The sequence below is a fragment of the Pseudophryne corroboree genome, chromosome 8 (genome assembly GCF_028390025.1).
Source record: "Pseudophryne corroboree isolate aPseCor3 chromosome 8, aPseCor3.hap2, whole genome shotgun sequence".
Taxonomy (NCBI): domain Eukaryota; kingdom Metazoa; phylum Chordata; class Amphibia; order Anura; family Myobatrachidae; genus Pseudophryne; species Pseudophryne corroboree.
The window spans coordinates 369,388,531-369,460,619 of NC_086451.1; the positions used below are offsets into that span (position 1 = coordinate 369,388,531).

General features: G+C 45.0%; 1 protein-coding gene and 1 pseudogene across 1 annotated transcript; both read left to right on the plus strand.

Annotated features, from left to right (window-relative positions):
- The first annotated feature begins 15,780 nt into the window (after positions 1 to 15,780).
- Positions 15,781 to 42,347, plus strand: LOC134949154 (probable G-protein coupled receptor 34). The gene is made up of 2 exons (XM_063937566.1): positions 15,781 to 15,869; positions 39,161 to 42,347. Exon 2 carries the CDS (start codon positions 39,164 to 39,166, stop codon positions 40,223 to 40,225), a length of 1,062 nt encoding a protein of 353 aa, XP_063793636.1. The 5' UTR covers positions 15,781 to 15,869; positions 39,161 to 39,163; the 3' UTR covers positions 40,226 to 42,347.
- A 22,674-nt stretch (positions 42,348 to 65,021) lies between these two features.
- LOC134953060 (5S ribosomal RNA) lies at positions 65,022 to 65,140 on the plus strand (annotated as a pseudogene).
- Positions 65,141 to 72,089: the final 6,949 nt, after the last annotated feature.

The following is a 72,089-nucleotide window of genomic DNA, read 5'->3' on the forward strand; positions in this document are numbered from 1 at the left end:
GCTCCATGATGACAGTCCCCCTCTGCCCGGCCCTCCACTCCCGTGGCTCACACTGACTAGACACAAGTTAGAGGGGTCTGGGGGAAGGGAACATGAGATGACCTGCTGTGGGACACAAATTCAAAGAGCTGCAGGAGGGACAGGGAGCTGGGACCATGCCAGAGAAGATCTCTCTCCCCTCTCTCTCACCACCCCCCCTTCACTCTCTCACCCCCCCCCTCTCTCTCTCTCTCTCTCTCTCTCTCTACCCCCTCTCTCACTCCCCCCTTCACTCTCTCACCCTCCTCTCTCTCTCTCTCTCTCTCTCTCTCTCCCCCACCCCCTTCTCTTTTTCTCTCTCCCCTCCTGTGTAATGTAAGGGAAGCTACTGTGCGGTGTAACGTGACGGACGCTACTGTGCTGTGTAATGGGACGGACGCTACTGTGCTGTGTAATGTGACGGACGCTACTGTGCGGTGTAACGTGACGGACGCTACTGTGCGGTGTAACGTGACGGACGCTACTGTGTGGTGTAACGTGACGGACGCTACTGTGCGGTGTAATGTGACGGACGTTACTGTGCGGTGTAATGGGACGGACACTACTGTGCGGTGTAATGTGACGGACGCTACTGTGCGGAGTAATGTGACGGACGCTACTGTGAGGTGTAATGTGACGGACGCTATTGTGCGGTGTAATGTGACGGACGCTACTGTGCGGTGTAACGTGACAGACGCTACTGTGCGGTGTAACGTGACGGACACTACTGTGCGGTGTAACGTGACGGACGCTACTGTGCGGTGTAACGTGACGGCCGCTACTGTGCGGTGTAATGTGACGGACGCTACTGTGCTGTGTAATGTAACCGACGCTACTGTGCTGTGTAATGTAACGGACACTACTGTGTTGTGTAATGTAACGGACGCTACTGTGCAGTGTAATGTAACGGACGCTACTGTGCGGTGTAACGTGACGGACGCTACTGTGCGGTGTAACGTGACAGACGCTACTGTGCGGTGTAACGTGACGGACGCTACTGTGCTGTGTAACGTGACGGACGCTACTGTGCGGTGTAATGTGACGGACGCTACTGTGCGGTGTAATGTGACGGACGCTACTGTGCGGTGTAACGTGACGGACGCTACTGTGCGGTGTAATGTGACGGACGCTACTGTGCGGTGTAATGTGACGGACGCTACTGTGTGGTGTAATGTGACGGACGCTACTGTGCGGTGTAATGTGACGGACGCTACTGTGCGGTGTAATGTGACGGACGCTACTGTGCGGTGTAATGTGATGGACGCTACTGTGCGGTGTAATGTGACTGACGCTACTGTGCGGTGTAATGTGACGGACGCTACTGTGCGGTGTAACGTGACGGACGCTACTGTGCGGTGTAATGTGACGGACGCTACTGTGACACCCTCCAACATCCACAGCCCACCTCTCCACCACACGCAGCACCTTGGACACCATCCGCAGCCGCTACCAGTGAGTCCCTGAATCAGGGGTGATCAGCTGCACGGAGAGGCACCTCCACCTCACTGCACCCACCCTCTTTTCAAGCCCCTCCATTCCCACACTGAACTTACACCTACATTCTGTACATCGTGCCCTGCTACGCCCTCTTCACCATCGCATGCCCTTTTGTTGTGCAATATTTAATCACTAACAAAACTAGGAATGCTGGTAATTCTCCATATAATACAAATATTGAACACCAGAAAGGCGTGCAGGGGTTAAGGGGGCGTAGCCCCGTGCGACGATGTGAAGAGCGCCCGTAGGGCGCGATGAATCACCTAGCATATATATATATATATATATATATATAGTATATATACACACACACATACTACTAGTATGCATATTCCACCCTTTTGCTCTCTGCTGTTCTGCTTCCTCCATACTGCTCCATCCTGATCCCCTCTTACGCTCTCATACATCATTCAGACGGCAGGGACCCCATCTCTCCGGCAGCTAGCTAGAGTCTATCCTGTCTCCCTCGCTGTTGGAGCCGTTGAGGCATGTGCCCAGGATTTCACTGCATTTGCATTAAGGAGACAGGACAGACCTTTTGAAGTTGCATATAAATATATCCGTGTGGTGTTTGTTGTTTAGAATATGTTGTAACTTAATATGTTATGTGTGTGTACGGTGGGGATATAAGGGCGGCTTCATTCAGAGATGGTCTGGGCATGTGCACTGGCCATAGTGCGTGTGTGTGACCATTCACTATGCAGCGGCATCCTTCCTGGATGCAGGCCGCAAGGTGATTGACAGCAGTGGCTGTCGGGTAGACGGCACTGCAGTGTTTTGTTGGCGCCATCCGGACAACGCAAGCACGTATTATTATCTTCAATAACATTAATTTCTAAACTGTACTCCTTGATAAATTAGGCCTCTACTTCCGATAGGTGTGTTGTATGTGAGACCTAAATAAAAAAAATATTAAAAACACAGTAGATGGTTATTTACACTAATTACACATCTCTAAATACATTTCTAAGTTAAAAATACATTAATTTAACCCTTACTTTCCAACCCTCCCTGAATTTCAAGGAGACTCCCTGAAATATCAGCAGTCTCCCTGACTCCCTGCAAAGTCTTGCAATCTCCCTAATTGCTTCTTTTCCTCATTATGTAGCTGTACATGCTTGCAAAAAAATAAAATAAAAAAACCAATGATACTGTATATGTATATAAAAGTGCCATTTTCCATACAGTGGCACAATGAACCCTATGGCTACATGCATTTTCTAATAATGGGTCAGATGTATTAACCTGGTTAAGGCATAAGGAAGTGATAAACCAGTGATATGTGCAAGGTGATAAAGGCACCAGCCAATCAGCTCCAATACGTAAATTAACAGGATCTGATTGGCTGGTGCCTTTATCACCTTGCACATATCACTGGTTTATCACTTCCGTATGCCTTCTCCAGGTTAATACATCTGCCCCAATGTTTCTTGTGTCCACTTATATGGATACACTTGTGAGTATCACAACAATACATGAATAAGACTTGAAAAGTATCAGTGTGTTTTCATCAACGAGTTGATCATGCTGAGTAAATAACAACACATACAGTATATATTATTTATATAGCATCGCTTATACTGACATTATATATATTTATCCAGGACTTACCTTTGGCCAAAGAAATGCGTACCCACCTACCATGGCATGGTGAACCTTTATCAGTCGGGTCCCTGCATCCCTAATACTGACATATTATATACATTTACTAGCTGAAGTACCTGCCGTTGCTCTGGTTAAAATCTTCACGTTATTAAGTTATCAATGAGTTTAATGTAACTGTCAACATTTTAAAAATACTAACCAGCTTAGCAGCTCTTCCAACACACCCGTGAGGTGGCTGCCCAGTGTCATTTTTTTTTTACATGGGGTGTCGCCAGTAGCCCTAATCCCCAGATTTTTTAGGCTGATGGTTAAGCACTGACCGTAAGCAATGTGTAGGGGTAGCAATAGGGTTCAGACGGAGATTGGAGGAAAAGAGCCGTCTTATCAGATGTTTCTTAAGAGCATGGTGTCAAATCCAGATGTTTGTGCTGAACAGATATACATTTCAGTTCAGTGATCCCGGGTTGGTAGCATTGCCAGCTTCAATATCAACATCATTTAGACCTTGCCTGGAAGTTGTAATTCCCAGTCTGGTCAATAATTTGATTTTCAAATAATTGTTGAAACAGGTAGCGGTCAGGACCACTGCGGTAAATAAGAACAGGAAGATGATGACCGCAATGCAGATAATGACAGTGCATTGGAAACGCTGTTCTTTCATTTCTTCTTTTAGATCCTCAAATTTTTCCCTCAGGTTACCTTTAGACATGGGCTCTTTCTCCTGAGGTTCCCAGTCTGATGGAGCTGGATCTAACTCGCTCCTGTATGTTTCAGGCTCCTCAGTAAATGCCATGTGCCTTTCACGCATTATATTTTTCTTCTGAGTGTCCCAGTCTGATGGAGCTGGATCTAACTCGCTCCTGTATGTTTCAGGTTCCTCAGTAAATGCCATGTGCTCTTCAGGCATGATATTTTTCTCCTGAGTGTCCCAGTCTGAAGGAACTGCATCTGACTCACTTATATCTGTGTTGGACTCCGAAGTACCAGCCATGCCCATCCTAGGCAAAAGATCTGACTTCCAATTGTCCAATTGTGAAGTAGCTGAATCTGACTTTACCACGTCTGTGTCGATCTCCTTGGTATCAGGCATGCGGCTTTCAGGCATTACCTCTTTCTCCAATATGTTCCTAGGAGTTTGAGCTGGAAATAATTCTCTCATCTCCATGTTAGTCTCCTCAGTAGCTTTCCCCTTCTCGGTCATGTACAAGATGTCTTTTAAATGCTTTTCAGCCTCGTCACTCAGTGGACTAATTGATGTTTCCTGTCCATCTGAGATTTTCATAAGTGTTCCTGCTAAAGATAGCAGGAGGAAAATAAATCCAATCATCATTATTGCTCTCTGTGCAGAGAAATGAAAGAATCCTTGCTGTTGGGTCCTTTTGTGACTGCATGCTGTTGGGCCTATTGTGACATCACTGCTTTATGATGTCACAAGGCCACATGGTGTAGAGAAAAGAGACTATGAATGTTTTTAAATGTAAAGGTTACTAAAGATGTGGTAAAAGAGGGAAGATGGACTTAAGTAATAATGTTTAAAAAAAGAACTGAAAATGAAAATAAAACAATTACAGTTATTTTTTTATTTTTTATTTTTTTTTACAATTTTCCCTAACTTCCCCCATCCAAATTACATTAACTCTATTACTGCAGTCTTGAACAGTAGACTGATGTAAAGAGTGCATATATGTTACAAAACCTTTATGTAATTCATAGTGCTCTCCCCAGCCCCCTTTTTTCCTTTCTGTTTCCCTTGTCACTCCCTGGTATAAATAAAAACAACATTATCTCTGGGATACTATTACGGGCACTTGGATTTGTTCTCCTTTCCATTTCTTGGTATATGTATAAGTAACATTTCTCTTGGGAAATTGGTACGGGCTACTTGGATAGGGATACACATTCATTTTTTTCTCCATTGAGGGGCGCGCTATTTAGTGATGTTATACGAATTATTTCTACGATATAGTCTCTCAAAAGAGCCCAGCAGTAGCTATATTAGCATTGATTAATTTTACTAATATCTCATATTGCTTATTTAATCACATCTTTATTTTTTTGCCCAAATAATGAATTTATTGATAATTGGCATCATTGTGATGACCCAATTCCATAGGCAAAATATATGAATTTCACATTTATACGTTATATATATATAAAATTAAAAATAATTTCTTTTTGCACCTTTCAGGCCATCAGATAGGATAGAATGCCTGTTCGAGATGCCAATTTTTTAAATATGGAAATAAAAGTTTGAAATATTTTAATATAAAATAATCATTTCAAAAGAGTGCGCCACACACTAAGCCTCTTTTAGTGGTAGGTCCACTAGTGACCTACACTAATAATCTCCCCTAAAAAAACACCAACACTGTGACTGCCTGGACTGATGCAGCACAATACACTGAGTGACTACACTGGACTGGACTGAGCAGCACAACACTTGCCACCCCACTTTCCCGCCCCAACACACAGACACTGAACACTGAGGACACGTCCTCTCTATAAACTCTCCGAGACTGGAGTGAAAATGGCCGCCATGCACGGCTCCTTATATGGAATCCAAATCCCGCGAGAATCTGACAGCGGGATGATGACGTTTTGCCACGTTTTGCCACGTTCAGGTTTCCGAGTCAGGCGGGAAAACCCGGGCCGGACTCAGATCTGGGCACGGAAGGCAAAGTTTGGTCAGGTTCGATTCTCTGAGAACCGAACCCGCTCATCTCTAGTGTATATATATATATGCTGTGTGTATATATATATATATATATATACATACTGTGTATGTGTATATATATATATATATATATATAAAAAAGATATTGCAAAGGGGCTGCACTCCATGGGTTTTGGGGATTCACGCTCACAAGTTGGATGTGTAAGATGCTTCTATTATGCATCTTTCCTCAGAATCCTGATCAGATGCATAATAAAGGCATCTGAAATGATGATGTAACAACTGCTTAATTGATTGTGAGCATTTCATCCCTTAACCCGTGGAGTGTCGCCCTCTGCCTTTGATGTGTTTGGAATTGCTGACTCCTGGGAGTGCATCCAGCTACCTAAGTGGAATTGAGTGGAATGCCGATCTTCTTCTCTTTTTTTGCACGTCTTGGTGTGTTATGTGACACCACTCAAGGCGTGTGTACATCAGAGCGTGATCGCACACTCAAGAGTGGCATATCTATCTTGCAAAATGGTCCCTGTTGTAACAAAGTACTGTAGGTCTATGTAGAAGTAATGTAGGGTGACACCCTATAGAAGCCTATGGGCTTCTTTCAGCAACCCGTCGCACCCGCCACACCCACCCCTCCCCTCAGCTGTGTCCTGGCAGCCTGCTTGTTCAGCTCCACAATCCCCCACCTTCTCCTCCCCTGCATCACAGCCATGTCTCCTTCCGGCTGCAGGGAGGAGGAGGAGGAACCCAGGGTCTCCCAGCACATCACCTCCCGGGACTGGGAGGCGACGGACCCTAGAGACCCACTGCAAGCTTTCTCCCAGGCCTCTGTCACTGCATTGTGAGACTAATGACATATGTTGGTACATATGCGATTAGCATCGCTGCAATGTAGTTTAATACATCACGCCCAGAGTGAGGCAGTGATGTGCTGCTTCACTGTGACCAGTGTTTCTGTGAGAGCTGTTACTGTGTAAACATGTGGAGTGATACAGCTGTTGCTTTTTGATTAGGTTCAAATTACAATTGGAAGTAGATCAGGTCTGAGGTGTGCGATCGTTGTGAATTAATACATGGGGGGGTCATTCCGAGTTGATCGCTAGCTGCATTAGTTCGCTGTGCAGCGATGAGGCAAAAAAACGACACTTCTGCGCATGCGTATGTGGCGCAATGCGCACGCGCAACGTACTAACACAATGAATGATGTAGTTTCACACAGGGTCTAGCAAAGTTTTTCAGTCGCACTGCTGGCCGCAGAGTGATTGACATGAAGTGGGCGTTTCTGGGTGGCAACTGACAGTTTTCAGAGAGTGTGCAGAAAAACGCAGGTGTGCCAGGGAAAACGCAGGCGTGGCTGGACGAACGCAGGGCGTGTTTGTGACATCAAAACAGGAACTTAACAGTCTGAAGTGATTGCAAGTGCTGAGTAGGTGTGAAGCTACTCAGAAACTGCACAAGATAATTTTGTAGTCGCTCTGCGATCCTTTCGTTCGCACTTCTGCTAAGCAATAATACACTCCCAGTGGGCGGTGGCATAGCGTTTGCATGGCTGCTAAAAACTGCTAGTGAGCGAACAACTCGGAATGACCACCATGGTTATGTGATCTATAGTGTCCAATCGTGTTGGTGAAATCAGTCTCGATATAACACACCATTACATATATATATATATATATATATAAAACTCCGGCACTCACTGAAAACCATGAGAAACTGTACCCGGTGCCTTCCTCACCAATAGCCGAAGGCTACGTATAATATATCCTCCAATGGCGGCACTCAGGAATAAATAAGGAGACTCAACTCTTTCTTATATTGGGTTATTTGTTGTTGTAACTTATTCATCCAGTCGCCGTCTTGATCAGCAGTTAGGATAGGTGTATTAATATTTTCAAAGGCTGTAATCTTGGATCTGATTGTTTCTAATGCTTTAGTGGACTGCTCAATGACTAGTAGAATTAAATCAAAAGGACACTTGTTTGATATGGCATCATGTCTGCCGATGGTGGGACAATTACGAACCTGGAACACATTTTCTGTCAAATCAAAACAAGAAACTAGGATGTATTAAGTGCTCCTGTGTTACTTGTCAATATTTATTGGTAGGTGATTCCTTCAATCATCCACATACGGGTAAAAAAAAATAATGATTACATTTCTACTAACTTGTAATACCACACATGTAGTGTATCAAATTTTATGCCCTTGTGGTTTATGTTATATCGGAAAAAGTGAAAGAAAGTTTAAAGAAAGGATGACTTGTCATCGTTCATCTATATAAAGTGCTCTAGAAATGGGGAATAGTGAGCATCCTGTCGCTTCAGTTGGAAGCAAGATGGATAGCAAAACTTGAGGTAATGCATCCCAAAGGTTTAAATAAGCATTTTTCATATTCTTGCTTCTTAAAATAGAGTTCTACTTCCTCTATTACATGGGTTATGTCATTTGGAAAAATATTTGTGATGCATTTTGAATCTGTTACACTGTTAGGGTATATTCTCTTAGTATGCTGTTAGTAGATACAATGTGTACCAAAGTAACAGTTCATTTCTGGCTACTTTTTTGTACAGAATTTCTGTGTGTGTTTGTGTTGTCTGGTTTCCTTGGTGACGGGATTCTTTCACACAGTGCGTCTATAGCACTATTACATCACTTCCGCAGTTTCCAGCCGGATGTTCGGCTTCGGATCTACTAATGGATCTTCACGTGGGTAGTCTATAAAGGTATGTTTCAATGTTTTATTCTTAATAAAGCCTGACGACAGTGGCGCAGTCCACTGAAAAGTTACAAACCACTTTCAATGTGTGACATCAGTTTGTTATGCCGCGAGTGCCACGTCCTCTCTTGCTATATATATATATAATATATATATATATATATATATATATATATCCAGAAAGGTCGCACTCACATCCTCAAAAAACAACGACTGGGGTGTCCACTCCACTGACAAAGCATTGTAATTATAGAGAAATAATAGAGGCACTCTCCAGATTTTCCAAATATGCAAGAAATGTTCTAATTTATTATGATATACGTTACATGATCCACTTGAATAGTATCCTCAAGCGCTTTCGGCCCTCACCGGGCCTTCCTCAGGAGGCTATCTGAAGCGACTATACATCAGGTAATGAAACCGAGCAGCAAATCATCCCAGGCATCCAGCTCCTGAGGAAGGCCCGGTGAGGGCCGAAAGCGCTTGAGGATACTATTCAAGTGGATCATGTAACGTATATCATAATAAATGAGAACATTTCTTGCATATTTGGAAAATCTGGAGAGTGCCTCTATTATTTCTCTCTCTCTCTCTCTCTCTCTCTCTCTCTCTCTCTCTCTCTATATATATATATATAGTATATATACACACACACATACTACTAGTATGCATATTCCACCCTTTTGCTCTCTGCTGTTCTGCTTCCTCCATACTGCTCCATCCTGATCCCCTCTTACGCTCTCATACATCATTCAGACGGCAGGGACCCCATCTCTCCGGCAGCTAGCTAGAGTCTATCCTGTCTCCCTCGCTGTTGGAGCCGTTGAGGCATGTGCCCAGGATTTCACTGCATTTGCATTAAGGAGACAGGACAGACCTTTTGAAGTTGCATATAAATATATCCGTGTGGTGTTTGTTGTTTAGAATATGTTGTAACTTAATATGTTATGTGTGTGTACGGTGGGGATATAAGGGCGGCTTCATTCAGAGATGGTCTGGGCATGTGCACTGGCCATAGTGCGTGTGTGTGACCATTCACTATGCAGCGGCATCCTTCCTGGATGCAGGCCGCAAGGTGATTGACAGCAGTGGCTGTCGGGTAGACGGCACTGCAGTGTTTTGTGGGCACCATCCGGACAACGCAAGCACGTATTATTATCTTCAATAACATTAATTTCCAAACTGTACTCCTTGATAAATTAGGCCTCTACTTCCGATAGGTGTGTTGTATGTGAGACCTAAATAAAAAAAATATTAAAAACACAGTAGATGGTTATTTACACTAATTACACATCTCTAAATACATTTCTAAGTTAAAAATACATTAATTTAACCCTTACTTTCCAACCCTCCCTGAATTTCAAGGAGACTCCCTGAAATATCAGCAGTCTCCCTGACTCCCTGCAAAGTCTTGCAATCTCCCTAATTGCTTCTTTCCCTCATTATGTAGCTGTACATGCTTTCAAAAAAATAAAAACAAAAAAACAATGATACTGTATATGTATATAAAAGTGCCATTTTCCATACAGTGGCACAATGAACCCTATGGCTACATGCATTTTCTAATAATGGGTCAGATGTATTAACCTGGTTAAGGCATAAGGAAGTGATAAACCAGTGATATGTGCAAGGTGATAAAGGCACCAGCCAATCAGCTCCAATATGTAAATTAACAGGATCTGATTGGCTGGTGCCTTTATCACCTTGCACATATCACTGGTTTATCACTTCCTTATGCCTTCTCCAGGTTAATACATCTGCCCCAATGTTTCTTGTGTCCACTTATATGGATACACTTGTGAGTATCACAACAATACATGAATAAGACTTGAAAAGTATCAGTGTGTTTTCATCAACGAGTTGATCATGCTGAGTAAATAACAACACATACAGTATATATTATTTATATAGCATCGCTTATACTGACACATTATATATATTTATCCAGGACTTACCTTTGGCCAAAGAAATGTGAACCTACCTACCATGGCATGGTGAACCTTTATCAGTCGGGTCCCTGCATCCCTAATACTGACAATATTATATACATTTACTAGCTGAAGTACCTGCCGTTGCTCGGGTTAAAATCTTCATGTTATTAAGTTATCAATGAGTTTAATGTAACTGTCAACATTTTAAAAATACTTACCAGCTTAGCAGCTCTTCCAACACACCCGTGAGGTGGCTGCCCAGTGTCATTTTTTTTTTACATGGGGTGTCGCCAGTAGCCCTAATCCCCAGATTTTTTAGGCTGATGGTTAAGCACTGACCGTAAGCAGTGTATAGGGGTAGCAATAGGGTTCAGACGGAGATTGGAGGAAAAGAGACGACTTTTCAGATGTTTCTTAAGAGCATGGTGTCAAATCCAGATGTTTGTGCTGAACAGATATACATTTCAGTTCAGTGATCCCGGGTTGGTAGCATTGCCAGCTTCTATATCAACATCATTTAGACCTTGCCTGGAAGTTGTAATTCCCAGTCTCGTCAATAATTTGATTTTCAAATAATTGTTGAAACAGGTAGCGGTCAGGACCACTGCGGTAAATAAGAACAGGAAGATGATGACAGCAATGCAGATAATGACAGTGCATTGGAAACGCTGTTCTTTCATTTCTTCTTTTAGATCCTCAAATTTTTCCCTCAGGCTGCCTTTAGACATGGGCTCTTTCTCCTGAGGTTCCCAGTCTGATGGAGCTGGATCAAACTCGCTCCTGTATGTTTCAGGCTCCTCAGTAAATGCCATGTGCCTTTCACGCATTATATTTTTCTTCTGAGTGTCCCAGTCTGATGGAGCTGGATCTAACTCGCTCCTGTATGTTTCAGGTTCCTCAGTAAATGCCATGTGCTCTTCAGGCATGATATTTTTCTCCTGAGTGTCCCAGTCTGAAGGAACTGCATCTGACTCACTTATATCTGTGTTGGACTCCGAAGTACCAGCCATGCCCATCCTAGGCAAAAGATCTGACTTCCAATTGTCCAATTGTGAAGTAGCTGAATCTGACTTTACCACGTCTGTGTCGATCTCCTTGGTATCAGGCATGCGGCTTTCAGGCATTACCTCTTTCTCCAATATGTTCCTTGGAGTTTGAGCTGGAAATAATTCTCTCATCTCCATGTTAGTCTCCTCAGTAGCTTTCCCCTTCTCGGTCATGTACAAGATGTCTTTTAAATGCTTTTCAGCCTCGTCACTCAGTGGACTAATTGATGTTTCCTGTCCATCTGAGATTTTCATAAGTGTTCCTGCTAAAGATAGCAGGAGGAAAATAAATCCAATCATCATTATTGCTCTCTGTGCAGAGAAATGAAAGAATCCTTGCTGTTGGGTCCTTTTGTGACTGCATGCTGTTGGGCCTATTGTGACATCACTGCTTTATGATGTCACAAGGCCACATGGTGTAGAGAAAAGAGACTATGAATGTTTTTAAATGTAAAGGTTACTGAAGATGTGGTAAAAGAGGGAAGATGGACTTAAGTAATAATGTTTAAAAAAGAACTGAAAATTAAAATAAAACAATTACAGTTATTTTTTTTATTTTTTACAATTTTTCCTAACTTCCCCCATCCTCTATTCCTTATACTTTATTTATTTGCTAGTTGTCTTTTATGTGCCACTTCTTAGATGCGGATATATTTCTATATGCACAACAGCTAATCCTGTACCTGCTGAGCCAGAGGCTAACGTCACTGGAGGATACAAAGTAGTGGCACATTATGTCCAGGAATGTATAGTGCATCTGCCAGAACATCCCCTTATTATGGCTTCTAGTTAACACTACTACTTTAGAACACTTTAGAAATCCTTGTCCCATTTTGCCCATCCAGGTTCACCCAGAAGTGACAGAATCATGCAAATCTGCTTGGCATGTATGCATGCATCCACTGCTTTGGGTATGTGCCACTGGCATATTTATAATGGGTGCAGTGTACCCTGCAGCCATTATTTTTAATACTTACCCTCCGGAGTTCCATGGCGCAGCAGCAGCGCTACAGAAATCACTGGGAAAATAGTGCAACGCCATTTTCCCTGTGTTAGGCGCATGTGCAGTAGGAAAATCACTGTGAAAATGGCCGCTGTGCCATTTCCCAGAGATCTGCGCATGCGCTCTAGGCTCTGAGACAGCGCTAGGGTCCATTTGGGACCCTAGTGCCCAGAGCTACATCGCTGTTGGCTAGAGAGGAGGGGGCCCAGCAGTGCCGTAACTAGACATTTTAGCGCTGTGTGCAAGAAACGGCATCAGCGCCCCCCAAGCAAAAACAGGGGCAGTGCGCGCCGTAGGCGCGCAGCAAAAATATAGGGGCGTGGCTTCATGTGGAAGGGGTGTTGGCACAAAGTAATACCAATTCATATAATGGTGCATAGTAGTCTCCATTATTCAAATACGCCGCACAGTAACTCCGCTACACCAGGTAGAGCCCCTTTTACACCTTACAGCGGACAGAATCCCCTTTTTACACATTACGGCAGACAGCATCCACCTTTTACACATTACGGCAGACAGCGTCCACCTTTTACACATTACGGCAGACAGCATCCCTTTTTTACACATTACTGCAAACAGATTCCCCCCTTTACACATTACGGCAGACAGCGTCCCCTTTTTTACAGATAACAGCAGACAGCTTTCCCATTTTACACATTACGGCAGAAAGCATCCCCTTTTTACACATTACGGCAGATGTTCAAAGCAGTGTCGAGATTCCGACTGCTGGGATCCTGACCTGATCCCATACACATATACACACACAATCAATACTCACAGAGCACCGTCCAGCACAGACTCCACACGTTGCCAGGGAATTCCTCCTTCAAGCCTGCGTGCTCAGCCAGTCACTGAGCCGCAGGCTGGAGCATGACTTCCTCCCATTGGGAGGATGAGACGTCACTCAGCATGCTCTGCAGCGCCAGCGGCTGCAAAGAGCATGATGGCGGGGCTGGGCTGTCAGTGAGGAGGGAAGGGCAGTGCCGCGCATTTCACTGCCGTGGATCGGATCGCATTACAGATCCGATCTCCGTGGGTGGCGGGAGCCCTTTTCTGACAGCCGGCTCTTGGGGAAATCTGCACTCTAACCAGGTGTGCGCTGTGGGCAATGCCCCTTCGGCACACACCTAGTTACGGCACTGGGGCCCAGACAGAACCTGCCCACGGGCCTCCTTCTCTCTAGATACGCCCATGGCTGTAATCCAACTGAAATTCCATAGAAATAATTATTGTTAGGCAACAGCTTTAAGTGAAGCAACTGATACTAAAAGTGCTTAATTAAGGGCAGCACTTCCTGTGCTAGAGGATTCTGGGAATACAGACGTCTTGTGAATGGTTCAAGCTGCAGTATGCAGGCAGATGGTAACAGATCTATACTAGATATTGGGCTGTAAAGGAGCAGCTGATAAATTAACAGTAGGTGGTCCTATGATGCAGCATACAATAGATGGTGCAAGCTGTGTAATTCAGGAGAACTCAGATTGTAGAAATCTCGCAATAGTGAGCTACAATATTTTGTGCAATTTCATAAAACATCTAATAAGTAATAAAGTGATCATATCTGCTGACACACCTGCACTTGTTATTTGCATTTCAACCATTTGACAATATTTTTCAAAACTGTTTTACATTATTTCTGAATGGTACCTCCACTTACATTTGGTACAAAGGAATAAAAAAAAGAAACCTGTCAGCCAGCAACAGACACTTATTTTGTAAAAATTAGTGAAAACGTTTAAATGCAAATAAAAGTGCAGTTGTGTTGGGCTGGGGTCATGCGTTGGCTGTGACTCCACAGTAACTGGATAGAATTCACAACAGAGTTTAGTGTGGGATTCAGAGATGGATGCAGTGCAGCAGCAGCTACGCCGCTTGGCACAGCCGCTACTGCTAAATTATGCAAATGCTGCAGGATGCGCCTGGTGTTAATATTAGCTCTCTGCATGCTTCTGCAATCTGCTGCTGGGTCCGGGGCTGTTCACACTGCCGGGGCCAGGAAGTCTGCGTCAGTAGATTCAGACCCTTGCTTCGGCACGCTTACAAAATGGGGGCAACACACCTACATAAATTATTATTATGGCATAGCATAGGGCAGATTTATTAACACTGCCCTCTATTTAAATACAAATTACACATACACACGTAATTTTGTAACAGTTATCTATATGGTGCACATATATTCTGCAAGACTATATTATATATAATGTATATATATATATATATATATATATATATATATATATATATATATATATACACATACAGGAATCTACCGCAATCGCCATTCGCAGGAATAGGGTGCACACATGCACTCTCCACCCCCAGGTTGGGTGGCAGTGGGTGGTGATCACCTACTCAAATATACATATACAGAGAACCCAAAACTCTCCTTAGTAACCTCATTCACTTCCAAACCTTAATAAATAACTAGATACAGTAAATAATGGGGTTTTAGTTTACAAATTGTACAATGCTTGCAGCCCACATCAAGGGACCCCATTTCACTGCAAGTAACATAGTATCTGAGGTTGAAAAAAGACAATTGTCCATAGAGTTCAACCTATTTGTGGTCTCCTATGCATGATGATTTGTCTAAAATTTTTGACTAATGCTGATGTCAGCCGTTGCATTTTATCCCTTTTTGTAGTAACTATAATGCGTGACTATGCACCATAACCCTGGATATCCTTATCCATTAGGAATTTATCTAACCCATTCTTAAAGGTGTTGACCGATTCCGCCATTACAATTCCCTCAGGCAGGGAATTCCAAACACGTATTGTCCTTACAGTGAAAAAGCCTTTACGCCGTATTGTGCGGCATCTCCTCTCCTCTAACCTGAGCGAGTGTCCACGAGTCTTATGTGTTGATCTGGCCAAAAACAGGTCCCGTGCAAGCTCTGTGTATTGTCCCCTTATATACTTGTAGATGTTGACCATATCCCCTCTTAGTCTCCTCTTTTCCTACTCTATCACATACATTTTTCACATAGATTTTTTGGAATCTGTATATCTTAAAATATTACACTGGCTAGACAATATGGAGGCCGCTACCACAAATCTGATAGAAGTGAGATGCAGTAATCACATCCTGTATCACTATGATCCTGTTGTTATATTAGATGTGCAGTGAGTGTCACTCCTCAGTGCAGCACAAGGCTGGGCTCATCTACCATCCTCTCATTGTTACCCAAGAAATGACTGAGTGTGTGGCTCAGACAGAGGATACACCCTCCCATCAGTGATGCTGGAACCAGAGTAGAAAGCCAGGAGACCTCAGATGGAAGAGAGCAGGTGATGAGGGGGATTCCCAGTCACGTCCTCAGTGAGCAGAGAGGAAGGATGTCACAGTGACCAGCAGTCTGGCGTGATCTTCAGTGGTGAGTAAATGTGTTCATTTCTTTCGCTGGCTTACATTGTAGCTATGTAATAACTATTTGCTGTGCACTACTCTTTATGCATGCTCATGTGCAATATAAATTTCCAAGTGGAACTCTGTGGAGTCAGCGATGTTATATAATATTGTAGGTAGGCTAGGTAGCGCTACATAAATGAACAATTATAGCAATAGTTATTGCTGGTTATAATAATAGATTAAATTGAGTTTTTACTTCTTGAGTTATTCCTGCTTGGAAGAGCTAGTATTGAGATTGTACCATAGAATTCTATGTACTGCTGCTGCAGATTTCAGTGACAACAGTGGTGCTCACTGGGGGGTCTTTAGCAACACATGTGTGATATACTGGGAAGAAAGCAGGCTGCTGAGTGTTTAGAGGTGCTGCAGGATGGGTTGGATAGCACAGCTGTTGTAGAGTGAGTGGCATTCTGTTCAGTATATTCTCCGTACAGAGGGGAAGATGTATCAAACCCTGGAGAGAGATAAAGTACGGGCCAATCAGCTTTTAACTACCATTTTGCAGACTGTGTGGCTGATTCAGGTCGCATTAATTGCGAACGCTTCTGCCTGATTGACAGGCAGAGGCATTTGCGAAGCAGGCAGGGGGGCAGCGACCAAAGATTTTCGGTGTGGCGTCAGGGCGCCCTGCAATGGTCGGCCCCAGCATGTGATTGAAAGGATTGCAGATTCTACTAAAAAACTGAATCTGCAATCCTTACTGAACAAGGTCCTGTGTTTGAAAATTGTCAGGAGCTGATTAGTTGGTACTTTATCTCTCTCCAACATTTGATACATTTGATACACCGCTCTCATAATGTTATACAGATATTGGATATTGACCAAAATAAATATAGTTACCACTCCAAAATATAAGATGAGTAAGTTGTATAACGGGTAGATTTTTTTTTGTAATCACCTCTTTAGTTATACAATGTCTAATAGGCCCTGCACACTTAGCGATTTCACTTAAAGATAACTCGTTAATTAATGAATAATATCTTTCAGTGTGTATGCACCAACGATGAACGATGCGCAGCCCCATGCTTGTTCATCGTTGGTGCCGGCTCGTTTAATCATGCATGCCCAGTCACAATTCTCCCCGGGCACCTCAGCGGCCAATCGCTAGGTGTGTAGGGCCCTTTACAAAATAATAAAATGTAAAGCATAGTACACACACAAAGAACAGGGAGGTGGGTATGGGAAGGGAATGGAAACACAAGAGGACAGATTCAGATAGAGTATTAAAAAATCTATGAAAAGAGAATGTAGGTTGCAGGTAAGTACTCTTTATAATCAGCAGCTGTGATGCTCTTGGAAAGCAGTACTACTATCCATTGGTGAGTGAGAGTAGGACACAGATAGATGCTTTCCAGGGTTTAGGAGACTACTTGCCAGTACTAAATAGTGCTGATGCCAAGGGTCAGACATTTCTCCAAACGTCTTGGGCTATGGTTAATGGGTAGGTCCACCATATATGCATTAAATTTCCCTACCCCCTGACACACAGTAATCAGTGAGGATGACATCTGTAAATCCTACTGGACATCTTTACCATCTAATCATCCAACTGAAACACAACCAGAGCACCAGTAGCGGATCTTGCCACGGGCAAGCAGGACTTTTGCCCGGGGCGCCGCCTTCCGGAGGGCGCCGGCGCCATCCGGAGGGAGCCGCACCATGGCAAGATCCGCTGCTGCTGTGGTGCCCCCCGCTGCCGCGGCCCGCTGTCCAGGGAAACTAGACGCTACGCGTCTAGTTTCCCTTCCTGGAGAGGACCTTAACTGTAATGATGTGCGGTGCGCGTTGACGTCATCGCGCACCGCACAGCAAAGTTCCTCTCCACGAAGGGAACTAGACGCTTAGCGTCTAGTTTTCCTTCGTGGAGAGGACCTTTGCTGTGCGGTGCGTGATGACGTCATCACGCACCGCACATCCTACTACAGTACAGGGGGCGTAACTGACCATGCCCCCTGTATGAAGCCACGCCCCCTAATGCCGCCCGGGGCGCCAGAAGCCCCGGTACCGGCCCTGCAGAGCACCAAGCTGCTAAGTTTCATTCTACTTTGGTTATCTGATAATCTATCCCAGTGGTTTTCCAAAGTGAGTGGTACTGCCCCCAAGGGGACACTGGACTGGCCACATGTGGACACAAAGGGGCAAAGGGGTGGGTTGCTGGACCTGCAGAACTTGTGACAGGGGGCCTAACCAAGCCTGGGCAGTGTGGGGAGAGAGGATTGATATGAGAGCAGTGACAATGAGAAGAGCTGTTACATGCTATTGGCATATAGAGGCACAGGAGTGTCCAGTGACAGACTACCACTGCACTAAGGGCCTCATTTATGTTTTCATGCAGCGCTGATGTTCCTGCAACGGAGAGAATGGCAGACTGCGCATGTGCTTTAGGGAGGCCAATCCCAGGCCATTTTTTCAATCCCGGGTACCAATCCTGGGATTCTTGGGATACCCGGGATTGGCTTTCTAAACTGTGTCCGCCCGTCCCCCACGACCCGCCCCACCTTTCCCCACCCGCCCCACAGACATAAATAAACTCACAAACCTGCGGGTGGGAAACTTCAATCAGAAGTGGTGATTGCAGGGGGAGCCGGGAGACGGCTGCGGGTGACGGCCGCTGTACCATCGCGCTCAGCGGTGGATGACTATGCAGCGTGACCTCACAGTCAGAGGTCACACTGCACAGGGGGAGAAGGGAGTCGTGCAGCGTTCAGAGTTCATGCTGTGCAGGGGGAGAAGGGAGCTGGGCAGCATTGAGCGTCCTGAGGATTCTCAACGCTGCCCGGCATTAAAGGGCTGCGTGATCCCGCAGCCCTTTAATTGGAGCTTCCAATCCTGGGATGAATCCTGGCCTATTTTTGGCCTAAATCCCGGGATCCCGCCAATTCCGATCCCAGGATTGGCCACCCTAATGTGCTGTGATAGCACTGCACACACGCCAAAGTACTGTTGCGATCACGCTCGCACTGAATATTTATTGCAGACTGACAGGAAATGACTGTCTTGGGATGGTAACAGGGAGCGTCGGCAAAAACACAGGTGTGTCATGTTTTCGGGGTGTGTATCTGCTATCAGCTGCGATAATGTACATAGAGAAACATGGCGCCAGCGTCACTACAGCCATAGGTCTACCCTGGCAGGCGATGTTCCTCGTTATTGCATATAGTCTGCGTATGGAGTTGCGAATGAGTTTGCGATATCTCCTGTGGGCGTCTATATTCTTTTCTGGATGGCAGCTTCACTTGCAATGATTTGCTATTCCATGGCCTAAAAAAATCGCAGTTGCATCGGCATGTGCATACAAACATGAATTAGACCCTAAATGCAGTGAAGGGGTTAACCTGCCAGAACTGCAGTCATTTGTGTGGAAAACTTTAGATATGCCACAACAACTTTATTAAAAGCTTTTGTAGCTTCTCTCTTTAATCTCAGTCTCATTGGGTGGATAGTGTGCTGGAATAAATTGGGGAACCCGGGTGGGTGTCCTCAAGAAAATTTTGTGAATCACTGATCTTATCTAAAACCTTATAAAGGGCCTGAGTGATGCTCATTAATACTAAAATCCAATTGCAATCCACAATTATTTCCAATTGCAGATTTGTCTTCAATTACTACGATTATATGTATATGTGTGTGTATGTATATGTATATATATATATATATATACAGTATATATATATATATATATATATATATATATATAAAAATATATATAGTATATAGAGTCAGGTTAGCTGTTTTTAAAAATGTGATCGCATGATCTGAAATTTTGTGTATAGACTAGATCTGAAATATCCCAAAACAATCATTATTTTGTCCATAAAAGTTCAGTAAGTATCAAATATATTTACGTTGCTAATCAAAACTTTTCCCCAGACTACCTGATAGTTTGGCATTTTATTAAACTGACGCATACCTGCCAACATTACACCTGTAAAGCCCAACCTCTAGTTAGCCCATATTGCAGCTGCATTTCCAGCTAACTGTAACATCTAAGCTGAGCTGCTCATTCCCCTGATTTGTGAGCTACGTGGTGAAACTGGTTTTCCAAGGTCTTTTCCATTTCAGCTGTCAAACCACTACATGCATTTGTTGTAAAATTGCAGTGTGCATTAAGCTGGGTAAACACTATACACTATATTGGCCAATCTTGCCACCTGTGATGGATGGCAGCGAACAACAGTACAGTGTGTACACCCAATGTAGCATTTGATGAATTGTCAGGTCACATCTTCCCATCTGACGAGCTGAATGTGAGATGAGATGATGCGACGCAGTAACATTACCGCTAAACAATATCCCGGGTATGACTTATTGCTAAACTGTATCTGCCTTTCACTAAGTCGACTCTTCGTTCAGGTGTTCACCCAGCTTAATAGCCAGCGAGACATCATTCTTATTAGGTTGGGAAATCAGTGTGTAAAATAGGGGTTAGGACAGTGGGCTGATTCTGAGTCGGATGCAGCAGTCTCCGTGTCTGCGTCTTTGGCTGCTATACCTTGGTGTACATCTGTGGGTCTGAATGTGCAAGGACTGAGATGCCCAGTGTCAGGGTCTGTAGACTCAGAAATACCGATCAGTGTATTCTTAGATGCCACCATCGGTCGCACCATGGAAACTTGCACCGGCCCTATGGCAGATGCAGTGTTTCCGTCCAAGTTTGGACTCCTGTGTGAGCGGATGAGCGTCTGTGTACACAACTGCTTTCAGCATCACTTCCATAGCAAGCTCATAAGATGGGCCATCTTCTCCAAGTGTACGCTTAGCCACCTCCATGCCACCGCCCAGGAACGCCCAATAACACACCCATAAGACGGCCCATCTCCATGTGTCCGCTTAGCCACCTTCACCCAGGAACACCCAATAACACGCCCGTAGATGGGCCATCTCCATGCGTCCGCTTAGACACCTCCGTGCCACTGCCCAGGAATGCCCAATAACATGCCCATAAGATGGGCATCTCCATGCATCCACTTAGCCACATACGTACCACTACCCAGGAACGCCCAATATTATGCCCATAAGACAGGCCATCTCCATGCGTCCGCTTAGTCTCCCCTGTGCCACTGCCCAGGATGCCCAATAACAAGCCCGTAAGATGTGCCTTCCGTCCTCTTAACCACCTCCGTGCCCAGGAACGCCCAATAACAAGCCCATAATATGTGCCATCTCCATGCATCCGCTTAGCCACCACTGTGCCACTGCCCAGGAGCGCCCAATAACAGGCCTATAAAATGTGCCATCTCCATGTGTCCACTTAGCCACCACCGTGCCACCGCCCAGGAATGCCCAATGCATTTTAAAAACATTTCTAAGATCAGGCCTCTCCTGCGCCTCAATTGCAACTCATCCTTTGGTTTCACTCAGCTGTCATAAGAACTAGCTAGCTATTCAGGATTTCTTGTTACTTTAAAAGCACTCTAATTAATTTTTTGCATTAGAGCTTGTAAGATCGTAATAATGTAAAAACACATAGATGCTAGATACGAGCAGGTTCTTGGATCAAAGAAACCATTGCCTATGGTAATTTAGATCTTTTTCTCATCACTCATTGCATATAACATAAGGCGGGAAAATATGGCTTGCAAGCACCATCATTGTGTCTACTACTAACATCATTTTTATACAATACAGTGAAGTGACAAAAGTCATGGGATAGGTGCAGGGGCATTTTAAGAGAAGAGGGGACCCACGTACAGCCTCCGTTGTGGGCCCCCTCTTCTCCGGCAGCTAGTAGACTCTGGCATAATGCCGCGACTTTTTCCCGGAGACATCTCCAGTGCGCATGCGCAAATTACTCATAAATGGGCGTGGCGGCCATTTTTCAAGTGATTTGTGACCGCACTGCAGGGCCGCCATCGCAGGACACCGGAGCAGTAAGTATACTATATGGGTGCGGTGTGGGCCCCCGGACCTAGGAGCCCATGTACACTGCACACACTGCACCCATTATAGAAACGCCTATGGATAAGTGACTAGTATCATGTAGGACAACCTTTTGCCCAGCAAAGTGAAGCAACTTGATATGGCATCGATTAAACAAGTGGATAGAAGACCTCTGGGTAGATGTTGACTCATGCCGTCTGGATAGCTTCCCACAGCACCCTGATATTTGTAGGTGCAGGATCCTGGGTGCAAATATATCTCTCAAACACAACCTCTAAATGCTCAATTAGGTTCATGTTGGGTGACCGTGATGGCCACACCATTAATCAGAGCTCTCCAGAATGCTCCTTGAACTTGACTCATTGGACCACGCCACATGTTAACAGTCCTCCAGGTTCCAATTAGCGACATCACAAGCCCAGGTGAGATGAGGTGCTGTGTCCGGTGTCGTAGTTTTAACAGGGACACTCTGGTGGGTCTTCTGCTCCCATATCCCATGGAAGCTAAAGAACGCTGCACCAACCTGCTGGTTTTACATCTGGTACCTCCTGTATTTAATGTGGATGTGATTTGAGCCAGTGTCAATTGTATGTTTCCATGGACAATTGTGACGATCATTTAGCACCCGTACTCGGCCACTGCACTGTCCACGATGGTTGGTAATGCCTTACATGAGGTATTCTCGGTTCACACGTGACACCGTAGATCAAGGAATGTTAGTTGTCCGCACCGCTTTGGAAATGGAATGTTCGAACTCCAATAATTCACGTCACCTTGCCATGAGCAGCCTAGTCAGTGTTCAAACTGACTCACAAGATGTCAGATTAAGGAGATAAAGTATCAACCAACCAGCTCCTGTCATTTTTCAGACAGCTTGAAACATGGCAGTTAGAAGTTGATTGGATGGTACTTTATCTCCGCCCACTTTATCTCCATCCAAGGCTTAGTACATAGACTCCTACAACTGATGTAGGGTTGAGCATTTCCAAGATGTCACAGTACGGTGGAACCACCTACTAGAGATGAGCGGATTCGGTTTTACTCGGATTTACTCGGTTCTCAAAACGGCATCTTATTGGCTCACCTATGTCACGTGTTTTGGATAGCCAATCAGATGCCGTTTTGAGAACCGAGTAAATCCGAGTAAAACCGAATCCGCTCATCTCTACCACCTACCGTTACCTTTACATACTACTATCCCATGACTTTTGCCACTTCAGTATGGATAACTTTAGGGAAGTGTATCTGACACGTTTTTATTGAACCTTGATATCACACTTCTGGCTTTTGGGACGTTCCCAATGGTGTTATATTGCAGCTTCAAATGGTATTATACCCACCACTTGACTCGAAGCTAACCTATAATCTATTATAATCAGCATTTTGAGTAGGTCAGTAAACACAAGTGAGTGACAGGAGAGTTCAGGGACAGAGAGAAACATGAAAACAGTCCATTTTTTAATATGCATATTCTTTATACATTGATATTCACATATCACTATTAGCCCAACACAAAAAATATATATATTTATACATATATAAAAAATAGTTATATTTTAAACAATTTTAGCAGAGGACTTCTATTTGTCACAACTGAGGGCCTGAGCTGACGGGAGGCAGCCTCAGTTGTAGGGGCTGAGATGTACCGGAACCTGGGAGGTTGTATCAGACCCCTGGACATGTAAGTAACATGAATAATAACTGCCCGAAGGCGTGACCACGACAACTTGGATAAAAGTCAATGATGTTTATTATGACAACTCCGCAACACAGCAGCAGTAAAAGAAAACGTAAAAGTCAGCAAATAATAAATACAGTTCCTGGGTACTACAGGATGGCAGGAGCCACAGGGCACTGGTAGTGTGAGATAGTTCTTATGATCTTCTAGATGGAAAGTCCTTACCAGGCCCGACTGTAGCAATGGAGATAACCCAGGATTGTGCCAGCTGGTGTTCCAGGAAAAGCTGGGTTGCTGAAGGTAAAACAGCTGCTGTGGATACTGGCTGGAACCAGACTGTTGTTAGCACGGAGTGGATACTGGCTGGAACCAGTTAAATAATAAATGAACTTGGGAGCGATGAAATATGAACTGAAATGTAGAACTTGAGAGCGGAGAAATAATAATACCGGTGGAGAGTGGTAAAGTGTAGAAAGGACACCGGCCCTTTAAGGGAAGCTGTACTCTGCTGGAAGCTGAGCTGGAAGCAGGTAATGTTGTAGCTGGAAACAGATGAATCCACAATGGATTGGAGAGTCAGGCTACACCGCAGGTGGAATGCTGGTGCGGGTCTCTATGGTGGAAGTCTTGAGACAGGAGCTGGAACCTGGAAGACAATCACAGGAGAGAGACAAACAGGAACTAGGTTTGACAACCAAAGCACTGACGCCTTCCTTGCTCAGGCACAGTGTATTTATACCTGCAGCAAGGAAGGGATTGGCTAGGCAATTATGCAGATTAACAATACTGACAACAGATTGGAGGAAATGATCAGCTGACAGAATCCAAGATGGCTGCGCCCATGCAGACACTTGGAGGGAAGTTTGGTTTGTAATCCATGTGGTAATGAAAACAGTAATGGCGGCGCCGGCCACTGGAGACAGGAGACGCCAGGCTGACAAGTGCACATCCAACCACGCGGACACAGCGGAGGCCGCGGCTGACGTAATCGCCACTCTGACACTCTGCATGCAGAAGCTCAGGGACGGCGGCGGAGGCCGCGGGAGACGCCATGCCAGATGTAATAAGGCGTTACTGTGACAGCGTCTCAGAGAGACAGGAGAGGATGCAGGAATGTGAACATTAGGATAACAGATGGGATCCGGTCCTGGAGCGCTGAGCCAGCCTTAGGAGGCATCTGATGGGTAAGAAATGGCGTCCAGATACCCGGATCGTGACAGCACCCCCCCCTTTAGGAGTGGCCCCAGGACACTTCTTTGGCTTTTGAGGAAACTTGGAATGGAATCTCCGGACCAGGGCAGGAGCATGGACATCAGAAGCATTGGTCCATGAACGTTCCTCAGGACCATAACCCTTCCAGTCAATAAGATATTGTAGTTGACCGTAACGGTGACGTGAGTCCAGGATCTTGGCCACTTCATACTCAACGCCTCGTTGAGTTTGGACTTTCGGAGTTGGAGGAAGTGAGGAATGAAACCGATTCAAGATCAGCGGTTTCAACAGGGAAACATGGAATGTCCTGGGTATTTTTAAGAAGGGAGGCAACTGGAGTCTGTAAGCAACAGGATTGATGACTTGTTCAATCTTGAAAGGACCGATATAGCGAGGTGCAAACTTCATACTGGGAACTCTTAACCTCAAATTCTTCGTGGATAACCATACCCGATCACCCACCTTGAGAGCAGGAACTGCTCGACGCTTCTTATCCGCAAACTTCTTGTACCTGAACGATGCCTTGAGCAGAGCTGATCGTACGCTCTTCCAGATATTGGCAAACTGATGCAAGGTGATATCCACTGCGGGAACAGAAGTTGCTGGAAGCGGTTGGAACTCAGGAACTTTAGGGTGGAATCCAAAGTTAGTGAAGAATGGTGTTGAAGCAGATGAAGAATGATACTGGTTGTTATGACAGAACTCGGCCCAGGGAAGTAATTGAACCCAGTCATCTTGAGAGGAGGACACATAGATGCGGAGGAAGGCCTCCAAGTCCTGATTCACCCTCTCGGTTTGACCATTGGTCTGAGGATGGTAAGCCGTGGAAAACTTTAGCTTGACTTGGAGGACTTGACATAAACTTCGCCAGAATTTGGCTGTGAATTGAACTCCTCGATCTGAGATAATTTCTTCAGGAAGACCGTGGAGTCGGAAGATCTCTTGTATGAATACTTGAGCCAACTTGGAAGCTGACGGAAGACCGGTGAGAGGAATGAAGTGTGCCATCTTGGTGAACCGGTCAACTACCACCCAGATGGTATTGAACTTGTTGCACATGGGTAAGTCTGTAATGAAATCCATCGACAAGTGGGTCCATGGTCGACGGGGAACGGATAGTGGAACCAGTTGCCCCGCAGGCGACTGGCGGGATACTTTATGTTGGGCACACTTTGGGCAAGATGCAATAAACTCCAAGACGTCCTTTTTCAGAGTTGGCCACCAATAGGACCTAGAGATAAACTCCAGGGTTTTTTGGATACCTGTATGTCCGGCAAAACGGGAAGCATGGGCCCAATGCATGAGCTTCTTCCTTAGCATCGGCTTCACAAAACTTTTCGCTGATGGGGGCGTAGAGTCCATCCCTACCGTGGAGAATGCCAACGGATTTATAATAGGATGCTTGTCTGAAGACTCTGACTCATTTTCTTGCTCCCATGAGCGGGAAAGGGCATCGGCCTTGCGATTCTGAGAGCCCGGACAGAACTGGAGTTTAAAGTCGAACCTGGAAAAGAAAAGTGCCCATCTGGCCTGACGAGGGTTGAGACATTGTGCGCCCTTCAGGTATAAAAGGTTCTTGTGGTCTGTAAGTATGGTGATTAAATGAGAAGCTCCCTCCAACAGATACCTCCACTCTTCTAGAGCGAGCTTGATGGCTAGCAACTCCTGGTCGCCAATGGCATAGTTGCGCTCAGCTGGGGAGAACTTCCGGGAGAAGAAACTGCAAGGATGTAAATGGCCATCTTTAGCCCTCTGAGATAACACCGCTCCTACTCCAACGGAGGAGGCATCCACCTCTAGGATGAAAGGAGAGTCGATGTCAGGCTGTTTCAGGACAGGCGCAGAGATGAACCTCTGTTTTAAAAGATGAAAAGCTTGCATGGCTTCTTCAGACCACTTGGACGGGTTAGCACCCTTCTTGGTGAAAGCAGTAATAGGCGCCACAATGGTGGAAAAGTCTCGTATAAACTTTCGGTAATAATTGGCGAACCCTAAGAACCTCTGGACCCCTTTGAGGGTTAAGGGTACCGGCCAATTCTGAATTGCTTGTAGTTTCTCAGGATCCATCTCTAGTCCGGAACCGGACACAATGTACCCTAGAAACGGAATGAACTTGACTTCAAAGACGCATTTTTCTAATTTGCAATAGAGATGATTGACACGGAGACGGGACAGAACCTCTTTAACCCAAAAACGATGTTCCTCTAAATCGTTGGCAAAAATGAGGATATCGTCTAGATAGACCACGACATGACGGTATAGAATGTCTCTGAAAATCTCATTGACAAAATGCTGGAAGACAGCTGGAGCATTGCTCAATCCGAAGGGCATGACGAGGTACTCATAATGTCCGTCACGGGTGTTAAAGGCGGTCTTCCACTCGTCACCCTCACGGATCCGGATGAGATTGTATGCACCTCGCAAGTCCAGCTTTGTAAAGATGGTAGCTCCGCTAACTCTGTCAAAGAGCTCAGTAATCAGGGGTAAAGGATAACGGTTCTTGATGGTAATGTCGTTCAAACCTCTGTAGTCGATGCACGGCCGCAGACCACCATCTTTCTTTTTTACAAAAAAGAAGCCTGCGCCGGCTGGGGAAGAAGAAGGTCGAATGAACCCCTTTGCTAGGTTCTCTTTAATGTATTCCTCCATAGAATGCGTCTCAGGCAGAGACAACGGATAAGTTCGGCCTCGAGGTGGAACCTTCCCTGGAACGAGATCAATCGGGCAGTCCCATTCTCTATGAGGAGGAAGGATATCAGCAGAAGCTTTACTGAACACATCCGTGAAATCTTGATATGGAGGAGGTGGAACATCAGACGACCTGGGGGAGGAAGAACAGACAGGCAATACTTTAAACAAACATGTCTCTGCACAGGAGGAACCCCATGCCAGGATTTGCGTAGTCGTCCAATCAATTGTAGGATTGTGAAGACGGAGCCATGGAAGGCCCAGGACCACAGGATGTGTGGCTCTTGGAATCACTAAAAGTGAAATAAGTTCGGAATGAAGAACTCCCACTCTCAGACGAACTGGTAGAGTCCTTAGAGCAATAACAGTATCAAAAATTTTACTGCCATCCACGGCAGTTAAGGAAAAGGAGGAAGGAAGTCTCTCGGTGGGTAGGGACCACCGTTTAACATAGGCTTCAGTAATAAAGTTCCCAGCTGCTCCGGAATCAAGGAGAGCAATGACGTTCCGATAACGTTGAGCAACTTGAAGCGAGACTGGGAGATTACAATCATGAGGAGATGGAGAGGAGATCATTACTCCTAGCCGGCCCTCTCCTGGGCGAGCTAGGGTTTGGAGTTTTCCCGGACGTTCGGGACAGGCATTGATGGTGTGAGACGGAGCTGCACAGTAAAGACAAAGAGACTCAGAGAGACGTCTTCGGCGCTCAGCAGGAGTTAAACGGGAACGGCCAAATTGCATGGGCTCATCTTTAGATGGTGACAGTTGACGAGGAGGAGGAGCAGAAGATTTTGGAGCAGATGATCTTCCACGCTCAGTTGCTCTCTCTCTGAAACGTAAATCAACTTTCGTGCAGAGTGAGATTAGCTCATCTAACTTAGAAGGTAAGTCTCTGGTAGCTAACTCATCTTTAATAAGCTCAGATAAGCCATGCCAGAATGCAGCATACAGGGCCTCGTCGTTCCATGCCAGTTCGGATGCCAGGATCTGGAACTGTATCAGATATTGTCCTACAGTACGTGACCCCTGGCGTAAACGGAGAATCTCGGATGAAGCTGAGGTTACCCGGCCTGGCTCGTCGAAGATGCGCCTGAATGTTGACACGAATGCAGTGTAAGAAGATAGCAGGGTGTCGGACCTCTCCCATAACGGTGATGCCCAGTCAAGGGCGGAGCCACTGAGAAGAGAGATGATGTAGGCAATTTTTGTACGGTCACTGGGAAAATTGCCAGGTTGTAGCTCAAACTGAATCTCACACTGGTTGAGAAATCCCCTGCAGAATCTTGGAGATCCGTCAAATTTTGCTGGCGTTGGAAGATGAAGACGTGGAGCAGAAATGGGTAAGGTGGGTGGGGTTATAGCTGGAGTCACTGTGGTTGAAGCACCAGATGCGCCTGATCCACGGAGAGTTGTCTGAATCCCATCCAGCCGAGTAGAGAGATCCTGGAGACAGCGGATGATGTGGCCCTGTGCAGCCTCCTGATGTTCTAGTCGGGCTGCCAGTTCTTGCATCGGCCTGGCCGCTTGATCCTGGTCTCCGGCTGGATTCATTAGGTCAGTGCTTACTGTCACAACTGAGGGCCTGAGCTGACGGGAGGCAGCCTCAGTTGTAGGGGCTGAGATGTACCGGAACCTGGGAGGTTGTATCAGACCCCTGGACATGTAAGTAACATGAATAATAACTGCCCGAAGGCGTGACCACGACAACTTGGATAAAAGTCAATGATGTTTATTATGACAACTCCGCAACACAGCAGCAGTAAAAGAAAACGTAAAAGTCAGCAAATAATAAATACAGTTCCTGGGTACTACAGGATGGCAGGAGCCACAGGGCACTGGTAGTGTGAGATAGTTCTTATGATCTTCTAGATGGAAAGTCCTTACCAGGCCCGACTGTAGCAATGGAGATAACCCAGGATTGTGCCAGCTGGTGTTCCAGGAAAAGCTGGGTTGCTGAAGGTAAAACAGCTGCTGTGGATACTGGCTGGAACCAGACTGTTGTTAGCACGGAGTGGATACTGGCTGGAACCAGTTAAATAATAAATGAACTTGGGAGCGATGAAATATGAACTGAAATGTAGAACTTGAGAGCGGAGAAATAATAATACCGGTGGAGAGTGGTAAAGTGTAGAAAGGACACCGGCCCTTTAAGGGAAGCTGTACTCTGCTGGAAGCTGAGCTGGAAGCAGGTAATGTTGTAGCTGGAAACAGATGAATCCACAATGGATTGGAGAGTCAGGCTACACCGCAGGTGGAATGCTGGTGCGGGTCTCTATGGTGGAAGTCTTGAGACAGGAGCTGGAACCTGGAAGACAATCACAGGAGAGAGACAAACAGGAACTAGGTTTGACAACCAAAGCACTGACGCCTTCCTTGCTCAGGCACAGTGTATTTATACCTGCAGCAAGGAAGGGATTGGCTAGGCAATTATGCAGATTAACAATACTGACAACAGATTGGAGGAAATGATCAGCTGACAGAATCCAAGATGGCTGCGCCCATGCAGACACTTGGAGGGAAGTTTGGTTTGTAATCCATGTGGTAATGAAAACAGTAATGGCGGCGCCGGCCACTGGAGACAGGAGACGCTAGGCTGACAAGTGCACATCCAACCACGCGGACACAGCGGAGGCCGCGGCTGACGTAATCGCCACTCTGACACTCTGCATGCAGAAGCTCAGGGACGGCGGCGGAGGCCGCGGGAGACGCCATGCCAGATGTAATAAGGCGTTACTGTGACAGCGTCTCAGAGAGACAGGAGAGGATGCAGGAATGTGAACATTAGGATAACAGATGGGATCCGGTCCTGGAGCGCTGAGCCAGCCTTAGGAGGCATCTGATGGGTAAGAAATGGCTTCCAGATACCCGGATCGTGACACTATTGTTATTATAACCCAGTGGTTCTCAAACTTTTTTTGAATCACGGCACCCTAGAGCATCAGAATTTTATTCACGGCACCCCTAGGCCAAAAGTTCTGAACTGAGAAATTTGGAAAGAAATATTAAATAAAATAAATTGTGTTTATATGTCATCCTTAGGTTCAGTTATGTGCAGGGCCGTCTTTTCGTAAGGGCTCAATGGGCTCTTGCCTAAGGGCCCCAGGAGTATAAGGGCCCTAGGCTCTCCTCTTTCCAGAGGTACCAGATTTTTGAAAATCGGTCCTAGGGAATCGGAGATATCTGACTTGAAAGCAGTGGTCCCTATCCAAACCTGTTAATTGCTCTTCCCAGCCAGATATCTCAGGTTCTGTCTAACTTAGAGTTTTTCTGTATAATCCTAAATCTGTGACTCTCCCCTATTGGTGGACACTGGTAGCTTGTCTCTACTATGCCCAGAACCAGAGATATCACCCTGCTCCAGCTCCACACACCTAATATGCAGTTTTAGAATTTCATTGGTGAATTGCTGAAAGGTGGGAAGCTCTAGTTTTTTTTTATCCCATTCAAAGCTAAGAAATATATTTTCAGGAACTTGAATATCTGCAGACAAGTAAGTTGCCCTCCCACCAGAAAATGATGAATATTAAGCCCACTCCACTATCCACCCCTCCCCTACGTATTAAACACCCCTTACGAACCTGCAAGTCATGTACCAGGGCTTCTTCATTCATCCCAATGCCTCCTTCTACATCAGTGCAGTAAGGGAGTAATTAGCAGAAATGACTGCTCCAGGTGCTACATGCTGAGCAGAAGATAGAACACCCCCTACCGCCGGCGGGGCATCAAACTGCCGCTGATAGCAACCCCCATACCTACCGCTGGAGCATGGGTTGGGGGCCCAGTGCATTGCTGTGCCCAGGGGCCTACACTGCTGTTAAAACAGCTCTGGTTATGTGGTGAGGGATAAGATTTGCTTCTGTTTGTTCACATAATTTATGAATAGCACACACCACCGCTATGCCTATTACATTGACTATAAATAATTTGAATTGGTCCCGGAACACCAATCCAAGGCATCCCTGCAAGTGCCCTGAGGCACCCCAGGGTGCCACGGCACACCATTTGAGAACCACTGTTATAACCATTAAACATTATTTTTTTAATCTCATCCTGCTTTAAAATTACTTTTATATTAACATGCAAAAACCATCTGGACAACATACTGTATATTAGCAGGAGGATTTCATACCCTGAAATCATACTTTTTCTCTGTGACTTACTCCTATCTTGATACTTTTAGGTGTAACTTTATTAAAACTTGACTTAAACCAATGAGACTCTAGCTGTTAGTTTTGGGAATGCATTAGATAAGCGATAGTATCTAATTGGTTGTTCTGGGCAACACTTTAAAAGCTTCACTAACTCCAAACCTAATAAAAGTAAATCATAAATAAATAAAAGTAATCATCCCCGACCTCCTGGTACATTTTTTTATTTTGTTATGTGGTGATTCCCCTGCTCATCTGGAAGGCAGCTTTCAAGCATCGCAGACAATGACAGACTATGTCAATCTCTTCAGGAGGTGTTTATAAATCCTCCTACAGGAAACCATGTTTCCATTCACCAGTCATCAGCAGTGTACACAGATTGTATGCAGATTATTTGTTGACTGCTCAAATAGACCAGCACAAGGGGAAATTACAGGTGCCAAGAATTTCCCTCCAGACCAAGCTTAATGATTATAATATGAAGAAAGTACTTGCATTGACACACTGCACAAACACTTCCAAAGACTACAAAGACATGTATATATCTATGAAGGGGCAGCTAGGTCAGCAGTTCGGTAGTGTGGGGACATGGTGCAGCTCAGTGGGCAGTGGTGGGAGGGGCTTGACATATTGCACAAGTCATTTTTGCCCAACACAATAGTGGTCCCGTCACTGCTATATAATGCCGCTGTCATGGCCGTCTTAACAGCAGTGTAGGCCCCTGGGAAAAGCAATGCTCTGGGGCCCCTACCCATCCTCCGGTATCCGGACTCCAGGTCGACAACAAAAAGGTCGACACACCTTAGGTCGACGCCAATTGGTCGACACACCTTAGGTCGACATGGACAAAAGGTCGACAGGAACAAGGTCGACATGGAAAAAGGTCGACATGAGTTTTTCACAATTTTTTTCTTTTTTGGAACCTTTTCATACTTAACGATCCATGTGGACTACGATAGGAACGGTAATCTGTGCCGAGCGAAGCGAAGGCACCATGCCCGAAGCATGGCGAGCGAAGCGAGCCATGCGAGGGGACGCGGTGCACTAATTGGGGTTCCCGGTCACTCTACGAAGAAAACGACACCCAAAAAAAAACAAAAAAAAAAACTCATGTCGACCTTTTCCATGTCGACCTTGTTCCTGTCGACCTTTTGTCCATGTCGACCTAAGGTGTGTCGACCAATTGGCGTCAACCTAAGGTGTGTCAACCTTTTTGTTGTCGACCTGGAGTCCCAGACCCCATCCTCCAATGGTAGGACCTGGAGCAGTAATTTCTGCTAATAACTCCTTTACTGTACAGATGGGGCAGGAAGGAGAACACTAAACTGTAGAAGGGGGTATTAGGCTGAATGAAGGGGCCCTGGTACATGACTTCCAGGGTGGTAGGGGGTGTTTAATATGCAGGGAAGGGGTGGATAGGGGAGTGGGCTTAATATTCATAATTTTCCGTTGGGGGGCAGCTTTCTTGACTGCAGGTATCTCCAGTTCCTGGGAATAGATTTCTTAGCTTTCAATGGGATTAAAAAAACTAGAGAGTCCCACCTTTTAGGAGGTACTGGGGACATGGGGATCAGAGTTCAGGAGCCAGAGCAATCCACTGACGAAAATATAAAACTGCACACCAGGCATGTGGAGCTGGAGCAGGGACCAGCTGCTGGAAGGCTGATATCTCTGGTTCTGGGCATAGTAGGGACAAGCAGCCAGTGTACACCGAAAGGGGAAAGTCCCAGCTTTTGGAGTATATCCTCATAAAAACTCTAAGTCAGACAGAACCCGAGATATCAAGCTGGGAAGAGCAATTAACAGGCTTGGATTGAGGCCACTGCTTTGAAGTCGGATATCTCTGATTCCCCAGGGCCTATTTTCAAACATCTGGTACCCCTGGAAAGAGGGGACTCTCAGCTATCTGCCTAGGGTCCTTATACTCCTGGGGCGCTTGGGCAACTGCTCATTGAGCCTATATGAAAAGACAGCCCTGGTCATGCGTTTGTAATGTCAACTCCTCCTTAGCACTTTCAATGGGAGGTGGGAATTATTTAAGACTATATTGAAGAAGGTTTGTTAGTCAACTTTTATGTTATTTTTAATGCTTGATAAAACTATTATTATAATAATAATAATAACAATAATAATAATAATAATAATAATAATAATAATAATAATAATTAGAATTAAATAAAATAAGTTTAAAGTAGAATACTGTGGACTAAGTGCTACCATTTCCTGCATGTTGCATTGCTAAATCTGATTTATTATCTCATATCTGAATCACAATGCAACGTCTTTTTCTTATCAGATATATAATACAACGCTTCTAAAGTAGAGAAAAGGTTTTGCCGGGTTTGACCTACTTCCGTCCTACAATAATGTAGGCCAGCGCAGGGGTTTGTCCATAGGAAAACTAACTGAGGTAGCTGTCTAATGTTTTTTGGTGCTACAATGAAGAAATGAACGCTGACAACTTAGCAAGCATCTTTTTCAATGGACAGTTTATACAGGGACAGAGAAACACTAGATCCACATAGTGTTCTGCTGATAGGGTATTTCTAATAAATAGGTAGAAATGTATTTATTTAGTCATGGAGTACCGGTTTTCCCATTTCCTGTGAGCTCCATTGAAATCTAATTGAATGCAATCAATGTGTATCTCTTTTTAACATAAATATTATATTTTTATATTTTATTATGCTTTAAGTGAAAAACATGTTTTTAAAATGAATGAACTATTTTTGTTGCAGTTTACGTCTCCCTGCTGGGTTATTATTATCCACGACAAGTCTGCCTGCCCTCAGCACATTGAGCCTGATTCAGATGTGGTTTAGGTGCGGTTCATGCCTCAAAGTACCGATTATCGGTACTTTGCTCATGTGCCAGACTCATACTGTGTATGTGCAGTACGGGTCTGCACTACAGCTGCAGACTGTCAGCGTTGCCGTTTGGAGGCCGGCGCCGGCCTCCGTTTCCCAAAATGGAGTCATGTCGCATCTGTTGTTGGAGAGTAACAAGACCAGGATCTCAGTTGGAACACAAGTCACACAGCCGGCCGATAGTGTCCCAGATGATGCAGCATAAATCAATGATACATTCAGGAAGCGTGACGCGTTCTCAGGGCCGTTTCTTGGGGCAGGCGAGCAGTGCAACCGCACTGGGCGCCCGCCGCGGCACTAACTGTGGCTCCCTGCTTCCCCCTCCTATTTCTCCCTGAGTAATCCGCTCGGGGGGCGGAGTTTCACGGAATGATGCGGTTGCGTCGTTACGTCACAACGCAACCCCGTCACTCCGCGAAACCCCCCCCCAAGCGGAGTACAGAGGGGGATTCAAGTTAGGAAGAGGGAAAGGCCGGCGCGAGGAGCGACTGGTGAGGCGGGCCGAAGAGCGGTAATCGCCTCTGTAAGTATTCTCTCTCTCTCTCAATGTGTAAAATGGGGACACCTGCCGTAATGTGTGAAATGGGGACTCTTGCCTGCCGTAGTGTGGGGATTTAATGTATCAAGGGCATTGCGGTGTGTGGCATAATATGGTGCAGGGGGCATTACTGTGTGGGGCTTAATATGGTAGAATTTTTTTTTCCTGTGGTGGTCGTGATCTGTTAGAGCAGGGTCAAAAACTGGATTGTGAGGTAGTCTTTTCAGACGAGGCCACACCCATTTAGATGAGGCCATGCCCCCTTGCCGGGCGCGCGCGCAATTTTTTTTTTTTTATCTAGGTGTGTGTGGCGGGCGGGGGCACATTTTTTTATGTCATGGGGGGGCGCATTTTTAAATCTCGCACTGGGAGCCAAATTGGCTAGAAACAGCGCTGCGCGTTCTGCTGCATTACCATATTAGAGCTATGACTGCTGCTTCTGTGTACGCAGCAGCTATAGCACCTCTGTCCTGAATCAGTCCTATTGTGCAATACAGGACTATCCTTTTGAACCACAATTGCTGAAACATCTGAAGTAAAAAAAAAAATTTGTCCAGCCAGTGACCCTTTGCATTGTATTTGCTCAGTGGTGTTTGCTGAGTCAGTTAACCACTCTGGTGGCTTTACACACACTTGTAAATGATGCAGCTGTTTTCTGGAAACTCTTGTAAAAGATCTTTCCCATAGTAGACCCTGGCCCTCATTCCGAGTTGTTCGCTCGCAAGGCGAATGTAGCAGAGTTACACACGCTAAGCCGCCGCCTACTGGGAGTGAATCTTAGCTTCTTAAAATTGCGACCGACGTACGCGCAATATTGCGATTACAAACGAGTTAGCAGTTTCTGAGTAGCTTCAGACTTACTCTGCCTGTGCGATCAGTTCAGTGCTTTTCGTTCCTGGCTGACGTCATAAACACACCCAGCGTTCGCCCAGGCACTCCCACCGTTTCTCCGGCCACTCCTGCGTTTTTTCCGGAAACGGTAGCGTTTCCATCCACACGCCCCTAAAACGCCGTGCATCCGCCCAGTAACACCCATTTCCTGTCAATCACAATGCGAACGTCGGAGCGATGAAAATGCCGTGAGTAAACTTACTTTCTTCATAGTAAAGTTACTTGGCGCAGTCGCAGTGCGAACATTGCGCATGCGCACTAAGAGAATTCTCACTGCGATGCGATGAAAAACTCAGAGCGAACAACTCGGAATGAGGGCCTCTATGTCTGTGGGTAGGAAGGGAGCATCTGATCAGCATAGCTCTCTTTGCTGCAAGACACCCTGAAGGCAGCGATATTGTGCCTTTTATTGTAAAATAAATAGCTACACTTGTGCAAGGTCAGTTTTCTGATGCACTAGACCACAGGTTCTCAAACTCGGTCCTCAGGACCCCACACAGTGCATGTTTTGCAGGTCTCCTCGCAGAATCACAAGTGAAATAATTAGCTCCACCTGTGGACCTTTTAAAATGTGTCAGTGATTAATTAATACACCTGTGCACCTGCTGGGTTACCTGCAAAACATGCACTGTGTGGGGTCCTGAGCACATTTACCAAACAGCAGTAGCCAGGGACTGTCTGCATTGCAGTAGCCATCGCCAGGGGATGAATGCCCAAGCTCCGGAGGAGGATTCCTCCTAGATACCCTCCATGGTTTGGGTAGGCGTTATAACATGTATGTTATAAATATATATATACACACACAAACACACATAAATACACACACATATCATATTTGTTTTCCCTTTTTAATTTTTTATTTTTTTTCAAAGAAGGGAGTGGGGGCACCAAACTTACGCCCCTGGATAGAGCAGTAAAGTCTTGGCCAGTAATGGGGAGTTGGCCGCAGAGAGAGAAGTTAGGGGAAGGGAAGGATGAAAAACTCAATGTCTACCCATACAAATGTGGTAGCATTCTTATCAGGAGATAAGCAGCTACATACTATAGATCAGTGCCGTAACTAGACATTTTAGCTCTGTGTGCAAGAAACAGCATTGGCGCTCCCCCACCTCCCCTTATGTAAAATAGGGGAAGTGGGCGCAAAAAATATATAGGGGCGTGGCTTCATTGGGAAGGGGAGTGGCCACAAAATAATACCAAGTCATATTACGGTGCACAGTAGTCTCCATTATTCAAATTACGCTGAACAGTAGCGTCACTACCCCAGGTTGAGCCCCTTTTATACATTACGGCAGATAGCGTCCCCTTTTTACACATTACGGCAGCCAGTCCCCCTTATTACACATTACGGCAGACAGCGTCCCCTTTTTACATATTACAGCAGACAGCGTCCCCCTTTTTACACATTACGGCAGGCAGTCCCCCTTATTACACATTATGGCAACCAGCGTCCCTCTTTTGACACATTACGTCAGACAGGCATCCCTTTTTTTTTTACACATTACGGCAGGATAGATAGATAGACAGACAGACAGAATAGTTGATACTTACCATCTCTCCACTGGCTCAGGCAGTCAGGCTCCTCGGTGCTGGCAGCTCCGGAGGCAGGGAAGGAGAAGGAGGGAGGGGGACTCCGGAGCCACAGCCACACAGTGTAAATGGTAGCGGCGCCGCATGCAGCTGTCCCTCTCCTTCTGCATTGGCTGGCCGCCACCGCTGTGAATGCTGGGATGAGGGAAGCGCATCCCAGTATTCACTGCGGCGGCGGCCAGTCTATGTGGAAGGAAAAGGACAGCTACAGCAGCGCCGCTACCAATTACATAGCGCTGCTGCGGCTCCCTCCTCCCCCTCCTTCCTCTTCCTTCTCACCTGCCCGGGATCTGCTCCTCGTCCTCTCCTCACCCGGCACACACAGGCAGCTTGAAATGAGTCAATTTGACTCATTACAAGCCGATGACCTGGAATGCTGGCAGTTGCGCCCTCAGGGCGACTGCGCTGTGTGCCAGGCACACCTGGCACAAACGTAGTTACGGCTCTGCTATAGATGTATGTTCCTTTTGTTCTGCTTTAATTTAGTACATAAAAGAAAGAAAACATTTATTTGCCGCTACTGTGCCACCATCTGGAAATCTCATGCTTGGGTTATATGTTGGTAAGGGCTTAATTCATAGATTTATAGAACTTCTATCTTCTGCGCATGTGTAGATCTGGTCCTGCAACATCACAGTGCCCTGTAGGCAGCATTTGTGGGTAAAAAAAAAGAGAAACTAATGATGAGTGTAGTCCTAAGGATTGGCACCAAAGTGAGGATTTAACTGGTTCCACCACTCACATTTGGCAAAAAAGGTGCAGACTGATTCTCTGGGTGTGGCTATGCACCTATCAATGTGCTAGGCTGATGGATAGGGGTATTCATTTACACAAATAAACCAGCTCTGTGGGATCAAATATTTTCTCACTCCTGCAAATTCCCTTTTGTGTCTTTTATAACTACAGTAGACTGTTCAGTTGCTATGGGTTATAGCTAGGAATTTTATGCATGAGATTAAGGGTGAGATGTAGCAAGCCATCTAAAGAGTGGACAATATGAGAAGTTGCCAATAGCAACTTATCATATTCTAGCTAGCATTTATCAAGTACAGTCTATAAAATAAGTATAAACTGGTTGGTGGCTGTGGGCAACTTCAACACTGATCCACTTCTCCACTGTTTAGAAGGCTTCATGCATCTCTTACCATATGAAACAGATTATATATTGATTTAGCCCGATTGCAGTAGAACAAATGGGATGGAATTTGTGACTTTTACAATTTTGCACAGTGTACACCAAGACTTTTCCTCCTACCCAGAAACCTTTGCATGCTTTTAGTTTTCTAGGCATCACTCAATGACAAAAGGTAAGCTTATACCTTCAATAGGGCTGGACATATCATCTGAACGCATTGAAGCCAAACCAGTATGTAACCGACGCTCCCCAATGAGTTCCATTGACTGCACAGAGAAAGACAAAGCTATTTGTAGAAACTTTTATTAAAAAATATGATTTTAGACTGATGAAACACAAAAAACACAAGTAACATATTTGGATAAATTAAAAGATAACTTTGTATAAAATAATAGACTATAAATCTTAGAGAAGACCATGTATCCCTTATAGCACCTCTATGCTGGGTGAGGCAAAACTTGCCATATACAGTGGTAGATGGTCACAATTTGCCATTCAGGAACTGAAATCCCTCCCGCTAATTAGTAATGATGGAAAAAAATTTGCTTTCTATACTACTGCATACTGTACAACATTCTCTTTTTTCATATGATATAATCTTTGTTCATGTGATGTTCTCCCTTTTCCAGATTATGGATGTTCTGACAAATGTTTCCATTGACGTGACCACAAAAACATGGACTCTGGAGACTGCAGAATCAATATCTTTTGACACCAACATATCCTCATCTTCTTCTTTCAATGGCTGTGATATCCAAGATGGAATCCTGTCCTGGATGCTTCCAGTGGTGTATTCATTTGTATGTGGTCTCAGCCTCGTAGCAAACCTTTTGGCCCTCCTCATTTTCTGGATAACCTGTCAAAAATCCACTTCCGTGATTATATATCTGAGGAATCTGGCAATAGCCGATCTACTGCTAGCCCTCTGCTTGCCTTTCCGCATTGCTTATCAGAACAATAATGGTCATGTGCTCCTATGCCAGGTCATAGGTGCGTTCTTCTACTTGAACATGTATGCCAGTATCATGTTCCTCAGCCTCATCAGCCTGGACCGTTATCTTAAAATAATTCGGCCTCTGCAACAGTACAAAATCCATAGTGTGTCCTGGAGCACTAGGGCCACTTTCGTTGTCTGGGCGATCAATGTGGCCTGCATTGTCCCATTTCTGTTCGAATACAAAGAAGATGAGCCCTGCGACCAGAAGTGTTTCCACTTCAAGAAGAAAGGGAACATAGCAGCTGCAATCAACCTAACTGCAGTGATTGCTTTCTTTGTCCTCCTCTTCCTTTTTGTCTATTTTTATGCAAAAATCTTTGCCAAGCTCCACAAGGCGTCCTTAGGAAGGACCCAGCCGCAAACTAAGAGGAACAGCAACAGGGCAATGAAAAAGTCTTTTATTGTCTTAATTATCTTCATTGTCTGTTTTGTGCCATACCACTTGGTGCGGGCACCCTATGTCCTAGCCCAGATAGACACTATATCCAGCCTGTCCTGGAAACAGACTTTGCATATCACTAATGAATTAGTACTGTGTTTATCTACTCTCAACAGCTGCCTGGATCCTGTGATTTATTTCTTCTTGTCTGACAGCTTCAAAAGAGCTGTGATGTGCACCATCCAGGGAAAGCTGAAACTCATTATAAACAATCAGGACAGAGGGACAAACTGCAACAGATCTGTTACTGAAATGTGAGTCTGGGGTCTGCTGTGTTTACCATCACCTCTACGTGTCCTACAGTAGCACCTGTTTCTCTGGATTCTCAGTGACAAAGCATTTGGGTAGTTTACAGAAGAAAACAGAGGTTTCGGCAGTCTTCCCAGCTGTTGTTTGTATGGTTTGTAAAGGAAGGCATATGAATGCTGCAATGTGCTGTCAACATGTTTGATCGTCTTATTGCATCAACAGTACAGCTTGCAGTGGCCAAACATCGGAACGTGGAAGTAGCCGGCTAGTCTGCCAGAATATGACTTTACCCTCTATTATTTCAGAGTGATGGTTGTTAGGAAATGTTGCTAAAACAAGACTGTATCTATGGCTAGGATGCTGCAACTGCTCACCCAGGGTGTAATGTATGTAAACTCATAAGGACATTTTGATTTATAGAAACCCTTTTTACAGTTTTCAAGGTAAATCTTGTATACTACATTGGGCGGGATGTAATGCAGCCCGAGTTCCGCGGCCATGTGTTACGGCAGCCGAACTCTGCCTTTTTATTAAAGGGGCAATCACTAATACCACTTTCAGATCACAATGCCGGGACCCGCCCGGGAATTGGAAACGGGTCCTTCCCGTGTGGGACGCGGCATTGGACCCTTTCACATTGCTTCCCGGGGCGGAGCTGGCATCAGAGGCGGGTGCGGAGGTGGCATTGGGGGCAGAGGTGGCGCTGGGAAATTGCATCATCTCCGCACCGCCTCTCCCTATGCTGTGAACTAGTGATGTGCACCGGAAATTTTTCGGGTTTTGTGTTTTGGTTTTGGATTCGGTTCCGCGGCCGTGTTTTGGATTTGGACGCGTTTTGGCAAAACCTCCCTGAAATTTTTTTGTCGGATTCGGGTGTATTTCGGATTCGGGTGTTTTTTTAACAAAAAACCCTCAAAAACATCTTAAATCATAGAATTTGGGGGTCATTTTGATCCCATAGTATTATTAACCTCAATAACCATAATTTCCACTCATTTTCAGTCTATTCTGAACACCTCACACCTCACAATATTATTTTTAGTCCTAAAATTTGCACCGAGGTCGCTGGATGACTAAGCTAAGCGACCCAAGTGACCGACACAAACACCTGGCCCATCTAGGAGTGGCACTGCAGTGTCAGACAGGATGGCAGATTAAAAAAATTGTCCCCAAACACCACATGATGCAAAGAAAAAAAGAGGCGCAATGAGGTAGCTGTGTGACTAAGCTAAGCGACCCAAGTGGCCGACACAAACACCTGGCCCATCTAGGAGTGGCACTGCAGTGTCAGACAGGATGGCACTTCCAAAAATAGTCCCCAAACAGCACATGATGCAAAGAAAAATGAAAGAAAAAAGAGGCGCAGTCATCGCAACCGACACAATTGGACTCTCCTTGGGGATTTGTGATTTAGAAGAACGCACAGTTCTTTGCTGTGCTTTTGCCATCTTAACTCTTTTAAGTTTTCTAGCAGGAGGATGAGTGCTTCCATCCTCATGTGAAGCTGAACCACTAGCCTTGAACATAGGCCAGGCCCTCAGCCATTCCTTGCCACTCCGTGTCGTAAATGGCACATTGGCAAGTTTACGCTTCTCCTCAGACGATTTTGATTTAGATTTTTGGGTCATTTTACTGAGCTTTATTTTTTTGGATTTTACATGCTCTCTACTATGACATTGGGCATCGGCCTTGGCAGACGACGTTGATGGCATTTCATCGTCTCGGCCATGACTAGTGGCAGCAGCTTCAGCACGAGGTGGAAGTGGATCTTGATCTTTCCCTATTTTACCCTCCACATTTTTGTTCTCCATTTTTTAATGTGTGGAATTATATGCCAGTAATATATCAATAGCAATGGCCTACTGCTATATATACTGAGCACAACTGAAATGTACCACAGGTATGGATGGATAGTATACTTGACGACACAGAGGTAGGTAGAGCAGTGGCCTAATGTACCGTACTGCTATATAGTATATACTGGTGGTCAGCAAACTGTGCAAAACTGAAATGCACCACAGGTATGGATGTATAGTATACTTGACGACACAGAGGTAGGTAGAGCAGTGGCCTACTGTACCGTACTGCTATATAGTATATACTGGTGGTCAGCAAACTGTGCAAAACTGAAATGCACCACAGGTATGGATGGATAGTATACTTGACGACACAGAGGTAGGTAGAGCAGTGGCCTACTGTACCGTACTGCTATATAGTATATACTGGTGGTCAGCAAACTGTGCAAAACTGAAATGCACCACAGGTATGGATGGATAGTATACTTGACGACACAGAGGTAGGTAGAGCAGTGGCCTACTGTACCGTACTGCTATATAGTATATACTGGTGGTCAGCAAACTGCAAAACTGAAATGTACCACAGGTATGGATGGATAGTATACTTGATGACACAGAGGTAGGTAGAGCAGTGGCCTACTGTACCGTACTGCTATATAGTATATACTGGTGGTCAGCAAACTGTGCAAAACTGAAATGCACCACAGGTATGGATGGATAGTATACTTGACGACACAGAGGTAGGTAGAGCAGTGGCCTACTGTACCGTACTGCTATATAGTATATACTGGTGGTCAGCAAACTGTGCAAAACTGAAATGCACCACAGGTATGGATGGATAGTATACTTGACGACACAGAGGTAGGTAGAGCAGTGGCCTACTGTACCGTACTGCTATATAGTATATACTGGTGGTCAGCAAACTGTGCAAAACTGAAATGCCCCACAAGTATGGATGGATAGTATACTTGACGACACAGAGGTAGGTAGAGCAGTGGCCTACTGTACCGTACTGCTATATAGTATATACTGGTGGTCAGCAAACTGTGCAAAACTGAAATGCACCACAGGTATGGATGGATAGTATACTTGACGACACAGAGGTAGGTAGAGCAGTGGCCTACTGTACCATACTGCTATATATTATATACTGGTGGTCAGCAAACTGTGCAAAACTGAAATGCACCACAGGTATGGATGGATGGATAGTATACTTGACGACACAGAGGTAGGTAGAGCAGTGGCCTACTGTACCGTACTGCTATATAGTATATACTGGTGGTCAGCAAACTGTGCAAAACTGAAATGCACCACAGGTATGGATGGATAGTATACTTGACGACACAGAGGTAGGTAGAACAGTGGCCTACTGTACCGTACTGCTATATATTATATACTGGTGGTCAGCAAACTGTGCAAAACTGAAATGCACCACAGGTATGGATGGATGGATAGTATACTTGACGACACAGAGGTAGGTAGAGCAGTGGCCTACTGTACCGTACTGCTATATAGTATATACTGGTGGTCAGCAAACTGTGCAAAACTGAAATGCACCACAGGTATGGATGGATAGTATACTTGACGACACAGAGGTAGGTAGAACAGTGGCCTACTGTACCGTACTGCTATATATTGTATACTGGTGGTCAGCAAACTGTGCAAAACTGAAATGCACCACAGGTATGGATGGATAGTATACTTGACGACACAGAGGTAGGTAGAGCAGTGGCCTACTGTACCGTACTGCTATATAGTATATACTGGTGGTCAGCAAACTGTGCAAAACTGAAATGCACCACAGGTATGGATGGATAGAACACTTGACGACACAGAGGTAGGTAGAGCAGTGGCCTACTGTACCGTACTGCTATATAGTGTATACTGGTGGTCAGCAAACTGTGCAAAACTGAAATGCACCACAGGTATGGATTGATAGTATACTTGACGACACAGAGGTAGGTAGAGCAGTGGCCTACTGTACCGTACTGCTATATATTATATACTGGTGGTCAGCAAACTGTGCAAAACTTAAATGCACCACAGGTATGGATGGATAGTATACTTGACGACACAGAGGTAGGTAGAGCAGTGGCCTACTGTACCGTACTGCTATATAGTATATACTGGTGGTCAGCAAACTGTGCAAAACTGAAATGCACCACAGGTATGGATGGATAGTATACTTGACGACACAGAGGTAGGTAGAGCAGTGGACTACTATACCATACTGCTATATATATATTATATACTGGTGGTCAGCAAACTGTGCAAAACTGAAATGCACCACAGGTATGGAAGGATAGTATACTTGACGACACAGAGGTAGGTAGAGCAGTGGCCTACTGTACCGTACTGCTATATAGTATATACTGGTGATCAGCAAACTGTGCAAAACTAAAATGCACCACAGGTATGGATGGATAGTATACTTGACGACACAGAGGTAGGTAGAGCAGAGGACTACTGTACCGTACTGCTATATATATAGTTATACTGGTGGTCAGCAAAATTCTGCACTGTCCTCCTACTATATACTATATTGCAGCACAGATATGGAGCGTTTTTCAGGCAGAGAACGTATAATACTGGTGGTCACTGGTCACTGGTCAGCAAAACTCTGCACTGTCTTCCTACTATATAATACTGCTGGCCCCCAGTCCCCACAATTAAGCAATTAGCACACTGAGCACAGATATTTGCAGCACACTGAGCACAATCAGATATGGAGCGTTTTTCAGGCAGAGAACGTAGATATTTGCACTTGCAGCACACTGAGCATAGATATTTGCAGCACACTGAGCATAGATATTTGCAGCACAATTTGCAGCCCACTGAACATAGAAACTGAGAGGACGCCAGCCACGTCCTCTCACGATCATCTCCAATGCATGAGTGAAAAATGGCGGCGACACGCGGCTCCTTATATAGAATACGAATCTCGCGAGAATCCGACCGCAGGATGATGACGTTCGGGCGCGCTCGGGTTAACCGAGCAAGGTGGGAGGATCCGAGTCTGCCTCGGACCCGTGTAAAATGGGTGAAGTTCGGGGGGGTTCGGATCCCGAGGATCCGAACCCGCTCATCACTACTGTGAACGGCTCGACCCGGGACCCATTCACACTGCATCTGGCCCAGTATTCAATCTGGGAATAACCTCTCTTTATTCCTGGGTTGAATTACCGGGTCAGGCAACCTGGGAATTCATCGTTGACCCCTTTCACACCGCACATCGACCCACATCGACCTGGCAATATACCGGGTCGATACGATACAGGGTTATTTGTGCTGTGTGAAAGGTGTATTACTTACAAGGCAAAAACCATGCTTTGTAAGTGATTGCCTCTTTAAAAAAATCTGAGTTTGGTTGGCATCCCGCACAGCGCCAAACTCGGGTGGCATTACATCTCGCCCATTGTCACAGACTACAGACGGCACTCTGGAACAGTTGCAAAAATTCAAGTGTGTACATATGTGCAGACTAAGATCATTTTGCATCAACAGGATCCTCTAACAAGCTGTAGGATCCTATTGATCCAAAATGTTGCTAGTTTGCACATTGGCCCCGATTCAGATACAGACCTAATGAAGTGGTGCAATTTTTAATCCACTGCACATGCACAAAAGACACTCTGCGCACGCGCATCAATTGATTTTTTATGATGCCGCTTGCACAGAGGAATAACTTGTAAAGTGAGTGACAGATCGCTAGTGTTTGAGAGGGGGGGAGGGGGCTGTCAGACGTACGTGGGCGTGTTTGAAACTTTGAAACACCATTTCATGGCATACATAAATTAGGCTTTGCCATCTCCCTCACAGCATGAGAGCTCTGTGTGTGTCAGGGGAACCGCAGAGTTTGAGACCAGAGGCGTAGCTAGGGTTTTTGGAGTCCAGGGCAAGATGGAAAATGGCGCACTCCCCCACCCTCCCCCCCAAAAAAAAACCACAGCAAAAGAAGCATGTGTGCACTCCGAAAAAACTGGCGTGGCCACGCACCAGAAGGGGTGTGGCCACTGAAAATGGCCCACAGTGCCAGTTACATTGCCCCACAGTGCCAGATACAATGCCCCACAGTGCCGGATACATGCCCCACCGTGCCAGATACATGCCCCACAGTGCCAGATACATGCCCCACAGTGCCAGATACATTGCCCCACAGTGCCAGTTACAATGCCAGATACATTGCCCCCACAGTGCCAGTTACATTGCCCCACAGTGCCAGTTACATTGCCCCACTGTGCCAGATACATGCCCCACTGTGCCAGATACATTGCCCCACTGTGCCAGTTACATTGCCCCACTGTGCCAGTTACATTGCCAGATACATTGCCCCACAGTGCCAGTTACATTGCCCCACTGTGCCAGATACATGCCCCACTGTGCCAGTTACATTCCCCACTGTGCCAGTTACATCGCCCCACTGTGCCAGATACATTGCCCCACTGTGCCAGATACATTGCCCCACAGTGCCAGTTACATTGCCCCACAGTGCGAGATACATTGCCCCACTGTGCCAGATACATGCCCCACTGTGCCAGTTACATGCCCCACAGTGCCAGATACATGCCCCACCGTGCCAGTTACATGCCCCACAGTGCCAGATACATTGCCCCACAGTGCCAGATACATTGCCCCACTGTGCCAGTTACATGCCCCACTGTGCCAGATACATTGCCCCACTGTGCTCCCCCGAGTCGTCCAAATCCCCCCCCCCGTCACTCACCGCCTGTTGTGTCTGTGAGGGGAGGAGAGCGCAGCGCCTCTCCTTCCCCTCACCGCTCCAGGTCTCTGGCGGCTGTGTGGCCCCGGTTCGCCAGCCAATCAGAGCTCGCGGACCGGCAGCCAATCACGAGCCGGTCCGCAAGCTCTGATTGGCTAACGCCGGAGACCGGACACACGCAGCGCTGCTAGTGCTGGTGGCGGTGAGGGGAGGGAGAGACGCTGCGCTCTCCTCCCCTCACATTTTGGCGTGATGGGGGCGAGTGGGGCATGATGCCCTGGCCGCCGGCGGCACCCCCCTCTCCTGGGCCTGCCAAGGCGCCCAGGGCACGTGCCCCACTCGCCCTACCCTTGTTACGCCTCTCTTTGAGACAGGTCAGACTCAGAGGCTGCTTGGCTGTCCGATATACTGTATGTCTATGTTACTGATGTTTATGCTGTTGACCTGTGAGTGCGATGGCGTACGCAGCTGCATCATACTTACCGACATTGAAAATCTCCTCTCTGGGAGATGCCCGAAGAGGAGAAGCAGGTGGGTGGAGATGGGGGCGGGGCTATGCTAATAGTTTCGTTAGGCCCCGTTACCTCGTGGCAAAAATGTCGTGATTGTCAGAAATTTGCATAGGGGCGAGGCCGAATGATGCCATTGCCATAGAAACGAGTCATTAGTCCCCGTTCCTTCTCAGATTACTGTATTATTCTCCGCAATCTGCCCACTTCTCTATGAAGTGGGCAGAATGTGAGGAGGGTGCCTATTCTTCTGGGGGTGCGGGGGACTAATCAAAACATGGGGTGTCTCCCGCCGAAACCGGGAGAGTAGGCAAGTATGAGCTGCATACATAATCCGTATTACCTGGGACAGAACTTGCCATCCTTGGACATCGCATAAAGATGAGGTGGCATGGGCAAGTCTAGGCATGCGGCTGCACCACAGCTACAGCAGCCATTTTTACAGAAAGCTGCATAGGAGATCGTGCGCCAGCCAGGGGTTGCTCGAGGAGTCGATGTTCATCCGACGGTGTGCCGATGGTAGAGAAATGGGATCCACCAGTGCACATGAGCTGTGCTCAGATAACACAACTGGGCATGGCAGGGTTTGCGCAGTCCATCGCACAGAAGAACACAAGGGGAACGCTTACACTGGCAGCTGCATATTTCACACATAAGATTCCCTGATTAATCTTAGTCGTGCATGAGTTGCGTGCACCTCTGAATACAGCCCATATGTCACTGGCGCTTATGATGCCCCTGCAGAGCTGGACGCATCTTGAGAGGAGTCCTGTTCTCCAAGCCATATAAAATGCGCCCGTTTTTGCACACTTTAACATCTGCATTATTGGTGCAAAATGCATCCAGCTCTACATAAGACATGTTCATGCAATAAATATGACTCCCACAGAGTCTGCACATAATGAATGGATGGGCTGTTATATAGCCCTGGTGATATATTTTTAAACTTGTAAATGTTATATTTGTGACTTTTATACAGTATATGTATTTCATTTTGGTTTTGATGACTGTAATAAAAAATAGTAACTCCTTTTACAAATGTGGGTTTTTTTTAAAATTCATCTTACATCCAATATATAAAAATTAAAATTTGTCCTTCTGTCTTTCTGTACAAATCCACAGTTTACAAGTGAAGATCGTGAAATTTCACACACAAGCGTATTAAAACACGGTGGAGGCAACTAAAACAATTTGAAATCCCTAGCACCCCTAGGTGGGCAGACAGCAGCACAGAGTATATCAGGAGACAGCATAACTCCGGAATTGCTGGAGCAATGTACTCAAAAATTGGTACACATATGCCTTACAATCTGGCAACAAACACTGTGGGGGGAAGACACCCCTAGTACCCCTAGGGTGAGGCAGCAGCACTGAGTATTTCAGCAGACAGCATAACTCTGGAATGCCTACAGCAATTTACAACAAACTTGGTACACATATTACTTACACTCTGTAAACAAACACTGTGGGGGTCAGACACCCCTAGCGGTGGGACAGCAGCACAGAGTATGTCAGCAGACAGCATAACTCTGGAATGTCTAAAACAATTTACACCAAACTTGCTACACATATGACTTACACTCTGGGAACAAACACTGGGGGTAACACACCACTACAGAGCCGGATTAAGTGGTGGACTCCGGGGGTAAGTACCCCTGGGCCCCTCAGTCTGAGAGGGCCCCCCTGCCACCAGCCACAGATCGGATCTCTGTTATAGATCCGATCCGCAGCTATGAGATTCCCTGCAGGCACTGATTGCCGTCACTGCCGCCGGCGCCGCAGACCTTTGCTGGGTTGCTAGGTGTCGGCTCAGCTAACCAATGGGCTGTACAGCTGCAGCCAGCGTCTCCTTTACTGGCTGGAGCGCAGGCTGAAGTGGAAACGGAGCAGCCTGTGGACTCGTGGAGCAGGGTAGATGGATCTCTCCCTCTGCTCCTGTACTGTGACTCTCGCAGCCTGTCTTTATCAGCAGCAAGACAAGTAAGACAGGCTGCATTGAATTTTTTCTTTGCTGTTAAGAATTAAATTTGAGTTAAGGCTCTGGGTCATATATATGCATGTATTATTATTATTATTTTTATGGTTTTAATTTTAGACCTGAGAGGGCCCCCCTGTCTTAAGTACCCTGGGCCCTCCGAAGTCTTAATCCGCCTCTGCACCACTAGCATCCCTAGGAGTGGGCCAGCAGCACAGACTATATCAGGACATGCATGATAGGTCAGGCAGGACAGTGTTGCATGTGACAGGGACAGTGACATGATGTGAGCAGGGGAATGTAGGTAGCACAAACACACACACTGAGAGTAATATAGTGGAAGCAGCACAGCCCCCCAGCAGCACAGAGTATATCAGGAGATACATAATGTGCTGTGTTATATAAGAAACTGTAAAAAAATCGATAATTTCATAGGGGCACTGACATGATGTGAGGAGGGGAATGGAGGCAGCAGGAAACCACAGACAGTGGGGGATATTCAATTTGGCCCGGGGTGCCGGGGGATAAGTATCGGCCGGTGGGGGCTATTTAATTGGCCCCGATAAGCCGGCGCCTCCGGCAGGTGAAGCAAAATGCCCGATAACAGCCCCGTTTTCAACCGAAAACGGGGCTGTTTCACCCGAAAACACACAGGTTTCACTGAACCTGTGTGTTTTCGGGTGTAAGAGGACTTGTTACCGGCCGAGCAAATTAAATAGCCCGACCACAGCACCCGAAGAAACATCGGGGGTTTTTACTCCCGATGTCTCTTCAGACCAAATTGAATATCCCCCTGAGAGTTATATAGTGGTAAGAGCAGGGTCCTTTGGAGGACCAAAAAGGGGTCCCGCCAATACACAAAGGGGGATATTCAATTTGGTCCGAAGAGACATCGGGAGTAAAAACCCCCGATGTTTCTTCGGGTGCTGCGGTCGGGCTATTTAATTTGCTCGGCCGGTAACAAGTCCTCTTACACCCGAAAACACACAGGTTCAGTGAAACCTGTGTGTTTTCGGGTGAAACAGCCCCGTTTTCGGTTGAAAACGGAGCTGTTACCGGAGGCAGGGGAAGCAAAACCCCCGATAAGCCGCGGCACGCGCCGGCTTATCGGGGCCAATTAAATAGCCCCCACCGGCCGATACTTACCACCCAGCACCCCGGGCCAAATTGAATATCCCCCAAAGTGTGTCAGGGAAGCAAGATATGCCTATATACTAGATCTTCAACCAACGTAATTTAACAAACAACTATCATTCTAATTTACCATCCTCATCCCGTAGCGAAGCACAGGTATTCAGCTATCTACAATATTATTTATACTGTGTGTTTAATATTTACATTTATTTTTGTTAACAGACATTCTTAAAATCTCGGGCATCGCCAGGGTAAACCAGCTAGTGCTCAATAAAACCACCGAAAGGTAAATTCTGTACACACTGTAGGTTAACTCTAGGTGACAGTGCTACTGCAGGGTAAGTAATAATTTGCTGGTTACAGTCTGCTCCAGAGTAAAACTGTATCACTCTATCTGTCCCCCACATTGCACACAAACCCGCTGCCTTCTCCCTTTCCAAGGGTGGAAGAAGAGAGCACTGGGTGAGATTGGTGGCTATGGAGACATCTACAAGCCAGCTAAGGAAGGAGAAAAGCTAATATGTTATGAGTGTTACTTTCATTGTCAAAATATATTTCAGAATAAAATCTTACAGCACACCCACTTGCAGAATGCATCACACAGCACACCGTCTTGAGGAAAGCATCACACAGCACACCATCTTACAGAAGTACAGTATCATATCACACAGCACACACTCTTGTAGAAAGCATCACACAGCACACACTCTTGCAGAAATCATCACACTGCACACCCTCTTGTAGAATGTATCACACAGCGCATCCTCTTACAGAACATATCACACAACGCACCCTCCTGCAGAAAGCATCACACAGCACACCTCCTTGCAGAAAGCATCACACAGCATACCCCCTTGCAGAAAGCATCACACAGCATACCCCCTTGCAGAAAGCATCACACAGCATACCCCCTTGCAGGAAGCATCACAAAGCACACACTTTTGCAGAACATATCACACAGCACACCATCTTGCAGAATGTATGACACAGCGCATCCTCTTGGAGTAAGCATCACAAAGCACACCCTCTTGCAGAACGCTTCACACAGCACACCCTCTTGCTGATAACTCAATATGAAGCACAGCTCATCCTCTTCCCAGTTGGTGACCTATTGTGGAGATCAAATCTTCAAAAGAGGAAAATCAGCTTTGATCTATAGTACGCATCACACAGCACACCATCTTGAGGAAAGCATCACACAGCACACCCCCTTACAGAAGTATCACACAGCACACCATCTTGAGGAAAGCATCACACAGCACACCCCCTTACAGAAGTATCACACAGCACACACTCTTGCAGAAAGCATCACACAGCACACACACTTGTAGAATACATGACACAGCACACCATCTTGCAGAACGTATCGCACAGCGCATCCTCTTGCAGAACATATCACACAATGCACCCTCCTGCAGAAAGCATCACACCTCACACCCCCTTGCAGAAAGCATCACAAAGCACACCCAATTGCAGAACGTATCACACAGCACACCATCTTGCAGAACGTATCACACAGCGTATCCTCTTGCAGAATGTGTCACACAACGCACCCTCTTGCAGAAAGCATCACAAAGCACACACCCTTGCAGAATGCTTCACACAGCACACCCTCTTGCAGGTAACTCAATATGAGGCACAGCTCATCCTCTTCCCAGTTGGTGACCTATTGTGGAGATCAAACCTTCAAAAGAGGAAAATCAGCTTTGATCTATAATTTCTAGTGCAGAGGTAGTCAACGTGTGGCTCTCCAACTTCTCCGTTTGTCCTCTTTAGAAGGTTTGATACATCTGCCCCAGCTTAGACTGATCTGTCATTGTGCAGTTTCCAATACCGGACACTATCACTCATCGTATTAGTCTGTCTGTATTATCGGTGTGAAACTTGCATTTGAGATTGGCAGTAATTGGCACTGGGAGAGGCTTGGTCTCTCCCACTGGACCTCCACACCCTCCCATGTGAATGGGAGCTCACTGGATCTGGTCTTCACTCACCGTTGTGATATTTCTGATTTTTCCTGCTCCCCATTTCCCCTCTCTGACCACCACCTACTCTCCTTTAACCTATCTCTCTCTGCTTCCCCATCTCTGCCTCCTAAGGCTACCATTACTGAGGCTATTGACACCACATTCCTTTCCTCCCTGTTTGACTCACTTCTCTCTCCTATTCTCTCTCTCTCTCTCATGCCCTGAACAAGCCACTTCCATATACAATGCATCCCTTACTTCTGCTCTTAACTCTGTTGCTCCACCAACCACTATTCACCCTCGCAAATTAACACCTCAACCCTGGCACACCAAATGCACCAGATATCTGCAAAAATGCTCACGTACTGCTGAGCGACACTGGAGGAAATCACGCTCTAAGGCAGACTTCCTCCATTTCAAACTTTTGCTCTCATCCTTCAGTGCTGCCCTTTCTCTTGCTAAACAGTCATACTTCAAGAACCTCGCTCCTCCCAGTCTTCCACCAACCCCCGGCACCTCTTTGCCACTCTCAACTCACTCCTCTGCCCACCTCCACCTCATCTCCCTTCCTCACTCTCTGCTCTTGACTTTGCCACTTACTTCACGTCCAAAATTGACTCCACACGTCAGGACATCACATCACATCACACCAGACCATCAGCAACCAGCCTCCTCTGATCCCTTACCCCCCCCCCCCCCCATTCCTCTCACCAACTCTGACATCCTTCTCCCTTGCATCTGGTAAGGAAATCATGACCCTCGTTCGTTCCTGTCCCCTCACCACCTCCCCACTTGACCCTATACCCTTCCGCCTCCTCCGCTACCTCTCTCCTTCTGCCTGTTCCCATCTTTCCCACCTTCTCAATCTCTCCCTCTCTTCAGTCACTGTCCCCTCTGCCTTCAAGCATGCACTCATCTCTCCTATTCTTAAAAAACCTACCCTTGATCCAAGCACTCCCTCCAACTACCAGACCCATCTCTCTTCTCCCTTTTGCCTCCAAACTCCTTGAGCGTATTGTCTACAACTGCCTTACTTCCTGTCTTTCCTCAAAATCACTGCTTGACCCATTCCAGTCTGGCTTCCGTCCTCTCCACTCCACTGAAACTGCCCTTACAAAAGTCTGCAATGACCTCCATGCTGCTAAATCTAAGGGCCACTACTCTCTACTTATTCTTCTTAATCTCTCTGCTGCTTTTGACACTGTGGACCACCCTCTCCTACTGCAAATCCTTCACTCCATTGGTCTGTGTGATACTGCCCTCTCTTGGCTATCTTCCTACCTCTCTGACAGTTAATTCTCTGTCTCCTCTCATGATTCCACCTCCCCTCACTTCCACTAACTGTAGGTGTACCCCAAGGTTCTGTACTTGGTCCTCTTCTTTTCTCTCTCTATACAGAGCCGACCCTAACAAATATGATGCCCTAGGCAAGATTTTGGTTGGTACCCCCTAGCACCGCCACAAGTTCCGCCTCTGACCCTGAACCCCTTTTCCAACACCATCACCCCTCACCCATAGCAGTCCTCATTTTGGTGCTCCTACCCCATTATTTTAAATAGGAACAGTGTGCACATTTGGCGCACAATAGTACCCCCAATTCAAATTACACCACACAGTAATGCAACTTTATTCACATTATACCATGCGATAGTGTCCCTTATTCCCGTTACATCACACAGTAGTACCACGTTACCTTATATATGTTACTCCTCACCAGAGCCGGCCCTAACCAATATGATGCCCTAGGCAAGATTTTGGCTGGTGCCCCCTAGCACCACCGCTGGTTCCGCCTCTGACCTTGCACCTCTTTCCCAGCACCACCACCCCTCATCCATAGCAGTCCTTATTTTGGTGTTTGTACCCCCTATATTTTAAATAGGAACAGTTCGCACATTTGGCGCACAGCCCAAAAAGGGGTGTGTTTTTGCTGGCAAGGGACATGGCCACACAATAGTAACCCCAATTCCAATTACGCCACACAGTACTGCAACTTTATTCACATTTGATAATGCGATAGTGTCCATAATTCATATTACATCCCACAGTAGTATCACTTTACCTTATAAACGTTACTCCTCACAGTAGAGCCCCTTATTCACATTACATCACACTGAATTGCTCCTTATTCACTTTACATCACACCCTATTGCTCTTTATTCACATTAGACGACACAGTAGTGCCCTTTCTATATGCAATGCCACATAGTAGAGCACCTTATACACATAATTCCACACAGTAATTCCCCTTACACATATGAGACACATTATTAATGTCCTTATAAACATAATGCGCCTTACACATTATGACAACTTTTATTAATGCCCTTTTACACATAATGTCCCTTACACATAGGCTGCACATTATTAATGCCCTTATACACATAATGACACACATAGTGCCCCCTACACATTTGCTCACATTATTAGTGCCCCTGTACACATAATGACACGCATACAGTAGTACCGTTACACATATGCCGCACATTTTTAATGCCCTTATACACATAATGACACACATAGTGCCCCTTACACATATGTTGCACATTAGTAATGCATTTTTACATGACACACATAATGCTCCTTACACATATTCCGAACACTACTGCACAACCAACCCACTCACATGCACACAGCACTCACACTGCCACTAACACTGTGACCTCTGCCTATGCTTGGATACAGATGTGTCCTCATAAATCTTGCCTGAATGCTAACATAGAACATAACATAGTAACATAGTATTTGAGGTTGAATAGAGGCAAATTGCCCATCGTGTTCAACCTGTTTTAAGTTGTGATGATTCTACATACTTGCTAAATAATGTTTTATGACTAGTTAGCTACTATAACGTCGGGCACATTTTTACTTTTTAATGAAAATGCATCTTATTTGCATTGCTATGTGGCTAGGATGCACAAGCAGCTTCTGCTGATTAAAATGATATGCAGCATGCCTATATACTGTGTGAGACTGTGGCTGTACCTGCATATGAAATGCTACACACAGAATATAGGCATGCCGCATATCATTTTAATCAGCAGGAGCTGCTGATGCCCCTAGGCATATCAAATGCCCTAGGCAATTGCCTAGTTTGCCTATGCCTATGGTCGGCTCTGTCTCTATACATCCTCACTAGGTACTGTAAATTCATTAGTTCTTTTGATTTCCAATATCATCTCTATGCTGATGACACACAAATCTATCTTTTCTCTCCGGACCTCTACCCTGCTCTCTTCACTCGTATCTCCAACTGTCTCTTTGCTATCTCTGTTTGGATGTCCCAGCACTTTTTTTGATCATCTTCCCTCCCTCCCGCATAACTTCACCTCCCACAATATCATTATCTATTGATGGCACTATTATCTCCTCTAGCCCCCAAGTGCACTGTCTTGAAGTAATCCTTGACTCCTCCCTCTCCTTCAAACCACACATTCAGCACCTCTCACAAACCTGCCATTTTCATCTAAAAAATATTTCCAGGATCAGACCCTTTCTGACCCAGGATGCTACTAAGACTCTTATCCACTCACTGGTCATCTCCAGACTGGACTACTGTAATCTCCTCCTGACTGGCATTCCTGACAAATACCTCTCTACACTCCAATCTATTCTCAATGCCGCTGCCCGGCTCATTTTCCTCACCAAACGCACTACGTCCACCTCTCCTCTCTTACAAGACCTTCACTGGCCCCTCTTCCCTTTCAGAATCCATTTCAAGCTTCTCACACTCACTTACAAAGCCCTCACCCTCTCCTCTCCCATTCACATCTCTGACCTTATCTCCCTTTACACTCCCACCTGTCCTCTGTCCGCTAATGCACGCCGACTCTCCTGCCTTCTGATTACTTCCTCCCACTCCTCCCTCCAAGATTTTTCACATGCTGCTCCATTTCTCTGGAATTCCCTACCTTTCCCCCTCAGACTCTCCACCTCTCTACAAAACTTCAAACGGGCTCTCAAGACCGACTTCTTCACTAAACCGAGCCAAATCTCATCCTAACCCTCTGGTCCACCCTCTCTATGTACCCCCCTGTCTGTCTACCCCTCTCCTTTAGAATGTAAGCTCTCACGAGTATTACCCTCTTCCCTAATGCGATTATCCTTTTTCTTACTTTAATAATCTTCAACTGCACCAAATCCCGCGGTCTTCTGCCACCTGATACTTATTTCAGTGTCATCTGCTGATGTAGCTATGTTTATTTACCCTGTACTTGTCCTATACTGTCTTCATCTGTAAGTTGCTGTTTTCCTGTTTTGATTATTTGTTTATGTACTCTGTAATTGGGCGCTGCGGAACCCTTGTGGTGCCATATAAATAAAGGATAATAATAATAATAATAATAATAATAATAATCAAATATATGTGCATATTTTACATCCAGGAGCTGCATGTTCATCCACAACATGTAAGTAGATTTGGATCTGTTGAGTTTGTTTATGAAGTATACTGTAGCTCTAGATGAATTATATGTTTGATAGTGTGCATATTCAGCTACTATTAGTGTATGCAATATATACGTTTTTATTATTTACATTTTTACTAATTCACGTTATAGTATCAATTCCATATGTGTGTTTTATAATACATTTTTATTCTTATAACCATAAACAGGGGTATGTTTTTCATCCAGTTATACATCTGATCATAATGCTGTGATTTCTTCTTGTTGCTGCTCATCCCTCTCCTGGGGTATATATTCTAGCCTCTGGCTCTCAATCATTGCCAGTGCAATGTCTAGCTCAGTCATACCGGAGTGACGCTAAAGCTGTGCTTCTGCTGCATTTATACGGTATCCTGCTGGAGCAGTTTTGTTTCAATGTGCTGCACAGATTCCTGATATCGCTCTACACCAGTGCTGACTACTTCTCTACAGCTGCACAGATAATTCCAGTTCATTCATACAGTACTACTGTACATGGATTCCGTTCCTGGTTATCCACAGCTACCATCTATTCTGGTGCTCGGTCTGCATCTGGTCTGTTAAATTCGTTTAAATTACAAGGAAAAGCAATGCTTTATCACACTGTGGTTCGAGCCGCTGCGGTCGCTAATCATATGCATATAACTGCTGTAAGTTGCATATACACGCCGACATGTTATGCGCAAAATATAGAGACACGTGTGGCTGAATACACTTTACCCCAAACAAGAATGGAATGCGACACCAGTAGTTAAATGTTATGTTGTGGGCCAACGCATCAACAGTATTTACTTAAATATATACAGTATATGTAAAACGTACAACAATATACAGAGAAGAGCTACAACCAATAATACATATGTTTAAATCGCAAGCGCTCCTGGATCTAGGACTCAGTCAGTCTTAGCAAGATGACCTTCAGAGAATAGAGCCTGAGCCTGGTCAGGAGGACTCTCTTTTATACAATGTGTCCAAATACAGTACAATGGGAAATGTCAGCTCTTCTTTCATAGGTCAGAGGGCAAATCATTTACAGTACATGAGGGGTCATAGGTTGGTTTGAATGAATGGGCGATGCTTGGTCCAGGTGTACTTGCAGGTGTTCGCCACTGGGTTCCCGCCGAATATCATGCGTACAGTATTACAGCAGTTTGCGAATATTACAATTTTGCGTATATCTATACGCAGAAACATGCAATAAACTGGAAAAAGCCATTGGAATGTAGATCAAAAAATACTGTACATCTGGATACCAAACACTAAGACTTAATACTGCTCCATCCCCTCACACCATGTAAAGCTGAATAGCTCTGTTGTTTTACCTTTTAAGTGTATGTAAGTTGCTGACAATGTGTATGGAGACTATGGTGGTCATTCCGAGTTGTTCGCTCGCAAGCTGCTTTTAGCAGCTTTGCACACGCTAAGCCGCCGCCTACTGGGAGTGAATCTTAGCTTAGCAAAATTGCGAACGAAAGATTCTCAAAATTGCGAATAGAATTTTCTTTGCAGTTTCTGAGTAGCTCGGGACTTACTCTGCCACTGCGATCAGTTCAGTCAGTTTCGTTCCTGGTTTGACGTCACAAACACACCCAGCGTTCGCCCAGACACTCCTCCGTTTCTCCAGCCACTCCCGCGTTTTTCCCAGAAACGGCAGCGTTTTTTCACACACTCCCATAAAACGGCCAGTTTCCGCCCAGAAACACCCACTTCCTGTCAATCACATTACGATCACCAAAACGAAGAAAAAACCTCGTAATGCCGTGAGTAAAATACCTAACTGCATAGCAAATTTACTTGGCGCAGTTGCACTGCGGACATTGCGCATGCGCATTAGCGACTAATCGCTCCGTTGCGAAAAAAAAAATAACGAGCGATCAACTCGGAATGACCACCTATGTGTGAATTGTGCACTATATGAATAAAGTAGTGAATATGTCCTTGTGGCTTTTCTGTGCGAATGCGTTCGCTACCGTATATACTCTTGCCATGCGTTAATACGTAAGGCCTGGGTGCGTAGCATGCGTGTATGCGTACGCACAGCAGCAAGACGCACGCACAGAGGCCACTCTGTTTAGAGTTTATACGTGTGTGTGTGTGTAATATTTTGGACTTTGAGATGTCCTGCTACCATCTGAGTGCTTCCAAATTCTGGACTATAGAGACAATCCAGTTCCTGTCTGGTCAATAATCTGCCAAATACTGAAACTCAAGCATCTCGGACTACAGCTACCAAGCAAGAAGTGTTTTATTCGTATATACAGCAACAAACCAGTATCAGCCTGGTCAGTATACTGCTACAGACTTCTCTACCACATATATCATCCTATCACCATTACTGAAGTCCCTGGTGGTCTAGTGGGTATGATCCGGCATCTCTCTGCTGAGACCAAGGTTGGATTCCCGGTCAGGGAGGCACCTCTACTCATGCCAGGAGGTCTTCTCAGGCCTGCCAGCTTTATCTTCACACCTGCAGATATATAAACAGAATTTTCCCTGACACTGGTTCCACAAACAAACACAAGTGTGACAACCTGAAACTTTCTGTGACCTGTTTACAAGCAATTCACCTACAGCGTCATGCTTTGATATGGTCATAGACCTTTTCCGTGATTTCCCTGTCTCCAGCCGCCTAAGGTACAGTAGCTTGAAACCCGCTCATACCACAAACTGGACCCCAGTTATTGCTGGGGTTTCTCCTCTGCTGGCGCTTGGAGATGACATCATTGTCATTTTTAAAACACAGCCTGTAACATCAGCGAAGCTGAATGGTTAGAACTCATACTTTATCTCTCCAAGCTTTGATAAATACCCCCCAAATGCTCTAGAATTAAGTAATGCATTTCTACAGGTTACTCATTTGCAAATTAATAAGACAATGCATCATCATGTCACTGTCAGTGTTTGATAGTCTGATGACATTTGGGGTGGTGAGGGGGCGGCGAAGGCCTCCGTCTAACAAAACGGAGATGTGTCGCCACCATTGCAGGGGAGGGATGGAGATTTTCTGGGCTCTTGGTAGCTCCTGCGGCAGGCGGCTTGCACAACCCCATTGGTTATGTAGCCAGACGATAGTGTTGCGGTTGATCCGATACTGCGTCCTTACATAGAAACATAGAATTTGACGGCAGACAAGAACCACTTGGTCCATCTAGTCTGCCCCTTTTTTTTTATCCTTTAGGTAATCTCAACCCTTTTTGAACCTTAATTCTTTGTAAGGCTATTCATATGCCTATCCCAAGCATGTTTAAATTGCTCTACAGTCTTAGCCTCTACCACCTCTGATGGTAGACTATTCCACTTATCCACTACCCTTTCTGTGAAGTAATTTTTCCTTAAATTTCCCCTGAACCTCCCCCCCTCCAGTCTCAGTGTATGTCCTCGAGTTCTAATACTTCTCTTCCTTTGAAGAATGTTTCCCTCCTGAACTTTGTTAAGACCCTTGATATATTTGTAAGTTTCTATCATGTCTCCCCTTTCCCTTCTCTCCTCCAAACTATACATGTTAAGATCTTTTAGCCTTTCCGGGTACGTTTTGTGATGTAGGCCATGCACCATTTTAGTTGCCCTTCTTTGTACACTCTCTAATGTATTAATATCCTTCTGGAGATATGGTCTCCAGAACTGGACACAGTATTCCAGATGGGGCCGCACCAATGACCTATACAGTGGCATTATCACTTCTTTTTTTCCTGCTACTGATTCCTCTCCCTATGCAACCAAGCATCTGACTTGCCTTTCTCATTGCTTTGTTGCATTGCTTTCCTGCCTTCAAGTCACTTGAAATAGTGACTCCTAAATCCCTTTCCTCCTCAGAAGTTTCCATTATAGTACCCTTGATACTATATTTAGCCTTTGGGTTTTTGAGACCCAAGTGCATGATTTTGCATTTTTTAGCATTAAACTGTAGTTGCCACGTTCTTGACCATTTCTCAAGCCTAGCTAGGTCATCAATCATTTGTTTTACCCCTCCCGGTGTGTCTACCCTGTTGCATATCTTTGTATCATCTGCAAAAAGGCATACCTTCCCTTCAATACCATCTGCAATGTCACCAACAAAGATATTAAAGAGAACTGGTCCAAGTCCAGATCCCTGGGGTACTCCACTGGTAACATTTCCCTCCATAGATTGCACTCCATTAACTACAACTGTCTGTTTCCTATCCTGCAACCAGGTTCTTATCCATTTAACTGTTTTATAATCCACCCCCACGCTTTCAAGTTTATTTAGCAGTCTGCGATGTGGGACAGTGTCAAATGCCTTACTAACGTCTAGATATGCTACATCTACAGCTCCCCCTTGATCTATTATTTTTGTCACAGAGTCAAAAAAGTCAATAAGATTTGTTTGGCATGATCTACCACCAGTAAGTCCATGCTGTTTTGGATCCTGTAAGTGGTTTGATTTAAGATGTTCCACAACTCTTTCTTTTAATAGTTTTTCCATTACTTTCCCCACTACTGATGTAAGGCTTACTGGTCTGTAGTTACTTGCTTCTTCCTTGCTTCCACTTTTGTGCAGTGGAACTACATTTGCTCTTTTCCAGTCCTCTGGAATGGCACCTGTATTTAGTGACTGGTTAAATAATTCTGTTAACGGTGTAACCAGCACATCTTTTAGCTCTTTGAGTATCCTTGGGTGTATCCCATCTGGTCCCATTGATTTATCCACTTTTAGTTGTGAAAGTTCTGTTAGGACCTTCTCCTCTGTAAATGTACTTTCATCTACCTTATTTTTATGAATGTCCTTGCAACTTAACTGTGGCCCCATCCCTTCTTCTGTAGTAAATACTGAGCAAAAATAATTATTTAGGTGATCTGCTATTGCCTTGTCTTCCTCCACCAAATTCTCACTCTCTGTCTTAAGTCTTATTATTCCTCCATTTGATTTTTTCCTTTCACTTATATACTTAAAAAAAGTTTTGCCCCCTTTATCTACTGACTGGGCCTTTTTTTCCTCAGCTTCTGCCTTTGCACATCTGATCACTTTCTTAGCATCCTTCCGTCTGTCAAGATACACCTCTTTGTCATTATTATTTTGAGTCTGTTTGTATTTCCTAAAAGCCATCTTTTTTGCTTTCACACTAGTTGATACTTCTTTTGTGAACCACACTGGCTTCCTTTTCCTGGTGCTTTTCCTAACCCTTTTGATACAAAGATCAGTTGCACTTAGTATTGCACTTTTCAGTTTTTCCCACCTCTCCTGCACTCCTTCCAAGTTCCACCAGTCCGCCAATGAATCACTTAAACATCTCCCCATTTTTGCAAAATCAGCATTTCTAAAATCCAACACCTTTGTTTTTGTGTGACAGGAGTTGGATCCTGTCTTTATACTAAACCATACTGCTTGATGATCACTGGATCCCAGGTGCTCACCCACATATATGTTTGATATCCTATCACCATTTGTAAGAATTAAATCTAATATTGAATCTTTGCGAGTGGGCTCCATCACCAATTGCTTGAGAGATGCTCCCTGTAAGGAATGTAGAAATTTGCCACTTGTAGCTGAATTTGCAAAAGACCCCTCCCAATTTACATCAGGTAAATTAAAGTCTCCCATGATTATGACTTCTCCCTTTAAAGCAATTTTAGTGATGTCCAACAATAGGTTTCTGTCCAAATCCTGCCCCTGGCCTGGTGGTCTATAGATCACCCCAATGCGAATAACATCCTTCTCCCCGGTTTCTATGGTGACCCAAAGGGCCTCAGTTTTGTCTTCAACATTTTGTATTAAAGTAGCATTTATGCTTTTTTTCACATACATTGCTACCCCTCCTCCTATTCTTCCTATTCTATCCTTCCTAAATAAAGTGTATCCTGGTATAGCTATGTCCCAGTCATGATTTTCATTGCACCATGACTCTGTAATTGCCACAAAATCCAGGTTATCCCTTGTCATTATCGCAATTAGCTCTGGAATCTTGTCTCCTAAGCTCCTAGCATTTGCACACATAGCTTTAAGAATTTTGTCTGTGCATTTCTTATTAGAAGCCATGTCCAGACTGTACAAAATAAATGACAAGTTTAAAGTTGAAATTACCTGTTTGGGGATGTTGCTCAGTGTTTGATTGATTGATAGATATAAAATGCGGTCATTCGAAACTATGACCAATCCAAATCAGGACTGAAACCCACTTCAAAGTTTTACCCGTTAGAATCTAAGGGTCACAATGTGGGCATCTTTTATGATCTAGTGAAAAAAGATTTATGTGAAACTGAAATGGAGATTATCAAGGAGAAGAATCTTACGAACAGAGAAACCAAGGCAATTAAAGAACTCCAGGATAATAAAAACATTGTTATAAAATCTGCTGACAAAGGGGGGGGGGGTTGGTCATTATGGACCGGGAGGCATACGTTACAGAAGCAAATAGACTTCTGGGGGATAGGACTTCGTACACCCCACTCCCAGGAGACCCGAAGGATGGTTTCATTGAGGAACTAAGAACCATACTTTTAAAAGCATTCAGATGCGAGATTTTAACTAAAGAAGAATATCAGTATCTGCTTAACTCCAACCCCACCACCCCCATATTCTACTTCCTGCCAAAGGTGCATAAATCCCTGACGAATCCCCCTGGGAGACCAATTGCGGCCGGGATAGACTCTTTGACATCACATTTGTCCGAATATGTGGATATTTTTCTAAGAAAACATGTGGTAAATCTGCCAGCCTACTTAAAAGACACAACATCTGTTCTCAACCTGATGGACTCATTTGAATGGAGAGACACCTACCGATGGATCACCATAGATGTCCAATCTCTCTACACCTGCATAGAACACGACAAGGGTGTAGAGGCCTGTAATGAATTCCTAAAGAAAGATGCCGAGATTACGGAGGAGCATAGAATCTTTTTATGTGAACTTATGAATTTTATCCTGAAAAGAAATTATTTTAATTTTTTAGATACATATTTTTTACAAATCTGTGGAACCGCCATGGGGACTATTTTCGCGCCTAGTTTCGCAAACCTTTTCATGGGGAACTGGGAAAATGAATATATTTTTACGGATCACCCATTCCAACAAAATATCGCATTTTATAAACGTTACATAGATGACATTTTACTTGTGTGGGACGGTGATGATATGAGTTTTAAAGAATTTTTTACTTATTTATCTAACAATTCAATGAATCTCCAATTCACTGCGAAAACTAGCACTGAGAAAATAGAATTCCTTGATCTGGTTTTGACACACACAGACAATGAGGTGATCACAAAAAACTACGTGAAGGAAGTGGATATGAACAGCTATGTACATTACCGAAGTAATCACAGCCAACAATGGAAGAACAACATCCCCTTTTCACAGTTCAACAGAATTGCTCGGAACTGCAAGGATACTGAAGATCGAGATCAACAACTACAGATATATACGGAAAGATTCAGAGAAAAAGGCTATCCTAATCATCTCCTGGAGGAAGCAAATTCGAAGGCCAAGAATTTGGAGAGGGAACAACTCCTGAAATACAAAGTAAAAGAAAAAAGAGATGACACAGTGCGCTTCATCACCACATACAGCAGACATGAAAAAATCATCAAAAAAACGCTTAAGAAACACTGGAATATCCTCCTTATGGATCCCATTTTAAAGGACTATCTCCCCAAGGATCCTCTAGTGGTATTTAAGAAGTCGCAAAACCTCAAAGATCTTGTGGCACCAAGCATGCTGAGGAACCCGGAAGCACGATCAAACATGCCCAAATGTGTTGGGTGTTATAAATGCGGCCGCTGCAATATATGCCGCTACGTACACCCTAATAGGAAAACCTTTAAAAATACTAATGGATCAAAAGAGCACAAGATCAAACAATTCATCAACTGTAATACGGTGTCAGTAATTTATATGCTTGAGTGCTCATGTGGGATGAAGTATGTAGGGAAAACGAAAAGACCCTTAAAAATCCGTATACAGGAACATATAAGAAACATAAAGAACAAAGTACTAACACATGCAGTACCAAAACACTTCCATGCTTGCCACAACTCGGATCCTGACGAACTAACCTTTAAGGGTATTGAACTAGTCTCATTGGGCGAGAGAGGCGGTGATCTTTCCAACCGTTTATCGAAGAGAGAAATGTTCTGGATTTTTGAACTCAATACCATGCATCCAGATGGCTTCAATGAAGGCTATGAAATAGCCCCCTTTCTGTAACGTAAGCCGACAATATTTATCTTTCCGTTCTAGGCCCCTTGTCTGTATCTTCTGCAATTTCCACTTTTATTCACTACTTCTACCACGTTGTTATTACGATACCTCCAAAAACCACGCCAATACTACAGCCATACCACACTGGAGATGCCCAATTCCGTTCGATCTTGGAAGCCAAGCAGTGTTGGGCCCAACTAGTACATAGATGGGGAACCATCATGGAAGATTGGGTGCTGTAACTTTCTTGAGCAAGGTGCCAAGAGGTTCTTATAATAACTAATATATCTTTTTATCACCATACTATGGGAACTTCGGTGTAAATACGCTTCTAGATTTTGAAAAAGTTTTTTTAAAGAAGATTTTTTATGAGAAAACTTTTTAAAGAAATTTTATATATTAAAAAATTTTAATTATACTATGCTACCTCCTGCACTATGTTGGGTATGAAATATGTCTGCTACTATGCCATCTTCAACAGGAGAATGGTAATTTTCATACTCACCACCAGTTTTATGACTAGAAACAATAGCACTATTAACCCTGACTATACTATAAATATCAGTGTCTTCTTGTCAACTATCAGTAATACATCTAATTGTACTGGATGTTTTAATTATGTCCATACTTGGGACCTGAAATATCATTAGCCCTAAGTAGGAATACGTAATGTTTGCACAATAATCTCCTGCACAATAATCTCCTTCTGAAACTTATTTCCCTTTATTTTTCGGTCATACACTAAATTCCATTATGAATAATCTGATCCAAAATGGCCGCCGCGACCACAAGGCTATACAACTAAATGTCTGAGGAAATGAACTCCAGAAAAATGGCCGCCGCTACAACGTTCCCAGCCACTGCTATCAGAAGGGAGAACAGGCGCATGCGCAATGGATGCCGGACACGGGCCGTCCATAACACGCACTCGGCGCATGCGCAGTGAAGAATGCCGGATACCGGAAGTGGGGCGGACGTGACGTCACCCGCGATCCGGACCGGAAGTCCAGGACTCTGAACTTTAACAATGTTTTTTCGAACTTTAAACACATAAAAAAAGTTATTTAAAAAGCGGTTTCACTAAGCCTGGCTACACTATGCTATGGGAGTACTTCCACCATGTTTTAAATATTTAAACAATTCATGAAATCTGACACCGGTTAATTGGCAGGAAGTGATGTAGCTATTACTTCCTTACCAATACAGGTATATATAGATGAGCTGTCCCAGTTGTTTGTCACCCCTTGATGAAGTCCAGATAGGACGAAACGCGTTGGGTGCTATGATACATACCCTCTCAAAAAGCTAAGAATCCTATTTTTATACTTTTTATGCTGATCTTATGTCCAATTTTGTACTTTTAGGACGTATTTTTCTCTTGTCTAATTTTTTAAGTTTGTATTACTATTCTTACACTAACTTATGTCTTATACACAATTTTAGCAATATTTCGGGCTCTTTGTAATAGAGCTATTTTTTATTTGTTTTTATTGGTGCTTACTAGATTTATTAAAAAACATTTTTCTTTTAATTTTGAGTCTTCTATTAATATTAGACACCACAGGTCGCTTAAAACCACCTTATTCCTTTTTTTCGTTTACATTGTACATGAAGCACCTTACCAATGCTTCTTTCTTTAAGGTGTAGCTGACGCCCAAGTAATACTAAGGGAGTGTCTAGAAAAAGGAGACTTTTTGTTTGTAAACAACCTGGACTACATTCTAGTATAAATTGGTATCGCAGTCAAGCGCCGATAAGCTTTCCCCCACCAATATATATATATATATATATATATATATATATCAATCAATCAGTCCTTGGACGCAGCCTGGAGCACTTATGCAAGCAGGAGTCGTGACGCGTCCCTCGGCATTACCATATTAATGCTATCGCTGCTGCTTCTATGTAAACAGCAGCAATAGCACATCCAACCATATCTGAATCAGGCCCTAGGTCTTAAGGGACTGTGTTGATGATAGCACAATCATACTGTAGTTGTTGTACTTGAAAGTATAACCTTTTTATTAATAAAGTAGCGACATCAGGGGCTGGCTGTCAAAGTTTAGCCTGAGGGGCATGCACAAAGCACTGGCCCAGGAGTGGCAGCCCATCCCCAAAGTAACCCCTTGGTGAGTACCTAATTTTTAACTATAAAGGTTTGTTTAATGCAACACCATACCTTCCAATACCCATACCTCCCAACTGTCCCGATTTTGGCAAGACAGTCCCGTTTTTCAAAGTCTGTCCCGCTGTCCCACCCGCGGGTCACAGTGTCCCGCGGGTGATGGGGGTCAGTTGGGAGATCCCCCCTGTCACTCGCTGCTCTGAGCAGAGCAGCGGTTGAATAGATGCTGTGCGCATGCGCACAGCGTCTATTCATGGCAGAGAGGGACAGGGGGCATGACCAACAGCGCTCTCACAGCGCTGTTCATGCCCCATAATGATGAAAATGGGGTGTGGCTTGCAATCGCGGCACTTGCCGTGAGACCACGCCCCTTTCTGGTAGACCACGCCCCCTAAAATCGGGGGGGGGGGGCGCAATAGTGTCCCTCCTCGGCTGAGATAAAAGTTGGGAGGTATGAATACCTGCTTCTGTATTTGCTAAATGTAACTAGCAGAGACAGTGGTAGTGATGAACACTGTCCCTGCGAGTTACTTCCCCGGTATATTGGAGGAGTCTCTCGCATTTTTTGCCACAAGGGGGATGGGCCTAACATCATGGAACCTGGTTATACCCCCATCTTCAACCTGCAGCTTCTACATGGTAAATGTATATGTGCAGGGCCTGTGCTAGGGTGCTCGGCGCCCTCCTGCAAACTATAAATTTTGCGCCCTCCTATGGCCACATCATAGTCATTGGCCTAAATTTATGAAGCCTTAAAAAGTGATAATGTGGAGACAGATAAAGGGGTGTATTTGATTATGTCCTGATTTTTCTGCTAGCCGAAAAATCCGGACATAGCTATTCAATGCTACCCGTTTTCTACCACATTTCCACTAGTGCAGATTCAACTTTTTAAAAAGGCGAACCTGCATCTGCAGAAAATAGTCGAAAACGGACACGTTTTCGACAAAAACACGTGTATCTGCGAGTAATTCGCCAATCCATGTGTTTACCGACAGTTACAGAAATTTTTGACAGTCAAAAAATCAGTACTTTAATTGAATAGGTTGAATGTAAATAAGACTTAAAAACAGGCAAAAAGCGCTGATTTTCTGGCTGTCGGAAAATTCGGCACTATTTGAATACCCCCCATAGGGTGATAAAGTACCAGCCAATCACACACATTACATTACCGCTGTTACCCTGCACCCTCTCTCCCTACACACACTACGTTACACTACCCTGCACCCCCTTTCCCCGCACACACTACATTATACTTCCGCTGCTACCCTGCACCCTCTCGCCCTACATTATACTACCGCTGCTACCCTGCACCCTCTCTCCCTACACACACTACATTACACTACCACTGCTACCCAGCTCCCTCACACACTACATTACACTTCCGCTGCTACCCTGAACCCTCTCTCCCTACACACACTACATTACACTACCACTGCTACCCAGCTCCCCTCACACACTACATTACACTTCCGCTGCTACCCTGAACCCTCTCTCCCTACACACACTACATTACATTACCACTGCTACCCAGCTCCCCTCACACACTACATTACACTTCCGCTGCTACCCTGAACCCTCTCTCCCTACACACACTACATTACACTACCACTGCTACCCAGCTCCCCTCACACACTACATTGCACTTCCGCTGCTACCCTGAACCCTCTCTCCCTACACACACTACATTACAATACCTCCGCTACCCAGCTCCCCTCTCCTCAGACACACTAGTGCTGCTATCCTGTCCCCCCCCCTCACAGACTACCGCTGCTACCCTGCACCCCACACACACGACACCGCCACTACCCTGCACCCTCTTTCCCTTTTTCTTTCCTCCCACCGCTGGGTTTTCAAAGCAGAAAACCCAACCTGCAGCACACACTGTTACTATGCCACTACTGCCCCCTACCCCACCCACAGCACACACTTAATTTGCCACACCCAGCACACATTACTATGACACCCCCTGAAAGGGTTAAAGCTCGTCTCTGCTTCAATGTCATAGAATTGCTTGTGTTATAGAACTTAATGTTCCAGCACATTCCTTGCTACTGTCCTTGTCTCTTATCTTTTTTTTATACCGTGTGAACAACCTCCCTATTTGAAATACAAACTTGCCCATATATGCATATCCTTCCACTGCGGCAGTTCCTAGCCAATCATGTTATGTTAGCCCCTTTTTGTGTTCTGTCCAATTAGTTATTGACTTGGGATATACACGCCCTAAATCCTTTCTTTTATATACTTTTGTTAAACGAACAATAAACAGTGTGAATCTTTACTGCTTGTGTTGTGCATGTAACTTGTGGCTAAAGGTTTACACTCACGGACGTCTGAGAGGCCATCACATCGAGGGTTAAAGAATATAGGGGCAATCCTTTCAAGTGGGGGCTACGTCCGCGATTCAGTGATCGTCCCCGAATGGTAAGATAGAGAATTTATTGTCTGTCTTTGCCATACGGGATTGCGGTCATACACTGAAGCTGAATCCGTGTCAGTGTTCTGGGAACACGTGACCAAACATCTTTAATGTCTGGGACTTAAAGATACGTCTGAGAAGGGACCAGGGGTCCAAGCGCAATTCTCCAAAGACGTTAGTATCTGGGATACTTAAAATAGACCTGGGAGTCTATACATAACGTGACGTTAGTATCTGGGATACTTAAAATAGACCTGGGGTCTATACGTAACGTAGAGAATACCTCGATTTGATCGTCTATATATTCTTGTATGTTTGTAGTGAGATAAGTTCTTATATTTGATCAGACGGCTGGTAAGTTTTCGTCTGCCAGATATCTTTACTCAAACACTTTTCCTGCTTCCTGTTTAAAACGCTGTATTTTTCTGACATCTTGTACGAATGGTAAGTATCGTACACGTCAAAAGATTTCATGTTCTCACTATACAGATAATATTGTGATATTGTCAATGACTAATTAACTGGTTAGCTGATGCATGTATAGTAGAGTGTCGTAAATTTTAGATATTTTCTTTTAAAGTTGTACTGTTGAATTATATTACTGTCTGACAATGGGCTCTAGTCAGAGTAAAAAAAACTACATATCCCCCGCCCCTCCCTGGTGAGACATGCAAGATGTATGTCGCCCGCAACTCTACCTCAGAGTATTACTTAGTTAACCCCTGGGTGGATAATTTAGCAGGGATGGACAGAGAAAGCAGGACAGGACCCATTCCTACGGGAAGGCAGTAATTACCCTTTCTATATGGAGGATTACAAAAATGTCAGTTCCCAACAGCACAGAAGCGAAGAAGTGAAAAAACTGTAAATCTTTGAAAACCCTCTGCCTCCCCCTTGCATTCCAATGTATCCTGCGCTTGAGGACACAGATCTCTTGGCAGCAGTAACCCTTTCACACCAGATGGGATCGCCTCCAACTCCACTGCTGGAGGGTGCGTCCACTAGCTCTATCCCTAACGCACCAGTAGCCCAGAGTTTAGATAATAGTAAAACACTGTCCCAAGCCCACTATTACCCTCGATGGCTGTATATCTTATTTGCGCAAAGCTTGCAAAGGACGCAGCTATACACATATGAAGGAAGTCTTTAAAACCCGTGCTCCTTTGCCTGTGTTTTTTTGCCTGTCGCTGTAGCTTGTAAACAGAAACCTTCGGAGTCTGTTACTGAGTTTTGGAAAAGGTTTAAGGACTGCTGGACAGATGACGCTGGCTTACCTTTGCTTAACTCAGAAAGCTTACTCATTTCCACCTTCATTAACAACCTACCCACCAATGCCTGACTTAGCTCAAGTAAACCCCGCTCTTTGGTCAGAAGGTCCATATGACACTGGCCTAATCTCATGCACACCACATAAGGCCAATCTCAAACCCGACTCACAACCTGTTTATAGAAGGTCTCATACAGCAATTCTTACAACAGGGTATTCTCAGACATATTGTATCACCATACTGTACTCCTGTGAACCCTGTTGCCAAAGCTGATAGCAGTATAAGATTTGTACAGGATCTCAGAGCGATCAATCAGTTAATTGTCCCAGATGTAAACTCACTCATTTCTGCAATCCCTGCAGATGCTGCGTTCTTCTCTGTAATTGATTTGAAGAATGCCTTTTTCAGCATACCTGTAGATTCACAGACACAATTACTTTTTGCCTTTTCTTTTGAGGGTAAACAACTTACCTGGTGCAGATTATTGACGCACCTGTTGTCTCCAGGCCACATTGGGGCCCTGGCAACCTCACCATGGTTCAGTCCTGCTACAGTATGCAGATGATCTGCTGCTCTGTAGTAAAACTGAGGAGGCCTGCCGAGAGGATGGTGTTTCATTACTAAACTGGCTTTGTGAATGTGGACACAAGGTGTCCAAAATAAAAATGCAATGGTGTAAAAAGCATGTTGATTACTTAGGTTTTGTGCTCACTCAGGGAGAGAGGAAAATCAGTCCACAACGCATACAGTCTGTATTGGGCCTGGTCACCCCAACTACCCAGAAGGAACTACTGTCCTTCCTGGGTATGGTAAATTACTGCAGACAGTGGATTTCTGATTGCTCTTATTATGATAACATTTTGAGACAAGCCACACTGAAGGACAAACCTAAAACTGTACAATGGTCACAAGAAATGTTAACTGCATATGAAAGTTTAAAATGTATGTTGATGAAAAGTCCGGCACTTGGCCTCCCCAATTATGTACTACCTTTCCATCTATATGCAAGGGACAATTGTAAAACCATGGCGGGGGTGCTCACACAGTTTCATGGAGGGAAGTTGCGCCCCGTGGCATTTTTTTTCCAAAGTCATGCCAGTGTCTGTGCAAGGTATGCCTGCCTGCCTCAGGGCTTTGGCAGCCTGTGCAATGGTTGCAGAAATGGCCACTACCCTCACTTTAGGCCACATCACAGTACTCCACACCACACATGATGTCCTGGCAATACTTAAAGGCTTACACACACAGCACATGTCAGCACAACGCCTTAGTGGATATGAAGTACTCCTTTTGAGTAACCCTACCCTTACCATTAAGTACACTGCTAGTTCTTCTGGCCCTGCACCCATTCTCAATGCCCTTTTAGGCTTGAAAGGTCC

Bases quoted from the DNA above. Each gene is read 5' to 3' on its own strand.
- LOC134949154 (XM_063937566.1), top strand. From the start codon at position 39,164: ATGGATGTTCTGACAAATGTTTCCATTGACGTGACCACAAAAACATGG.